The sequence below is a fragment of the Bos grunniens genome, chromosome 14 (assembly GCF_055505025.1).
Source record: "Bos grunniens cultivar Pamir isolate PY7600 chromosome 14, Bosgru_T2T1.0, whole genome shotgun sequence".
NCBI classification, from domain to species: domain Eukaryota; kingdom Metazoa; phylum Chordata; class Mammalia; order Artiodactyla; family Bovidae; genus Bos; species Bos grunniens.
The window spans coordinates 65324661-65396749 of NC_141178.1; the positions used below are offsets into that span (position 1 = coordinate 65324661).

Genomic DNA, 72089 nt, shown 5'->3' on the forward strand with positions numbered 1-72089 from the left:
TTTGCCAACAAAGGTCCGTCTAGTCAAGGCTATGGTTTTTCCAGTGGTCATGTATGGATATGAGAGTTGGACTGTGAAGAAAGCTGAGTGCCAAAGAATTGATGCTTTTGAACTGTGGTGTTGGAGAAGACTCTTGAGAGTCCCCTGGACTACAAGGAGATCCAACCAGTCCATTCTAAAGGAGATCAGCCCTGGGATTTCTTCAGAAGGAATGATGCTAAAGCTGAAACTCCAGCACTTTGGCCACCTCATGCGAAGAGTTGAATCACTGGAAAAGACTCTGATGCTGGGAGGGATTGGGGGCAGGAGGAGAAGGGGAAGACAGAGGATGAGATGGCTGGATGGCATCACTGACTCGGATGTGAGTCTGAGTGAACTCTGGGAGTTGGTGATGGACAGGGAGGCCTGGCGTGCTGCAATTCATGGGGTCGCAAAGAGTCGGACACAACTGAGTGAATGAACTGAACTGAACTGAAATGAAAGCCCCAGAGAAGGTTGGAATCCCAACTGCTGCAAGGCTGCTGTGTCTGGAGTAGAGCTCTGATTGGGAAGAAATGGGACCTTGATTATAAAGTGGGTACCAACAACAGGGTCAATGCACTAAGAAACCTTGAGCCGTGAGATCCTCCAAAACCATCTGAGCCTGAGGAAGTAGCCCATTTCTCCTAGTTACAGGTTAGTGCTCCCAGCCCTTGCTGAAGACAGCTGGAATGCATAGTGTAAGGCAAGTGCAGAGAAAAAGAGAGCAAGCTGGGCAGTCAGGCAAGAAAAGGAAATTTATTAGAGGGAAAAGAGAGGATGACTGGTTCTTAAGGAGAACCAGCATTCTCCCTTTCTGACGGAGTCCTTCTTATACCCCACCAATGAAAATTTCTCTGAAGGGATGGTCACGTAGCCTGAGGTCTGGAATCTGGTGATCTTGCAGCTTTAAGAAGATAAGAACCAGTGAGATAATAGGATGCCATTTGGGCAATTTGGTCAGTTTCACAGATCACTCTGATTTTATTCTTCATTTGCAAGGTCAAGATAACGAGCCATCTTATCAGTGAGACCCCACATGGGCCCTATCACATAGACCATTATCTTGCAAGACAACATACGCCCACCCTGGGATCTCACTCCACCTCCTCTCTTGGCCACCAGAACAATAACTAGCATCAAGTTACAATATCATCAGCCCAGGGAAGTGCTGGACCTGCTACAAGAGGCCTAAGTGCCAAAGGAGATACCAGATCTAGCCAAACCACACCAACAGGAACCAGGAAGGAATGTATAGGACTGCTGCTGCTGCTGCTGCTGCTAAGTTGCTTCAGTCATGTCCAACTCTGTGCGATGCCAGAAACGGCAGCCCACTAGTCTCTGCCATCCCTGGGATTCTCCAGGCAAGAACACTGGAGTGGGTTGCCATTTCCTTCTCCAATGCATGAAAGTGAAAAGTGAAAGTGAAGTCACTCAGTCGTGTCCAAGTCTTAGCGACCCCATGGACTGCAGCCTACCAGGCACTTCTGTCCACGGGATTTTCCAGGCAAGAGTACTGGAGTGGGTTGCCATTGCCTTCTCTGATGTATAGGACTAGATACTGGATGTTCTGTCCAAAGAAAAAGAAGAATATTAAGTTAAAAAATAATAATAAAGTCAAATAGGGAAGAATCTATAGGCCCAATAGTTACCGAGTCCAAGCTCACTCTGCTTGCCACACAACAGGTCAACAAAGAGGACTGCAGACTAATGTTTCAAAGTCACCATCTTATAAGGGTCTAGATGCCAGAATCTTTTATAGGACACAGATTGGGGGAGATGAGGAAATAAAGCAAAAAGATTGTTAATCTTGCAAATTTCTCCTAAAATAGTCAGTCTTGGGGGCGGGGGGAGGATGTGTTAATTTATTCCTTCCTGTAGCCACCCACAGGTGAACAGGGTCAGGATATTTCCCTGAACAAAGGCACTTGGTTTAGCATTCAGGCAGAGGGACAGGGTTCCCCGAGGAAGGCCATTATGGTATAAACGGTATCCTTAAAGTGAACAAAAGCAACAGGAAGCAAAGGTTAAAGTAAAAGAAACAGCTCCAATACTTAGATTTTGTTCTTCCCTATAACACATGATGGAATAGAAAAGAGACCAAGCATGGCCTCAGACGGGTTGGTTCAGCATGTGTAGCCAAGCCAATATGGAGCCCAGCTGACTTACAGCCCCATGTAAACGTGACCCTCAAAGACAGTGAGGAGAAGCCCTTCTGTGGTCAGAGCTGCAAATGATGGTCATCCACTGTGTGTGTAAAGAGCCCAGGCAGTCATATGGGCAGTGGCAAAAGACTTGCCTAAGTCTTTTGACCAGGGGCCTGGGAAGGAAAAGATCAAAAGATTGGGGGAAAGGAGGGCAGGAAGGGGCAGGAATTCACACTGAATGAAATCAACACACAGTCCAGGCACAGGTTCGCCATCATAGCTCTCAGGTCGTGGCCAACACCACCATCCATGGGCTTTCAGTCTTAGATTCACCAAAATGGACTCTGAAGTACATCATTTCAGTCCAACAAACTTGACTTTAAAGCAACAGAGGGGGCTTTGCTGATAGTCCAGTGGTTAAGAATCTGCTGGCCAATGCACAAGACACGAGTTCAATCCCTATGCCAGGAAGATCCCACATGCCACGGGGCTAGTAAGTTCTTGTGCCACAGCTACAGAGCCCATGCCCTAGAGTCCAAGAGCCACAACAACTGATCCCTTGCTCTGAAACTACTGAAGCTTGCCCACATGCCTGGAGTCCCTGCTCTGCAATTGGAAAAGCCACTGCAATGACAAGCCCCAAAGAAAAGTAGCTCCCTCCCTCCACAACTAGAGAGAGCCTGAGTATAGCAATGAAGACCAAGGATAACCATTAATAAAAGTTATAAATAAATAAAGCAACAGAGGTGCAGGAATGGGCAGATGGCTGTTGGACCCACCAGGTAGAACTCACATCACACAGTCCAGAAATGCCAGCCTCATAGAGCAATGGAAAAGTGTGGTTTCGAGATAATATCCTGCAGTGTTATTCTTCAAGATGTGGTATGTACCCTACACCAATGAGCATTTTATGGTGCTCTTTATCCAGCAAATAAAATACATGGGTTCAGAAACCAAAGGCTGGAAATGGGAATAGTCCCACTGACAGTCGTTCTCACCAATACACTTGCTGTGAACTTAGAAGCAAGCGGGTCACAGAGGAACAAGGGTGCACTTTAGTGGATCCTGGGGTTCAGTGTTCAGAAATCATCTTCAGGACCAAGGTACTCACTCCCCAGCTTCCAGAGAGCTGACTGCTGATGGCTTCTAACTACATGCCTCTCTGGGACCTGCCTTTGGTCTAAGGGAGTTGCCTAGCCCAGGTTATACCCTCTCCAAAGGGGCAGCCCACAAGGAGGACTGTTCATGCCTGGGTCCCAAAGCCTGGTTCCCTTGCCTCAGAAAAGCCTTCTGAGCTCCAAAGCTCACTACAGATCAATTGAGGGCTCCTTTGCAACTCTATCCACATTGAACCTTTCTCTCTGCCCAGGCCTACTTTCCCCCTTCCTTATGTGTGTCAGAATAACATGTGTTCTCCAATAAGCCTCCTACATATAAATCTCCATTTGAGATTCTGTTTCCAGAGAACACAACCTAGGAGACATGGTGAAGAGGTGGAAGAGACAGACAGGAAAGGGAAGAAGGCCAAGGAAGGGTGCATTAATGAGAGAGTAACAGGTGTGGGCAGCTGGACCCAGATCTTTCTGGGTATCCTCTGAGGATCACTACACAGACATTTCAATTTGTACACAATTCTTCACATATGTACCAGAAATCTAAAATATCATGTAGTTGTGATTCATAACAGTTATTCCAGTGACTTCCAGCTTAAAATTTGGAGCAAACTTTCCTTAACAGGATATCAAGTACCAATATCTTCAAATATTGATATGTTGTTACATCATAAGTCCCACTGATTCACAATTTAATATCATATACACTACATACCCAAACTGTCAATCGTTCACAGCACATTAACCAAGTTACTAGGAAAACTGGACTACCACGACCAAAGATGTTATAGTATAGTGCACAAAATTCTGACCAGGAGAGCCAAGATCAAAAAGTGGTTTGCTGTAGGAAATAATTCTACCAAAACGATATGGGAAGAGAAGTAATTTAAAGTGTTCAAGACATTAAATGCACAACTGACTCCAAACTGCCATTTAGTATGCTTTTGTGTTACAGGATATAAAAGCTACCCCCCATCTATGGAATGTTAAGCTGACACCCAAGACAATCAAAGCCTCCCGTATCCAATATCCCACTATTTTCTGGCTGTACCAAAAAATAAATAACCAGCAAATGATTTCACCTCTTAAAAAAAAGCATTTACACTTAAAAAATGGGATGAGGTGGGATTCCCTCCTTTTTAAAAATGTTTCTAGAGCTACTAAAAAACTTGCATTTACAAAATAGTTGATAAAAATATTCCTCTGGATTGTACAAGATGGGAAACAGGGACCACTGACAGGACTCGGTATGTGGTTATTAATCAGACTTGGCTTCTTTCTCTTCTGCTTCATCAGAGGCTGGGCTCTCCTCGTTTTTAGTCTCTCCATTTTCTGCAGGTAAGTCTTCTTTAGTCTCCTGGTTGGCCACTTCCGCCTGTTTTCCCTTTGCTTCTCTTTTCCCTTTTGTTTGCACTTTTTTGTCTGAAGATTTATCCTTTCCCGCCGCCTTTTTTGGCTTCGTTTCCACTTTTGCAGGAGCCGGTTTAGCTGACAACCTCGCCGACCTCCTCTTGGGCTCCTCCTTCGCCGCCCCCTCGGCGGAGCTGACCTTCCTCTTGGGCATCGTGGCGACGGGGCGGGCGAGAGCCGGGTGCCTGAGGGCCGCGGCGCGCCGAGAGCCTTCGCGAAGCTGAGTAGCCTGACCGCTGCCGCTCCTCCCGCCGCCCGAGCTGCTGGGACCCGCGGCGGGGGTGGTCTCTGGGTATCCTCTGAAAGCCTCCATTGACTATACCTCAGAAGAGCCTGAATCAGGAATTAAAAAAAAAAAAAAAAACAGGACACTTATCCACCAATTTCCTTCCCCCTTTGATGATCGCCCCTGGGAATTAAGTCTCTGACATTTCTGACTTGCTTCCCCACCCCAACAAGTGGTCCCAGCCTCCTTCATTGGCCAGGGGACAGCCCCAGTCAGAGAAACAAGATGCTGGGGTTAAGGTACCCTGGCCATGGATGGAAGATGGAAGCTGTCCGCTAAAGCTTCCGCTGGTCACCTGAGTGAGCAACAGTGTATGAGTGGGGCAGAGACATCATCTGCTAACAGGTAGTGATAGTACACTTCAGGGTTACCATGAGGATTAAATAAGATTTCACAAGTCTACAGTTTTAGTATGGGGTCTGGAGGAAAGCAAAGATTCAACAAATGGTCATCTCCAACCTCTGTAGAGTTGACCCTTGAACAACATGGGTTGAACAGAACCAGTCCACTTACACGCAGATTTTTTTTTTTTTTCCAATTAATACATACAGTACTACATGATCCGTGGTTGGTTGAATTCACAGATGTGGAACCCATAGATAGGGGAAGGCCAGCTAAGGGACTTGAGCATTGTCATATTTTGTTATCTACTGGTTGGTCCTGGAATATATATAGGCTTCCCTGGTAGCTCAGCTGGTAAAGAATCTACCTGCAATGCAGGAGACCCCAGTTCAATTCCTGGGTCAGGAAGATCCCCTGGAGAAGGCATAGGCTACCCACTCCAGTATTCATGGGCTTCCCTGGTGGCTCAGATGGTAAAGAAACTGCCTTCAGTGAGGAAGACCTGGGTTCAATCCCTGGGTTGTTAAGATTCCCTGGAGGATGGCATGGCAACCCACACCAGTATTCTTGCCTGGGGAATCCCCATGGACAGAGGAGCCTGGTAGGCTACAGTCCATGGTGTCACAAAGAGTCGGACACAACTGAATGACTAGGCATGCACACACACACACACACACACACACACATATAAATTTAAAAAGCCAGCAAGGGGCCAGGTATGAACATATATGTTAATATATAATATTAATATTATATTATATTAATATACATATTCATCCCTGCTCCCTTGCTGGATTTTTTTTCTTCATGTAGGTAAATACGAAGGAAAGGATTTTTAAATTAAATAGCAATAGGGTATCAGAGCCCCTAAAAGGTAAACTTTACCAGCACACAAAATGTTATCAACTCAGCCTCCTCACAAATATTAAAGAGGCAGTTAACGGTATCTGCCATGTGGCCTTCCTTCTAACTGACCTAACATAAACAGCACTTGCCCTTGCCACTGAGCAATCAGCTCTTTGCAAGTCTGTATCATAGCAACATCCAGCTGAACTTTCAAGAGTACTGAAGCATCCCTTTGGTGGCTACAGTTGTCCTAGCAGCAAGATGGAACTGAAGGAAAATCCCCACTGAGTGATCAGTGTACTGGAACTCAGGGGCCTGAATGTCCCACACACTTGACACATGAGCTTGACCAGCCTCTTGATTCCTCTGAGCCTTGATTCTCTCACCTGTAAACCAAGCCCTTGGACTCTATTCATTTGTTTATTCATTTAACAAATATTTGCTGAGCACCTGGTAGATGCCAGACTCAAAGCCACTGAGGAGGGGAAGGAAGGTAGCCAATCTTCAGGGTTTTTTCCCAAATTTCACTGGGACTTGGAATGGCACATGTGCAAAAATATGGAAATATGTCCCCAAACCAGCATTTCCCACATGCCATTCAAGTACCATCTCATAGCCAAACCCTCCATCATGTTGCTAATGACCCTCTTTCCCATCACCTTCTTGGTAAAAAACAAAAACAAAAAAAACACAGTTGTTTGGAGTCCTCCCCTTGCCCACCCAAAAGAGGTCATGGAGGAAGAGAGCTGGAAGGAACGTGGGTTTGCCCAGGGTTGCTGAGTCAGCCGGACTCCTCCCTGCTCCCAGTCCTGTGCTCCTCGACCCTCCCCTCTTCTCCAGGGAGCCACGCCTCCACAGGGCTGGCTTCAATGCTGATCTGCATTTTGCACGCTCTGTCGGAATGAATTTTGGGATCTCACTAGTCCCCTCAGCAAAATATCAGGTGGAAGTGGACCAGACTTGGATGCAAAGGACAATTATATAATTTGCCTAAGTCCCAGAAATGCCACAGCCTCTGCTAGTTCTCGTTTTCCCTTTCATCCCTTTCCCTAAGAAGCCTAGGAAATTAATTCCACAGCCTAGCAACTAAACCCACACATAACCTTTCAGCAACTGAGGGTGCTTTCTTCACACGCTGGGAGACTGACTGCAAACGTGGCTCCAAGACGAAATTCCTTTTGCTTCTCATTGTCCCTTGGACTGCAAGGAGATCCAACCAGTCCATTCTAAAGGAGATCAGCCCTGGGTGTTCTTTGGAAGGAACGATGCTAAAGCTGAAACTCCAGTACTTTGGCCACCTCATGCGAAGAGCTGACTTATTGGAAAAGACTCTGATGCTGAGAGGGACTGGGGGCAGGAGGAAAAGGGGACAACAGAGGATGAGATGGCTGGATGGCATCACCGACTTGATGGACGTGAGTTTGAGTGAACTCTGGGATATAGTGATGGACAGGGAGGCCTGGTGTGCTGTGATTCATGGGGTCGCAAAGAGTCGGACACGACTGAGCGACTGAACTGAACTGAACTGACAGTGTTAATGGGAGTGAGACTGTCACATGTATATTAATAACTATAGATATAACTGTCGGAGAAGGCGATGGCACCCCACTCCAGTACTCTTGCCTAGAGAATATCATGAACAGAGGAGACTGGTAGGCTGCAGTCCATGAGGTTGAGAAGAGTCGGACACAACTGAGCGACTTCACTTTCACTTTTCACTTTCATGCATTGGAGAAGGAAATGGCAACCCACTACAGTGTTCTTGCCTGGAGAATTCCAGGGACGGTAGAGCCTGGGGGGCTGCTGTCTATGGGGTCACACAGAGTTGGACACTGAAGCGACTTAGCAGCAGCAGCAGCAGCAGCAGCATAGAAATAACTGTAGACACTATACACACTATTATGTCATTACATATGCATGTTATTATATCATGTATATAAATTTTATATTATATAAGTTAGTATTTACATACAATATATTTTATATAATATATTCAGTTCAATTCAGTCACTCAATCATGTCCGACTCTTTCTGACCCCATGAATCGCAGCACGCCAGGCCTCCCTGTCCATCACCAACTCCCAGAGTTCACTCAAACTCACGTCCATCAAGTCGGTGATGCCATCCAGCCATCTCATCCTCTGTCATCCCCTTCTCCTCCTGCCCCCAATCCCTCCCAGCATCAGAGTCTTTTCCAATGAGTCAATTCTTCCCATGAGGTAGACAAAGTACTGGAGTTTCAGCTTTAGCATCATTCCTTCCAAAGAACACCCAAGACTGATCTCCTTTAGAATGGACTGATTGGATCTCCTTGCAGTCCAAGGGACTCTCAAGAGTCTTCTCCAACACCACAGTTCAAAAGCATCAATTCTTCGGCACTCAGCCTTCTTCACAGTCCAACTCTCACATCTATACATGACCACTGGAAAAAACATAGCCTTGACTAGATGGACCTTTGTTGGCAAAGTAATGTCTCTGCTTTTCAATATGCTATCTAGATTGGTCATAACTTTCCTTCCAAGGAGTAAGCGTCTTTTAATTTCATGGCTGCAATCACCATCTGCAGTGATTTTGGAGCCCCCCAAAATAAAGTCTGACACTGTTTCCACTGTTTCCCCATCTGTTTCCCATGAAGTGATGGGACCAGATGCCATGATCTTCGTTTTCTGAATGTTGAGCTTTAAGCCAACTTTTTCACTCTCCACTTTCACTTTCATCAAGAGGCTTTTTAGTTCCTCTTCACTTTCTGCCATAAGGGTGGTGTCATCTGCATACCTGAGGTTATTGATATTTCTCCCAGCAATCTTGATTCCAGCTTGTGCTTCTTCCAGCCCAGCGTTTCTCATGATGCATATAAGTTAAATAAGCAGGGTGACAATATACAGCCTTGACGTACTCCTTTTCCTATTTGGAACCAGTCTGTTGTTCCATGTCCAGTTCTAACTGTTGCTTTCTGACCTGCATATAGGTTTCTCAAGAGGTAGGTCAGGTGGTCTGGTATTCCCATCTCTTGAAGAATTTTCCACAGTTTATTGTGATCCACACAGTCAAAGGCTTTGCAGAAAGAGATGTTTTTCTGGAACTCTCTTGCTTTTTCCAGGATCCAGCGGATGTTGGCAATTTGATCTCTGGTTCCTCTGTCTTTTCTAAAACCAGCTTGAACATCTGGAAGTTCACGGTTGACGTATTGCTGAAGCCTGGCTTGGAGAATTTTGAGCATTACTTTACTAGCGTGTAAGATGAGTGCAATTGTGTGGTAGTTTGAGCATTCTTTGGCACTGCCTTTCTTTGGGATTGGAATGAAAACTGACCTTTTCCAGTCCTGTGGCCACTGCTGAGTTTTTAATTTATATAATAATTTAATAACATGTTGTTATACGATCATTAATAATTAAGTAATAATAAGAGCATTTTTGATTAAATATTAATAATAATTGGGCTTCCCTGGTGGCTCAGACAGTAAAAAGTCTGCCTGCAATGCAGGAGACCCAGGTTCGATCCCTGGGTCAGGAAGATCTCCTGGAGAAGAGAATGGCAACCCACTGCAATATTCCTGCGTGGAGAATTCCATGGACAAAGGAACCTGAAGAGCTACAATCATGGGGTCACAAATAGTCGGACACAACTGAGCACCTATCACTTTCATTAATAGTAATTAAATAAATGATAATTGAATAATAAATAGCAATCATATGTGATAAATAAATAATTAACTATGTGCATGCATGCTAAGTCGCTTCAGTCATGTCTGACTCTGTGCGACCCTATGGACTGAAGCCTGCCTGGGTCCTCTGTCCATGGGATTCTCCAGGCAAGAATACTGGAGTAAGTTGCCATGACCTCATCCAGGGGATCAAAAATTATATTTTATACGAATTATTAATAAATACTGTGTACATATATGATATATGTAATTTAAATAGAGTTTGAGCAAACTCCCAGAGATAGTGTAGGACAGGGAAGCCTGGCGAGCTGCAGTCCGTGGAGTCGCAGAATTGAACACGACTGAGCAACTGAACAACAACAAATTTAAACTGTGACCGCCCCCGCCCCCCCAGATGGCCAACGTTTTATTTTCTACACCTGATCTAAACTTATTCACCAGCTTCTTCCTCAAGGGAGCAGGAACTCACCACCTGAAGGGCTCTTGGTCTCTTCCAGTTGCAAACAGCATCTTTGAAGCTGAGTCACCGAGAGCGAAATGTTCAGTCTTCCAGGCTGTCTTCCCTGCCTGCTGTGGTGCACAGCTTTGTCTCAGTGACTAGTGACCAGAGGAGCTGGGGAGTCTTCCCTGGGAGGGAGCTGGGCTGGGCTGGAGCCAGAGAGCCCAGCCTGGAAGTCTCCTCAGGTGCAGGGAATCCTCTCCCAACCTTTGAGATAATAAGCCACCACCACTTTCTGAAGTCTGGTTATGGCCCTTTGCCTCAAGCTGAAAAGTCTCGGGTTAATAGGTCCCGAACCCAAGCCTCTGCTGAAGCAGCCGTTATTTATTTCCGGTTCCGCATCTCCCCCACTGTATTCACTTCCTAGGGCCGCCGTAGCCAACTCCCACAAACTTACGACGACAGAAATTTATCCTCTCACAGTTTTGGAGGCCAGAAATCCAAGATCAAGGTGTCCGCAGGACCTCACTCCTCGCGAAGCCGTAGGCTCGAAGGCAAGATTCCGTCCTTTCCTCTTCCACCTTGAGGCGGCCCTCGCCTCACTGGACCTGGACTGGCACACTCCAGTCCGCCGCCATCTTCACAGGGCCTTCTTCACCCTGCCCTGTGTCTCAGTCTCCCCCTCCTCTCTCTCCTGAGGATGCCAATCATTGCATACAGGGCTCGCCCTCAGTCCACTGTGATCTAATTGCTAGATCCTTAACTTGGTTTTATCTGCAAAGACTCTATTTCTAAATTTTTTCCCATTCACAAATTGAGGGGTTAAGACTTATACATACCTTTGGGGGCCACGTTTCAACCCAGTATACTTTCCAAGGACTGTCTGGGAATTAATGAACCCCCCACTCCCCCACACTCACAGGCATAGAGAAATCCTCTTATCTAGTGAGAAGGCCCCCTCAGCTGTTTCCCACCAACCATGAGGTACCTTGATGAAGCTGGACTTTTTTGTAAGGTTTGTGGTCCCGCAGGGCACGTCCTGGACAAGAGAGTTATTTCTACTAGGAGATGCCTGAAAATTCATCTGGAGTTTCTAGCCAACGTTCCAACTGCCTGATTTTCTCTGTCCTTCCCCAATCGCCTTTCTTCCTGACATTGGGGCCATCTCACCACCCCCCACCCCTGCGGAGGAGTGTAATGAAAAGTGAAATGAACTAATTGAGAAAAGCTGAATCTGAACTCCAGGTCTGACATTTACTCACTACATGGCCTTAGGCAAACCATTGCTTCCGTTCTGAACTCTTCCACTCCACACCCCAACCAACAGAGAGAACCACCCCCTCCCCGACCTCCAACCCCCTTCCCACCTGAGGAAAAATTTACTGCTACTCAGTATTCACCCTGATGCAGCTCCCAGGTGCCAGACATCTCCAGCTAAGGGAAAGATGAGTCATGCCCAAGTCCTGCCCACAATTCAAAAACCACCTAGTCGTGTCTCCCTGCCTGCTTCTCATCCTGACTCCCCGAACCAAGGATCAAGCACCTGCCCATGGCCTCAGATAAATACTGGACCATATTCTTAGCTGATTACCCACCCGGTTCTACGAGACGTTCAGGATTGTTCCATCATCTCAGTATCATCTCACACCTGTCAGAATGGCTATCATTAAAGAGAACACAAATAACAAGTATTGGAAAGGACGTGAAGAAAAGGGAAGTCCTCTTACACTGTTGGTGAGAATGAAACTTGGTACAGCCACTGTGGAGAGTAGTATGGTGGCTTCTCAAAAAGCTAAAACTAGAACTACCATCAGTCAGTCAGTCAGTTCTGTCGCTCAGTCATGTCCGACTCTTTGCAACCCCGTGAATCACAGCACGCCAGGCCTCCCTGTCCATCACCAACTCCCGGAGTTCACCCAGACTCACGTCCATCAAGTCAGTGATGCCATCCAGCCATCTCATCCTCTGTCGTCCCCTTCCCCGTCTGCCCCCAATCCCTCCCAGCATCAGAGTCTTTTCCAATGAGTCAACTCTCCGCATGAGGTGGCCAAAGCACTGGAGTTTCAGCTTCAGCATCAGTCCTTCCAAAGAAATCCAGGGCTGATCTCCTTCAGAATGGACTGGTTGGATCTCCTTGCAGTCCAAGGGACTCTCAAGAGTCTTCTCCAACACCACAGTTCAAAAGCATCAATTCTTCGGCACTCAGCTTTCTTCACAGTCCAACTCTCACATCCATACATGACCACAGGAAAAACCATAGCCTTGACTAGACGAACCTTTGTTGGCAAAGTAATGTCTCTGCTTTTGAATATGCTATCTAGGTTGGTCATAACTTTTCTTCCAAGGAGTAAGCGTCTTTTAATTTCATGGCGCACAGAGCGTGGCCAAGAAGAGCTACCCCATGTCCGAGGTCAGGGGCAGAAGCCGGGAGGACACCATGCCCGAGGAGCGGCGGCCGAGAGGAGCTACCCCACATCCGAGGTCAGGGGCGGTGGCCGAGAGTGCCAGGCTGCGACAGTGCAGGAGCAGCCGAGAGGAGCTACCCCCACCCAAGGCCAGGGGCAGCGGCCGGGAGGAGCTGCCCCACGTTCGAGGAGCGGTGGCTGCACAGGCGCCAGAGGGACTAGAGGAGCTATTCCACGTTCAAGGTCGGGAGGGGCGGCGGTGAGGAGATACCCCTCGTCCAAGGTAAGGAGCAGCATCTGCACTTTGCTGGAGCAGCCGTGAAGAGATACCCCATGTCCAAGGTAAGAGAAACCCAAGTAAGACGGTAGGCGTTGCAAGAGGGCATCAGAGGGCAAACACACTGAAACCATACTCACAGAAAACTAGTCAATCTAATCATACTAGGACCACAGCCTTGTCTAACTCAGTGAAACTAAGCCATGCCTGTGGGGCCACCCAAGACTGGCGGGTCATGGTGGAGAGGGCTGACAGAATGTGGTCCACTGGAGAAGGGAATGGCAAACCACTTCAGTATTCTTGCCTTGAGAACCCCATGAACAGTATGAAAAGGCAAAATGATAGGATACTGAAAGAGGAACTCCCCAGGTCAGTAGGTGCCCAATATGCTACTGGAGATCAGTGGAGAAATAACTCCAGAAACAATGAAGGGATGGAGCCAAAGCAAAAACAATACCCAGTTGTGGATGTGACTGGTGATAGAAGCAAGGTCCAATGCTGTAAAGAGCAATATTGCATAGGAACCTGGAATGTCAGGTCCATGAATCAAGGGAAATTGGAAGTGGTCAAACAGGAGATGGCAAGAGTGAACATCGACATGCTAGGAATCAACGAACTAAAATGGACTGGAATAGGTGAATTTAACTCACATGACCATTATATCTACTACTGCGGGCAGGAATCCCTTAGAAGAAATGGAGTAGCCATGATGGTCAACAAAAGAGTCCAAAATGCAATACTTGGATACAATCTCAAAAATGACAGAATGATCTCTGTTCATTTCCAAGGCAAACCATTCAATATCACAGTAATCCAAGTCTATGCCCTAACCAGTAACACTGAAGAAGCTGAAGTTGAACAGTTCTATGAAGACCTACAACACCTTTTAGAACTAACACCCAAAAAAGATGTCCTTTTCATTATAGGGGACTGGAATGCAGAAGTAGGAAGTCAAGAAACACCTGGAGTAACAGGCAAATTTGGCCTTGGAATATGGAATGAAGCAGGGCAAATAGAGTTTTGCCAAGAAAATGCACTGGTCATAGCAAACACCCCCTTCCAACAACACAAGAGAAGACTCTACACATGGACATCACCAGATGGTCAACACCGAAATCAGATTGATTATATTCTTTGCAGCCAAAGATGGAGAAGCTCTACCAGTCAACAAAAACAAGACCAAGAGCTGACTGTGGCTCAGATCATGAATTCCTTATTGCCAAATTCAGACTTAAATTGAAGAAAGTAGGGAAAACCACTAGACCATTCAGGTATGACCTAAATCAAATCCCTTATGATTATACAGTGGAAGTGAGAAATAGATTTAAGGGACTAGATAGAGTGCCTGATGAACTATGGACGGAGGTTCGTGACATTGTGCAGGAGACAGGGATCAAGACCATCCCCATGGAAAAGAACTACCACATGACCCGGCAAGTCCACTCCTGGGTATGTATCTGAAAAAAACAATACTACAGTAATTAAAAGATACAAGCACCCCAATGTTCATAGCAGCATTATTTTTACAATTGCCATGTAAGTGCCTACCAAGAAGATGATACATATACCACACCTTCTTTAGATATTCTTTATATATATAATATATTAATATTAGATATATATTTTATATATTATATGTATCTTTTCTATATATATATATATATCTTTTATATTCATGTGTGCTAAGTCACTTCAATCCTGTCCAACTCTTTGCAACCCTGTGGACTGTAGCTCACCAGGTTCCTCTGTTCGAGGGATTCTCCAGGCAAGAATACTGGAGTAGGTTGCCATACCTTTCTCCAGAGGATCTTCCCAACCCAGGGAATGAATTCATGTCTCCTGCTTTTGCAGCCGGGTTCTTTACTGCTGAACCATAGATAGATAGATAGATAGATACTACTCAGCCATAAAAAAAAAAAGAATGACATTTTACCCATTGCAGAAACATGGATGGACTTTGAGTGAAATAAGTCAGATAGAGAAAGACAAATACTGTATTATATCACTTACATGTGGAATCTAGAAAATACAAACTAGTGAAAAATGACAGAAAAAAGAAGCAGCAGCAGCAGCAGCAGATGCTCAGATATAATGAACAAACCCGTGGTTCCCAGTGGAGAGGGAGGAGCCATGTAAGAATGCGGGAGTGTGAGGTACAAACTATTGGGTATGAGATAGGCTACAAGGATGTGTTGTACAACATGGGGAACATAGCCAATATTTTGCAATAAGTGTAAATGGATTATAACCTTTAAAAATTGTACAACAAATAATTTTTTTAAAGGGCAAAAAGAATTTAATATGGCAAAATAAAACCCCATCTGAGTCATCTCGGGCACCATACAAGTCCCAGCATCACCTGACACTTCTCTCTTTTTTTTTTAATATTTATTTATTTGGCTGTGTCAGGTCTTAGTTGCAGCAAGAGGGATCTTTCATTGCGGGCTCAGACTTCTCTCTAGTTGTGTCATGCAGGCTTAGTTGCCCAGCATATGGGATCTTTGTTCACCAAGCAGGGATCGAACCCCACGTCCCTTATATTGCAAGGCAGATACTTAACCACTGGACCACCAGGGAGGTCCCCATCCTAACACTTCTTTTCATACTGCCTGTACATCTCCTAATCAAAACCATCTCTCACCCTTTCTCTCCCCTTGAAACCTTTCCACAGACCCCTCTAGAACTCAGGTTTTCCCCCGCAAACTCCATCTCCTCTTCATCCTCAACCTCTTCTCTGAACATTCCTGCCACCTTGTTCTACTACCTAAAATGTAGCTAGTCCCTGGGAACACTAAGTCTTCCACTTAGTCCTCCACTAAGTCCTCCACTTAGTCTTCCACTAAGTCCTCCACTTAGTCTTCCACTAAGTCCTCCCAAACAATCTCTGTTGGGGGCCAGCATGAGGCACTCCGCCCGTGGCAAAGGTCATGAGGAAAGAGGCTCGACATATGCAAAGGTGGGATCGAGCCTCAGGAGTCCCCCTGGAAATCCTCGCGCATCTACCCCCATAACCAGAGCCTGCCTACTTTACTACTTTGTGCTCTCATCTACACCTCTGACTTTATGGGGGGCTGTCCCCCACCACCTCTTTCGGAGAAGGAGTTAACTTAGAGCTCCAGTTAATAAAAACTCCTGGGCATGAGAAGAGTGTTTTAACCTACAAACTCCTCTGAAGTTTCTCTAGCCTGCCTGACAGGCTTGTCCGGCCACATGTGATTGCTCACAGCCTCCCAACCATGAGAGGCACGAGATGCTTTAAACCCTCTAAAAACAGGTTCCTTAGAAAAGTTAGAAAGCTATAAGTATAATGGGCTGATTAGAAATTGTATTGGTGAAGAGTTTTTCATTTGTTGAACCAATTTTTGTTGCTAAGTCTCCACATCCCCTGCCCTTACACACATTAATGAATATATAGAAGAAATAAGTATTAACCTTTGATATTAATCACGTTAGACCTTAGGCTAAGTAAATTCTTTCCTTAATTAAAACCCACTACACCCTCACCCTATAGGAATGTAACTTTATCTGGTACCTTCGGAAGGTGGAGTCTTTTTTAAAAATAATCACCCCTGGAGAAATAAGTGTCCTGATTGACTGACCGCTGTCACAAGGAGAGGGTCATAAATTGTCAGCAGGCCCCCTGGCCAGAAGATGATGTAACACCCCTAAGACCTCTGTATACATTTGTATGAAGCACTTGACTTTGATAAAAGTCAGGACTGCTGACCCCGCGTGACTTTTGCATAACATCTCAGTGTATAAAAGTAGACCATGAAAAATAAAGAATTGGGATCAGTTCCTCGAAAGACTGGTCTCCCCATGTCTCTCTCTCTCTCAAACTCTGGCTGAGTCTCCATCTTACTTACCGCCATGCTTACTAATTATGCCTGGGCTTCTAAGATCCAACCGGGGAGGCCTCAGTGTCTCCTCTCCTTCAGGAGAACGGAAGGACGCCTGCGGCCTACGTAAGTGGTGCAAGCTTCTTGTCTTGAAGTTTTATTGATTTCCCGCGTAAACCAAGCTACTCAGCCTCTTTTCTCCACTGAATTTTCCTACTGAGCTATCCTTATTCCATTACTCTTTATATCTCTAATTAATATCTAATTGAAGCTATTGTATCCTGATCCTCGCCGACGCCGTCCCCACTTCGAACTCCCTGGATCAGCCGGGACTGGACCCTGGCAGGTGGCACCTGAGACAGGCGAATCGAAGGTAGGTCCCCAACCCTATTCCCCCAGTGTTGAATTTTAGGGATGGCTAGGACCCTACTCAGGGTGCCGCAGACCCCCCTGTAGGATAGACAGGGTGAGTAGGAGTGGGAAGTGTTGAAAGTGTTAAAGAGTTAGAGTTAGACAGAAAAAATGGTTTCTGAAGTTGAAAGGCCAAAGAAAAGCCTGATCTTTTGAAAGCTAAAAGCTTTATCTTCTATTATACTTAATTTTCTGACATGAGTAACACTGAATCAAATGAAAGACAGCTCTTTATAGGAGTAATTTTTTTTTCATTTGTACAAAAACAGTGTCCTTGATTTCCAGAAGAGGGTACTGTTAATTTAGATACTTGGGTGAAGGTAAAAAAAAAAAAACAACTGAAAACTTATCCTATAAATATGATTAAAAATGTTCTGGAGCCTCGTCATGAGGCTGTGGGATAGCCTATGGGAGAGGCTATAGCGGTGGATGGTAGTGGGTCTCCACCTTCTGCACAGATCATATTTTCTGCCATTGACGAAGAAAAGGAGGGAGACTGTGCTCTACCTCCTGAGGAGTGAGAGGGCTTACAGGACGCTGCGGCCAGGCGCTCTGGCGAGCCCCCTTTCCCTCTACACAAATTTTTTAAAATGTATCCAACAATTTCTGATTTAAGGCGACTACCCCACCTCTGCTCACACCTCCCAGGGCCTAGGAATTCCCCAGTTCACATCCAAAGCCTCCCAGAGCATTGCCTAAGGCTGAAAAAGATAAAAAGATTTATTTTAAACAAAGGAGCTTTTAAAAAATACACAATATACAGAGCCTGCTCCTTGCCGAAAACCCCCTCAGGGGGGCCTCACCCAAGCAAAAAAAAAAAGAGAGAGAGAGAAAAAAAATAAAAAGATTAAAAAAAAAGTGAAAAAGAAAAAAGGAAAGAAAATAGAGAAAAGATCTAAAGATAGAAAAAGAACTAAAGAGTGAAAATGAGAGAGGAACGGAGGAGGAAGGAATCAGGGAATGCAGCAAGATAGAGAAAGGAAAAAAGGAAGTTAGAAAAAGAGATAGAAAGAGAGGGAGGAGGGAAGAAAAAGTTAGAGAGAAAGAGGGTAAAGGGAAAGAAATGAAGGAAAGAGAAGGTAGCAAAAAAGGAAGGGGGAGAGAAAAGTGAGAAAGGCAGGAAGAGAGGGAGAGAGAAAGAGAGACAGTAAGAAGGAAGAAGGGAGAAAGAGGGAAACAAGAAGGAAATGATAGAAAGTAAAAGAGAAGAGAAGAGGAAGGAAAAAAAGATAGAGTGAGAGAAAGAAAACTTGAGAAAGATTTAAAGAGAAGAAGGAAGAAAAAATTAGCAGAGGAGAGAGGAGAGGACTTACAGGACACTGTGGCCAGATGCCCTGGCGAGCTCCCTCCTGCTCTGCGCAAACCTTAAAAAAAAACTTATCCACCACTTTCTGATTTAAGGCGATCGCCGCCGCCTCCGTTTGCGCCTTCCAGGGCCCAAAAGTTCCCCACTTTGCCACCAAAGCCTCTCAAAAGTGTTGCCTAAGCCTGAAAAAGATAAAAAGTTTTTTAAACAGTGGAGCTTTTAAAACAGACTGCGTACAATATGCAGAGCGTGCTCCTTACAAAAAACCCCCTCAGGGGGGTCTCACCTAGGCTAAGAGAAAAGCGAAATGGTAAGGGGATTTAGCAACAATATTAACCCCTAACGAGCTGGTTACTCCAATTCCAACGGGAGTGGCTGGTCCCCTACCTGAGGGCATTGTAGGATTTGTGCTGGGGCATAGCTTGCTTTCTTGAAAAAAAAGAAGAAAAGAAATTTCGGTGGTGCATGGTGTAGTAGATTCTGATTATATTGAAAAATTAAAGTTTTGACCTCGCCACCTACCAAAACTGTGCAAATTAATAAAGGTCAAAGAGTAACACAGCTTTTGCTTTTTACCTTAGTATCAGACAGGAAAAAACTTGACTTCTCAGGTTAGGAGCCACAGAGTATTTGGATTTAGTGATCTAGCCTTTTGGGTGCAGGAAATTAAAGCTCCAAGGCTTTTAAAAGATCTTTTAATTCAAGAAAATAAAATGTCAGGGCTATTAGACACAGGAACAGACGTCTCTTAACATTGCTGGGAAAGACTGGCCCAGCTCCTGGCCCACACATACTACTGAAAATGAGTTGGTGAGATTAGACAAAGTGGTATGCGGGGTGGGAATGCTGTAGAGAAAAAGGTGAGGGAGAGTTTAATACCCTGAAGAGTAGTGAGTTCCCCATTGCTGGAGGTATTCAAGCAAAGATTAGATGGTTGCTTGTCATCTAAAAAGCTATAGACCAGATTTAGGTTACAAAATGATAACTGGAGAAGCTTATAAAGATGTTGTGCAACACCTCTTTACTTGCTTCTCATATTTAGGTCTGCCAAAAGTTTTGAAAACTGATAATGCCCCTTTGAAGCGGAGAGATTGTTTACTAACTTTAAATGATTTCCAAAAATTATTAGGAGATGTTAATTGGATACGCCCACATTTAAAACTGACTACTGCAGATTTAAAGCCTTTGTTTGATTGCTTAAAAAGCGATCCTAATTCCAGTTCTAAGAAAAAGTTGACTAATGAGACAGAGTCGGCTCTTGTTAAAGTAGATGAGACTTTAAATGATCAGTTAATTAAGATTAATATTACCAAAAGATGAGATTAAATTATTCTTGCCACAAAACATGCACCTACAGGGTGCTTGTGACAAAAAGGCCCATTGGTTCCATCTACCAGTGACCCCAAGAAAAATAGTGTTATCTTATCCCAGCTTGGTGGCACAATTAATTATAAAAGGAGGAAAAAAGAAGTGTGGAACTTTTTAGAAAAGAAGTAGCAAATATAGTAATTCCATTCAATAAGGATCAACTGCAAGTCTTTTACAAAATAGTGATGATTGGCAAGTTGCCCTGATAGATTTCAGGGGTCAAATTTTGTTTCATTTGCCCTCAAGCCCCCACAGTAGTTAAAAGTTCAAAAATGTTAGATTGGCAATTTGAGGATACCTGTGGAACTTTCCAACTCTATGTAGTTCCTACGCTCCCCTTTACCCTATGGGGGAGGGACGTGCTATCTCAGATAGTCAGAGAAGGGTTTTCTCAATTTCTTAGTTATCAACAGGCGGAGTGCCTCACGCTGGCCCCCAACAAATCTCTTTTTTTTTTTTTTTTTTCATAATTCTTAACCCTCACAATGGAAAGGTGGAAACGGTATTCTCTTGGCTCCCCACTGCTTCTTCCAAACAATTTCTCCTTCTTGTCCCATTAAAAAATAATAACAAAAGCAAAAATAGGAAAAGAATAATCAGGGCCTCTTCTTCATTAGTTATTAAATATTTGAAATACTACCCAGGACTGGGAGCACACATTATAGGAGGCAAGAATCACAACCACCTTTGGAAAATATTTGGAATTGTTTCAAGTTTATAGAAAACACCCCCAGCCTTGCTTTCCCAGCCTTTCCAACCTGGATCCCTTTGGAGGTATCAGTTCCTGAAGCCGAGGCACAGAAGTGCCGTCTGGTCTACCCACACCTTCATGCACATCTCATGCACAACCAAACAGTTGTCAGCAGGCATGCCCCACAGGCCAAACAAAACTGCACCCACTACCTCACACATTTCCTTTTCCTTTCCTTGTCTCACCTCTTTCTCACTTTATTTCATTGTTTTTGCTGTCGGGGTTATTACTTTGGAATGCCCCTTGGAGGATCTTCAGGAGTAAAATTACCTCATTTAATTCAATGCATTGCTCCCGGAAGCAAGTTTTATTTCCTGTACTTGAATCTGGATGGTAAACAAGATGCTTCTCTTTTTCCCCATCCTCCTTCCCTGCCTCCCCTGGTGTCTCTGTGGTTAAGAGGGCTAACACATTTATAACACACCCTGTCATTTATGGAGACTTGGCCTGAAGCTTGGATGGAGAGAAACAGAAATTTCTGTACACATTTTATTCCACATATTCACAGAGGACAAGGCAGTGAACGAGTGGTTTTATTCAGGTGGTTTTATTCACATTTTTAGGGGGTTATTCTCCCAGGCTGAGTGAGTCAAAGAATAAGGTACAAGTTCTTTGATTTTATAAGGTTTTCAACCACTCCATTTTGTACACGAGAACTTTCTGTGCTGTGTAGCAAAGCAAAGGCAGCACTGGCCTTAAAATCACAAGTGTGATCTTTGGGTGCTCTTCTCCACCCATTCCAATAAGACTTGCATACCCAGTTCACCAATGGCTTGTCAAGGTCACCAGCACCTGCGTCTGGCCAAATCCACTGAAGGATTTTAGTTCTCGTCTTATTCAATATCTTCAGCAGCAAGTGACACTGTCTTCTCTTCATGAAACACTATTTCCCTTGGCTTCTGGACCATCAGTTTTGTTTCCCTCCTCCCAGTCTGTCTCGTCCCTTTCTCCTTTGCTAGGTTTTTTTTTTTTTTTTTTCCTGACTTTTGTATGTTGGGATACCCCACAACTCAATCCCAGTCTTTTTGTCTCCTCTATGTGAGGAAATGGCAATTCACACCAATATTCTTCCCTGGAGAATCCCATGGACGGAATCTGTTGGGCTACATACAGTCCATGGGGTCATAAAAGTCAGACAAGACTGAGCACACATGCACAGGTATGTAATCTCATCCAACCCCAAGGCTTCAGAGGCAACCTGTATGCTGTTGATTCCTGAATTTTACCTTCAAACCCATCATTTGTCTTACTAGGAATCTCAGACCCAACACACCCAAAATGGCATTCCTAATTTTTCCCCTCAAACCTAGCCTTCTTTCAGTCTTCTCCAACTCAGCACATGATACCACCATTCCCTAAGATGTTCAGTCCAAAACCCTGGAGTCTTTCTTAACTTTTCATTCATTCCTACTTACTTGCCTACATTTACTCAATCAGTAAGTCCTCCCAGCTCTACTCCAAATCTGACCTATTTCAACCACCTCAACCACTACCACTCTGGCCATCTTTGTTTTGCCTTGATTATTGCAAGTCTCCTGTGGTAGATCACACCATAGTTTCCAAGTATTCACTGTTCCTCTTGGTGCAGGATTATATTTCCCCACCTCCGGTGATGCCAGGGTTAGTCACATGACTTCATTCAGTCAAGGAAATGTGAAGGATGTGATGTGTGTCACTTTGAGGCAAGAGAGTGCAGAATTTGCATGTGATTCACCATCATCATTTTTGTCTCTACCATGAAACCAATGAATGTTGCATACAGAGGCACATATTCTAGAGTGGAGGTGATGTGGAGTAGAGCTACAAGACAGGAAGCATCGTTACTCTGGTCTTACTCAGCCTATCCTGACCAATACACTTACCAACCTGACTCCCGACTTCTATGTCACTCCCCTCCCCCACCACCCGGCCAGCAAACACTCCACAGAGGGGTATTTTGAAAAGGTAAATCAGATCATGTCATTTCCCCACTCAAAGTCCTCCAAGGGCTTCCACCTAACTCAGACTAAAACCCAACCTGCTCATGGTATTCTATAAACCCTTTTTGGTTGAGTCCTTCCCCATCACTCTGACAGCATCTCTTGTCCATCTTCCTCTTGCTCACTCCTCTGCTCCACAGTGGCTGTGATGGTTAATTTTACATGTCAACTTGACTGTTTCATAGGATACCCAGATATTTGGCTGAAAGTCATTTCCGGGTGTGCCTGTGAAGGTATTTCCAGATTAGCATTTAAATCAGCAGAGTGTGTAAAACAGATTGTCATTCCCAATATGGGTGGGCCTTATCCAATTGATTCAGAGACTAAAAAGAACAGAAAAAGTGGAGGAAGGGAGAATTTGTCCTCCTCTCCTTGACTGAGCAGGGACATGGGTCTCCTGCTCTTGGACTGGAACTTACTCCTCATTGGCTCTCCTGAGTACTGAATGTCAAGCCTTTGGATTCAGACTGAATTACACCACAGACTCTTCTGGGTTTCCAGCTTACAGACAGCAGATCATGGGGTTTCTCAGCCTCCAAAGTCAAAACATTGGTTCCGTTTCTCTGGGGAACCTTGACTAATACATTTCCTTTGTTGCTGTTTCTTGAATATGCCAAAACCTATCCACTCCAAGAAAAGACAGAGACGTGCTGACAGCATGTTGAAGAATCGAACCTTTGGAAAGTAACTTGGTTTAGATCCAGTCATGAGGGTGAGCCTCTAGTTTTCTTTAAAAAGGAAGAAGAAAGTCTTAAACTTCACTCTCTCTCTCCCTCTCTCTCTTCCTCTCTTCACCATGAGATGACGCAGCAGGAAGCCAAGCCAGGACTTCTTTGGCGGTCCAGTGGGTAAGACTCCATCTGCCAATGCCAGGGACATGTATATGATCCCTGGTCTGGGAAGAGTCCATATGCTGTGGAGCAACTAAGACCGCAAGCCATAATTACTGAAGCCACTGAAGCTGGTGCCTAAAACCTGAGCTCTGCAACAAGAGAAGCCATCGCAAAGAGAAGCCCACACACGGCAACAAAGAGTAGCGCCCCCTCACTGCAACTGGAGAAAGCCCTCGCACAGCAAGGAAGACTCAGTGCAACCAGACAGACAGAAAGAAAGGAGAAAAAAGAATCTAAGCCAGGAAGCAGTCATCACCAGGAAACTTTCATATCTGCTGGCACCTTGATCTTGGAGTTCCCGGCCTCCAGAACTATGAGAAATAAAATATCTGTTGCTTAAACCACCCTGCCTATATAGTATTCTGTTATGGCAGCCCAAACAGATTGACAACACCTAAAATTATGTGTATATAACTTTGATGAAAATGGAAACCAAATTTTGAAATGATCATGCATCAACAATAAATTAAAAGGATGATTTTAATTTGGCTTCCCTCGTTGTGTGCACACAGATACATAGCACCATTTGGGCAATACATTTTGCAAAGCATCTAAATGCATGAAAATATTTCAGGGAAGTGATAATCATGGCCTGGGCCAATCTGTCTTTTGTAAATAGTTCTCAGGGAAGTATACTAATTAGAGCTAGGATAGGCAAATGATACAGCAACCCATCAATCAACAGCCTCGCTGCTCATCTACTGAATATATAGCAACAGATAGTCAACCTTCTGTGGGATAAACAAGCAAGTGGAAGTTTCTGGCACTAAAAATGTTATTATTCAAGGAAAGACATGGGACATAAATTTCTGTAAAGTTAAATGACAGTATCAATTTATAAATAATACTTCATCAAAAAGTAAAAAGATGTCATAAGATTATGTAAGACTTTCACTAAATAAAGTACAGAAGAGTTATTGTATAGAAGAAAGAGAAATCGAGATTCAGAGAAGGGATCTCAGAGGAAAGAGATGAGAAGTAGGTCTTGAAAGATGGGCTACACACGAATGGATGGGGGAAAGGAGGAATTCAAAATGTGGATCCATTTAAACAAGATGTGGTCTTGGCACCATGAAAAAATTTCCAGGTCTGGAGCCAACACATTAGAATATAAGTCTACTAAGCAGAGTTCAAAGGCAAAGTTTTAGCCTTTGGCCAGAGGAAAACCACTTATTCAGAAAAAAATAATTCCATCACCCCCAGTGAGGCCAAGAATCCAGTCAGGTGCCCTGCTAGGGTATATATCATCTTTTATGAGATTAAAAAAAAACCCAGGGATGGTTTCTGATCAATGTTACAGGCCCAAATTACACATAAACGGCAATTGCCTCTTAGCAAAATCATTAATTAGGGCTGACTTGATTTTATCATGAATAATAAAAATTAAAATATGCTTGTGGACTTCTGCACTTCAATAAAAGTATGGGGTGTGATTTATTGGTGAGAGTATTCTCCAAGGGAATATAAATATGTAATTTATATAAAGTTCAAATACATTACCTCTTCAATGGCTGAAATAAACTAGTGACTTCAGTTCAGACAAATAAATAGGAGGGATATGTAAATTAGTGAAAATTAATGTTCTGACATTTACATAACACTTAAATCCTGCAATGAAAATTATCTAGATCAGTGGAAGTCAGAAGTGTTTCCCTTACGTAACTGTCATCAGACGAATCTGCATACATGGTAGTCACTCAAAAGCAAACTTCTAACTGTTTTTGTAAGTAATTAAGGGAGATCTGGTGGTTTCCCAGGTTACTCAGTGGTAAAGAATCTGCCCACCAGTGCAAGAGCCACGGGAGACATGAGTTCGATCCCTGGGTCGGGGAGATCCCCTAGAGCAGGAAATGGCCATCCACTCCAGTATTCTTGCTGGGAAAATCCCATGGACCGAGGAACCTGGCAGGCTGCAGTCCATGGGGTTGCAAAGAGTCGAACACAACTGAGTGACTGAACACACACACACACAGAGAAGACAGAAGCCACATCACAAGGCAAGGCTGTGACCAGTTGACATCCAGTTCAGAAGAGCAGGTAGCCGTACCCACCAGTGTCCAGAAGAGGGCAGGCAAGAACCACTCAGGGGGAGTCATCCTCAGAAGATCACCCCTTTGGCACCAGTCAGGAGAAACCATCCTCCCCACCTGCACAGAGATGGCCCGAATCTGCCCAGGACTGACTGGTAAAGGAGATGGAAGAGGGGAGATGCAATGGTGAGTCACCTTGCCAAAGGCAGCTGAGACGTATGAAGCACAAAGCCAAGAAGAATCATGGAGAAGCCAGAGGATGGACAAAGCAGCCAGGAGTCAAAAGGACGCAGGATCAGGAACGCAGCAGCTCTGAGCGTGCCACTCCCCTGCTCACATGCCTTCAGTGGCTCCCTATTTCCTAAGCACAACCCAAACTCCTTAGTCTGGCGTCCAAGGCCCTACAATGATCTAAACAGAACCCACTTAATCATCTTAGGCATTAGTGTTTGTTTTTAATCATATACTCAATACGCCAACGAAGCCAAGGATGACTTCCCTCCTCAGTGTCACTGTTCCTGCTGCCCCCTCATTCATTCATCCTAAAACAAACACCCTGTGGCCGCTGGTGATGAGAGGCAGGGAAACGGGATCGATAAGACGAAATGCTCACCTTTGAGCAGCTACCGGGAGGAGACAAACAGTGAGGTGTAGTGATGTAGCTACACTGAGGGTACGCAAGGGAAGTAATGGCGTGGAAAGAGGAGTAACTAATCAAGCTGTCCGAGAAGGCTTCCTGGAGGCAGTGACCATCCCCTTGAAATGCCTTTTTCTCTCCTCACCATATATTGAAACCTTCATTGCCTACTGGAGAGCCATCTATTGTTTTCATCTGCCTGCCCACCTTTCCCTGCTGCTGGGAAAATGTACCCCCTCCTCCTTTGGAAATGGCTCTCTGCTCACCTTCCCCAGTGGGCTGGCCATTCATGTTATCTCTTCCTTTTGTCCATAGTAACTGGTTCAAGGAGTATCCTCTAAACCAATCAGATCAGTTCTCTGGAGTTTTTTTGCCCTCCCATTGAAGTTAGAGGTGTCGCTGCTTCTGTCTCTGGGTTGGAAGCTGTCAGTATGGATTTCAAAGCTGCTGGTGCCAAGTCCCTTGCCCCCTTGAGGATCCTGAGAGGATAAACTGCAGAGAAAGAGGCAGAGAAATGTGACCCGATGGAAATCCCAGAATGCAGTTATATTGAATTATGGCCAGGACTGTATTTAACTGTGTGTAACAAGAGCCCAGCTCTGGGACTTAACCAAAGAGGAGTTCTTTTTCTCAGGTAACAAGTGGTCAAAAGGTCAGCAAGCAAAATCTAGAACGCTGGCTCCACAACAATGACAAAGACCAACCTCCTCCCACCAACCTGCCTCACCCTCCTTAACAGCTCTCCATCTCACCTCCCAGGATGACTGCTGCCTCTCTGGGCATCATATCCACATGCCAGACAAGAAGGATGAAAAGCATATGCCAGCTTGTTGTTGTCGTTCAGTCGCTCAGTCATGTCTGACTCTTGGCAACCGCGTGGACTGCAGCATGCCAGGCCTCCCTGTCCCTCAGTATCTCTGAGAGTTTGCCCAAGTTCATATCCATTGAGTCGGTAATGCCATCCAACCGTCTCATCCTCTGCTGCCCCCTTCTCCTCCTGCCCCTTTCTCCAGCTAAGTGTCCCCTTTTGTCCGGATTCCCACAAGTCACATCCTGTATACCTCAGCTTACATCTCAGTGTTCAAAAAAGGGTCCTGTGCCCACCCCACACATAAGCTACAAGGGAGTTTGGAGGGGTGTTAGTTGGGCACGATGAGAAGATAAAAGGAGTGCCTACTGGGAAAGCAGTGGGTGGTGTCTATCACGACTCCTAAATTGCCTTGCTGGGCTATATAGATCCACAAATCCTCCTTTTTGGCTTAAGCCAGTTTGAGGTAGATGTTTGCAACTTTCAAGAAAAAAGCCATGACCCATACACCTGCCAAAGGCCACTGCTACCACCGGATCCCACTCCATAAGGACAAGCCCACCTTCAGTCTCCAGTTATAATGGGCGCTTTTCCCACTGCAGCCTGAGTTAGGGCATCCCTGGGACAGGGTTAATTCTGCAGACAGCCCAGGCACACCAGCAGCTCCTGCCAGCATGATTGCTAGAATCTAGCTACTAAAGACCAACTGTGTCTAAAGCCATCAGCACCATGGGGACTTCCCTGGCGGTCCAGTGGCTAAGACTTCAAGCTCCCAAAGCAGGCGGCCCAGGTTCAATCCCTGGCACTGCAACTACGAGTTCAAATGCTGCAGCTAAAGATCCCATATGCCACATCGAAGACCAAAGAGCCCAGGTGATGCAACAAAGACCAGGAGCAGCCAAATAATTAAACGGCCTTCAGCACCGTCAACTTTTACCTAGTCGCTGCTATTGGCCCCACCCCTGAATCCAGCAATGCTACCCTGGGCTTGTTGCTGGCAGGAAAGAGGGGAAACAACAGCCATCCCTATTTACCACTAAAACGCTGAAATATAATCTGGTACATCTACATGATGGGACACTGCACAGCAATAAAAGAGATTAGGGATTCTGTATTTCTGATGTGATTTATGTGTGTGCTCAGTCGTGTTTGACTGCTTTTGACCCCATGGGCTGTAGCCTGCCAGGCTCCATGGGATTCTCCAGGCAAGCACACTGGAGTGGGTTGCCATTTCTCACTCCAGGGGATCTTCCCCACCCAGGAATCAAACCCACATCTCCTGCAGCTCCTGCATTGACAGGTGGATTTTTTTACCACTGAGCCACCTGAGAAGCCCCATTCTGATGTGAAACACCTTCCAAAAAGCATTGCTAAGTTGTTTCAGACATGTCTGATTCTTTGAGACCCCACAAACTGTATGTTGCCTGCCAGGCATTAGTAAGGGGGAGGGGTGGGGAATCAAAGCGTAAAACAGTATATATAGGAGATAATCACTTGTGTTAAAAGGAACAAAAAATAATACACGTGTAAATATTTGCACCTGCCTAAAATATCTCAGGAAAAAAATATGAAACTGGTCCTATTAGCTGCCTTCAGGATGGAGAACAGGGAGCTGAGCAGATTGGAAGGGAGGCATTTATTACACCCTTTAAATCTTTTAAATTCTGGACCTTGTGAAACCTATTTGGACTTACTTGGATCTTGTGAACCTATCTGAAAAAGAACAAAAATATATTTCTTGAAATAAACACATTTGTGGTTTGTGGTGGTATGCCTAGGGGGGGTTTGTTTTCTGTTTTGTTTTTCTAGGCAGAGCAACAGGAAAGAAGAAATTGGCAGCCAGGGCTGGGAAGAAAATACAAAGAAAAAGAAAATTAGCACCCATTTAACAATACAATGGAAATAATGTCTTCATTATTGGCTGTTTTTCTCATATATTTTCAAAGCATTTACAGACATCAGTTCACTCACTCTCTCTCTCTCTCCCTCCATCCCTGTCTCTCTCTGTCACCTTACAAGGTGTGGGAAATGGATCCAGTTCCTTTCAGCTCAGAGATGGTGATGCACTGCTTGAAATCCAAGTCTCCCAGCCTGACCAGCTCCTCCATTCTGGTATCAGGCTACTGAGCCTTTATCCAGGCTGTTGTCTGGGCCTGGAATTCCCTTTCTTCTCCTCCTTACGCCCAGAAGCCACTCCAACATGACCTCTTTATTGAAAATAACTGTTCCTTCTTTTAAACCCAAGGTTTCACAAACTTTTCCTTTTAAATGCTGAATAGTAAATAGTTTAGGCTTTGAGGGTCATCTGGTCTCTCCGGATACCAACTTCCCAACTCTGCCATTAGGGGGCAAAATCAGCCATGGACAACATAGAAACAAACAAGCAAGCCATGTTGTCCTCCCACCCAATTTTATTTACCAAAACGGATAGTGGACTGGAGTTAGCCTTCAGAGCAGGATGGTACTTTTCTGACCTCGCATTTGACCCCCAAGGAAATTTGCCATCAGCTAGCATCATGCTCCATATTACATTATCCACCAGGGGGTTATCCTTCTTTCTTCCCCTAGATGCAAATATCCAAAGTATATATATACTTTGGACAGTATATATCCAAAGTATGCAAAAACACTAATTCAAAGAGATATATTCGTACCTATGCTCATCAGTCTGAAATGCAGTACTTGGATGCAATCTCAAAAACGACAGAATGATCTCTGTTCGTTTCCAAGGCAAACCATTCAATATCACAGTAATCCAAGTCTATGCCCCAACCAGTAACGCTGAAGAAGCTGAAGTTGAACGGTTCTATGAAGACCTACAAGACCTTTTAAAACTAACACCCAAAAAAGATGTCCTTTTCATTATAGGGGACTGGAATGCAAAAGTAGGAAGTCAAGAAACACCTGGAGTAACAAGCAAATTTGGCCTTGGAATATGAAATGAAGCAGGGCAAAGACTAATAGAGTTTTGCCAAGAAAATGCACTGGTCATAACAAACACCCTCTTCCAACAATACAAGAGAAGACTCTATACATGGACATCACCAGATGGTCAACACCGAAATCAGATTGATTATATTCTTTGCAGCCAAAGATGGAGAAGCTCTATATAGTCAGCAAAAACAAGACCAGGAGCTGGCTGTGGCTCAGACCATGAACTCCTTATTGCCAAATTCAGACTTAAATTGAAGAAAGTAGGGAAAACCACTAGACCATTCAGGTATGACCTAAATCAAATCCCTTATGATTATACAGTGGAAGTGAGAAATAGATTTAAGGGCCTAGATCTGATAGATAGAGTGCCTGATGAACTATAGAATGAGATTCATGACGTTGTACAGGAGACAGGGATCAAGACCATTCCCATAGAAAAGAAATGCAAAAAAGCAAAATGGCTGTCTGGGGAGGCCTTACAAATAGCTGTGAAAAGAAGAGAAGCGAAAAGCAAAGGAGAAAAGGAAAGATATAAACATCTGAATGCAGAGTTCCAAAGAATAGCAAGAAGAGATAAGAAAGCCTTCTTCAGCAATCAGTGCAAAGAAATAGAGGAAAACAACAGAATGGGAAAGACTAGGGATCTCTTCAAGAAAATCAGAGATACCAAAGGAACATTTCATGCAAAGATGGGCTCGATAAAGGACAGAAATGGTATGGACCTAACAGAAGCAGAAGATATTAAGAAGAGATGGCAAGAATACACAGAAGAACTGTGCAAAAAAGATCTTCACGACCCAGATAATCACGATGGTGTGATCACGGACCTAGAGCCAGACATCCTGGAATGTGAAGTCAAGTGGGCCTTAGAAAGCATCACTACAAACAAAGCTAGTGGAGGTGATGGAATTCCAGTGGAGCTATTCCAAATCCTGAAAGATAATGCTGTGAAAGTGCTGCACTCAATATGCCAGCAAATTTGGAAAACTCAGCAGTGGCCACAGGACTGGAAAAGGTCAGTTTTCATTCCAATCCCAAAGAAAAGCAATGCCAAAGAATGCTCAAACTACCACACAACTGCACTCATCTCACACGCTAGTAAAGTAATGCTCAAAATTCTCCAAGCCAGGCTTCAGCAATATGTGAACCGTGAACTTCCTGATGTTCAAGCTGGTTTTAGAAAAGACAGAGGAACCAGAGATCAAATTGCCAACATCTGCTGGATCCTGGAAAAAGCAAGAGAGTTCCAGAAAAACATCTCTTTCTGCTTTATTGATTATGCCAAAGCCTTTGACTGTGTGGATCACAATAAACTGTGGAAAATTCTTCAAGAGGTGGGAATACCAGACCACCTGATCTGCCTCTTAAGAAATTTGTATGCAGATCAGGAAGCAACAGTTAGAACTGAACATGGAACAACTGACTGGTTCCAAATAGGAAAAGGAGTTCGTCAAGGCTGTATATTGTCACCCTGTTTATTTAACTTATATGCAGAGCACATCATGAGAAACACTGGACTGGAAGAAACACAAGCTGGAATCAAGATTGCCGGGAGAAATATCAATAACCTCAGATATGCAGGTGACACCACCCTTATGGCAGAAAGTGAAGAGGAACTAAAAAGCCTCTTGATGAAAGTGAAAGCGGAGAGTGAAAAAGTTGGCTTAAAGCTCAACATTCAGAAAATGAAGATCATGGCATCTGGTCCCATCACTTCATGGGAAATAGATGGGGAAACAGTGGAAACAGTGTCAGACTTTATTTTTCTGGGTTCCAAAATCACTGCAGGTGGTGACTGCAGCCATGAAATTAAAAGACGTTTACTCCTTGGAAGGAAAGTTATGACCAACCTAGATAGCATATTCAAAAGCAGAGACATTACTTTGCCAACAAAGTTTCGTCTAGTCAAGGCTATGGTTTTTCCTGTGGTCATGTATGGATGTGAGAGTTGGACTGTGAAGAAGGCTGAGCGCTGAAGAATTGATGCTTTTGAACTGTGGTGTTGGAGAAGACTCTTGAGAGTCCCTTGGACTGCAAGGAGATCCAACCAGTCCATTCTGAAGGAGATCAGTCCTGGGATTTCTTTGGAAGGAATGATGCTAAAGCTGAAACTCCAGTTCTTTGGCCACCTCATGAGAAGAGTTGACTCATTGGAAAAGACTCTGATGCTAGGAGGGATTGGGGGCAGGAGGAGAAGGGGACGACAGAGGATGAGATGGCTGGATGGCATCACTGACTCGATGGTCATGAGTCTCAGTGAACTCCGGGAGTTGGTGATGGACAGGAAGGCCTGGCGTACTGCGATTCATGGGGTCGCAAAGAGTCGGACACTACTGAGCAACTGATCTGATCTGATCTGATGCTCATCAGAGTGTTATCTACAATAACCAAGATACAGAAGCAACTAAGTGCCCATCAAAAGATGAATGAAGAAGATGTGGTATATATATATGTATACAATGGAATATTACTCTGTCATCAAAAAGGTGAAATCTTGCATTTGCAACAACATGGAAGGAATCTGAGTGAGGGTATTAGGCTTACTAAAGTAAGACAAAGACAAATAGTGTATGATTTCACTCATACATAGAATATTAAAAAACTAACAACAATAACAAAATAAACTAATAAATCAAATTAAATGAGAAGAAACATGTAAATGCAGAAGACAGAGTAGTAGTTACCAGATAGGAAGGGGAGGGGGAAGGCCAAATGCATAAAGAGGATCCACTATATGATGACAGATGAAAGCTAAATTTGGGGAAATGAGCACACTCTAGTGTACACAGAAGTAGAAATATAATGTTGTACATATGAAACCTATTTCATGTTATAAACCAATGCTACCTCAACAAAAAATAATAAATTTTAGAAGACTGTCTTTTAGACCCTTCTAATACTCACCCACTAACCTGGATATGCACTGAATTGGCCCAAAGTCTCTTAAACCTTCTGCAAAGGAGAGAACCCAGTTTAAAGCTTCTTTTTCTGGGGTCAAGTCTGTCACACCCACCTCCAGCCATAACACCCCATGTGCCCTTCATCTGAAAATCAGTGTCCCTGTCTGCTCCACACCCCTGGGTTCTCTGCTTCCAGAGCCTCCCAGAATAACTGCGTGTCTTCTCTAAATGTTTGGTAAAGAATCTGGATTGTGTGCACCTGATCAGTCGCTCAATCATGTCCAACTCTTTGTGACCTGTGGACTGTAGCCCACGAGACTCCTATGTCCATGGGATTCTCCAGCAAGAATACGGGAGTGGGTTGCCATTTTCTCCTCCAGGGGATCTTCCCGACCCAGGGATGGAACCTGACTTTCCTGCATCTCCCACATTGGCAGGCGGATTCTTTACCTTTGAGCCATTTGGGAAGTGTCCGGATTAAGCTTTTTAAATTATCAAATTCAAAGCCAATCTTGCTGAACCTGGATGCCACACCCCCGTCTACGGCTCTCTGGTCCCATCCCTCACACACTGCACAGTTGGTCCATGATTTAGCCACACTGCTTTTGTCATCGTTAGTTTTCTGGTCCATCTTCAACATTCATCAGTAGCAAACTAACATTCATTGAGCAGCTACTATAATCTGCTTTGAGAATTTGAGAAAGAGTCTCAAGAGAAGATTAGACTTGTGGTTTCCATTGTATAACCTTTGGTACAATTAGATTTTTATTTTTTTTTTACATTATTGCAGGCATGCTAAATCTTTTCAATCATATCTGACTCTTTGCAATCTGACTCTATAGAGTGTAGCCCATGAGGCTCCTCTGTCCATGGGATTCTCCAGGCAAGAATGCTGGAGTAGGTTGTTATGCCCTCCTCGAGGGGATCTTCCCCACCCAGGGATCAAACCCACATCTTCTGCATCTCCTGTATTGTAGGTGAATTGTTTATTGCTGAGCCACTGGGGAAGCCCATTTACATTACTACCTTTAGCTTATAAACATCTTAGAAGCGACCATTGAAGGGATTTGATACATCATTTTTGAAAAAGTATATTTCACATATGAGGTCTTTCTGCACATGATTGTGGATTAATAGTTGGTGGCTAAGTCTAGAGGAAAACAAACAATTTTTGTTTTGAGTTTGAAAACTACAGAGCTTTATTAAATAATCTTACCCTCCCCTTTCTAAGATTTGTTTCTGCACTAATAATGTTTCTATGCTTCCAAAGTCAAGAGCCTCAGTGTTCTGAGACTTGGAAACCCAAAGAGGATGCAGCCTTTCCTTGGGTCCTGCCCACAACACTCCACCAGACTCAGAACTGCCTCCTGCACACAAAGGGTGAATCTAGAAAAAACCCAGCTGAGTCAGCCCTGAACTCCCTCCTCACTCCACCAGGGCAGGACTGCTGTTCCTCTGCCTCCCAGTAGGGAGAGCAGCTGTTCCCTCCATCAGTTCCAGAGACCTTCCCAGCCTCCCGCTGTTCTCCAGGGTTCATAGACCTAAAAGACTCTCCCCAGAGTTTCAATCTTCCCTGTCCCACAGCAGTGGCAGCACTGTTCAAACCCCATCTCTGCTGAAAATGCAGCAAAATGAAGACTGTATTGGGAGCGGGCACCCGTAAGCACATCTGCCATCATGACTGCCACCTGCCTTCAGCCCCTGATGTCTTGAGAAAAAATGAAATGCATATTTGGACACATAGAAATGATGAATGAAGCTGCCACCACCCCCTAGAGCCCTTGGGCTTTCTTCTCTGACTTAGTCACGAATTCCCTAAGCTCCCGCAATGCTTTCCAAAGCCTGGGTGTGGCTACAGAGCCCTTGAAAAGTGACTAGTGTGATGAGTAGTTGAATGTTTTATTTTAATTCAGCTAGATTTAAAAACAATTGAGTTATTGGAAAACTTTATGCCTGGAACAATGTGGGCAGATGAATGTTTTTTCAACTGTAAATTTTATCAAATCAAAATACATATCAAGTATTTTAATGAAAATTTAAGAGTCCAGATGAGATGCGCTGTAGGTAACAGATTTTGAGCGCATAGAACAAAAAGAACACAAAACTGTCACATTCATAGTGGTTCATATGATTACAAGTGAAAATGCTATTTAGGATATCTTGGGCTAAACTATATTACTAAAGTTAATTTTACCTGTTTCTTTTTTCACCCAGGAGTTGACCCTTGAACAACACAGGATGAGCAGCACAGGCCATTTATATGCTTATTTTTAAACAGTAAATACTGCGTGTTACACAGTCTTTGGCTGGTAGAATCTGCAGAGGTGGAACCACAGATACAGAGGAAGCATAGATTTGGAGGGCCAATCATAAATCACACTCAAATTTCCCATTGCTTCAAAGGTTGGTGCCCCTAGTCCCCCATGCTGTTCAAGGGTCAGCTGTATTTTTTAGCAAACAGCACTTTCCTAGACCCTCTTCCAGTTTGTTTGTTTGTTTTGGAGAAGGGTTGGCTGTACTGAGTGGCATATGGGATCTTAGTTCCCCAACCAGGGATCAAACCCACTCTGCCTGCTTTGTAAGCGCAGCATCTTAACCACTGGACCACCAGGCAAGTCACTCCAGTTTTCCTTTGTGTTGAAAACTGGCTGGAAATTCCACCTGGTGTGAACAGGGTGGTGTTCTGCGAAGAAATCACACAGCTTTCCAAGGCCTGCAGTGCTGGAAAGAGGCAGAAGTAGCAATGCCAGGTGGAACTGGGTCTGACATCCTGAAGGAAAGCCAACCCATGCCAGGACCCTCCCAACCCCACCCCGACTCCCACACCATCAATGGGGTCCCTGCAGGCCCTCAGTGGACCCTCTCCTGGAGACCCAGGGATGATAAATGCACGGTTCTGGCCTTTTAGGAGCACATGGCTTTGGAGGGAGGGTTTCCACAGTCAAGCATAAGAGCCATGGTACATGCAGGAGCCTCTGACTCAGCCCCAGGGGAAGCAGGGAACCCCCTCCCCCCAGATGAGATGGCTCTGGGGCAAAGCTGGAGGAGATTAAGGCCTCTCTCCAGCTGGCCTATGAAGTGTCTCTACCAAACCAGATGCATGAACTTGGGCATCATTGCCCCTTGCCAAGGCTTGGCTTCCATCTTGTAAAATAAGATGCTTCGAACAGATTCTGCTTAAGAATGTAGTTATTCAGTACAACTGTTTCTTTTTCTATGCAGCGTTGGCAGAGAAGCGGGGTTCCAATCAGGCCCGAGGCCAGGCCTTGACTTTTCTCCGAGAGCTAACTCAGGACTTCATTTCCATGTCCAGCACCCAAGCCCAGGTCTGCTTGAAACTCAGGCCAAAGGCTCATTAAAGATACATGGAAGGGAGGGCTGCGGGAACAGGAGTGCCAGCCCCCACCCCCCCACCAGCAGGACCAACGCTGGGAGTTCAGCTTTCAGTGGCCACTCTTATCCCTGGGGAGCACCCCCTTCCAGGAGACTCCAAGTTGGAAACACACAAGATGGATTTGGGCACAAGGACCCATCACAAATGCCAGCAGGATCAGAATATCCAGCAAAGTGCTTTCAGGGGCTCCTGGTGCCCGAAAAGTCCCTGGGAGACCAGGGAGGAAGGGGTGTGGAGACTCTGGTAATCAACACCCAGAAACCCAGCTCTCATCCTGACTCAGAAAGAAAGTAAACAGAAAGCAATATTCTCTCAGTCATGTCCGACTCTTTGCGACCCCCTGGTCTGTCATGGAATTCTCCAGGCAAGAATACTGGAGTGGGTTGCCATTCCCTTTTCCAGGGGATCTTCCCAACCCAGGGATCGAACTTGGGTTTCCTGCATTGCAGGCAGATTCTTTACCGTCTGAGCCACCAGCCTTGGAAATACAAATAACAATCACAACAGTAATCATTTGCCCATGTCTCCCTCCATGTGCGAGAGCAAAACAAGCACGTAAATCAAAGGCAGTGGGGATGAGAGAGGCCAAGTGCACCTCCAGCTGCAGGAATCGGGAAGGGTGGGATCCTAGCAGGTTGGCATTTGGGGGAACAAGGAAACTGGGATCCTGGGCGGAGAGGCCGTGGAAGCTAAAAGGAGTGCACCTTCCTTTTCCATTTAGTTCATACGCTCTTCTCAAGAAGAGAGAAGAAAGTGTTTCTGCAGCAGTGGACTAACTCTTCTCTATACTGAAATGTAAAGTTTGTTCTGAGCTTTAACGCTTGGTTATTTACACTTTCTGTTACTGCATTTATCACTCTCAAGAACGTGTGCAATAGTTTACGACTGGGATGCTTTGTGGGAACCTGGTCCCTCCAACAGGACAGGGAGTTTGTTTGATACTTTGTCTTGTTCCCTGTCAGCCTGCCATGCGATCTCTGAATTAGAAGGACCCTGAAGATTATTCTAGCCAGACTCCCATCCTCTTCTCTCCCCAGATGCCTCTGCGAAACAGGTGTGCATGCCACTTTTTCTTTATTGTATGCAAAACAGGATGTTAAAAATGTATTCTTTCTGTTTCCTTATCAGCCCATACCCCAAGAGAACAAGAGCTGGCTGTTTACCATTTCAAAGTGAAGGGTAAGGGACTTTCCTGGTGGTCCAGTGGTTAAGAATCTGCCTTGCGATACAGGGGATGTGGTTTCAATCCCTGGTTGGGGAACTAAGATCCTGCATGCCACGGAGCAACTAAGCCCTTGTACCACAACCAGAGGATCTATGCGCTGCAATGAAAGATCTCCCGTGACGCAGCAAAGATCCCACGTGCTGCAACTAAAACCCAACACAGCCAAATAAATACATAAATATTCTTTAAAAAGAAGAAAACCAAGCGAAGGGATTTTTTGGAGATAGCCGTCAAGTCCATATGTCCATGCTCCCTGTGGGGAAGGGGCTCCGACGTCTCACTGAAGCCGAGGCAAAGGGCCCAAGGTGACTTCTTGGAAGCCGGCTGAATGCAAGTACACAGGAGACTCAGTAGACTGGTGTCTGACTCGCCCTGGGAACACTAAGGCCCCCAGTGGGCCAGCTGCTCTGGGGGTGGAGTGAGGAGCGGTTTTGTGGAAGGTGGCCCACTCTCCCCAAGTTGCCAACGGGATATGGGAGAGTTTCCTGTGAACCAGAACCTGCCCCCCAGGAGGTGTGCTGCCAGACGCTGGGGTGAAGAAGTTGTGCAGGAGCCAGCAGAAGACACATGGTGCGCAGTCAAGCAAACTGCAGGTGCCCACCAGGAAGAGGGAAGGGCTGGTTGCAAAGAACCCAGGAAGGAACATTTGAGAAGATCAGTCTACAGTCAGACCAATCTTTTCCCGCCCCTTTGCTTCTCTCTGGGCTTCCCTGATGGATCAGATGGTAAAGAGTCTGCCTGCAGTGCAGGAGACCCCAGATTTGATCCCTGGGTGGGAAGATCCCCTGGAGGAGGAAATGGCAACCTCCTCCAGTATTCTTGCCTGGAGAATCCCATGGACAGAGGAGGCTGGCGGGCTACAGTCCAGGGGGTCGCAAAGAGTCGGACATAACTAAGCATCTGAGACCCTTGTTCCTCTCTCTCCCTTCCCAGTTTTGGAGGAAGCAGAGACTCAGGGAAGATGAGAGGGAAACAGAAACACCAAGTGAAGGAAAGAGACACAGCAGCCCCCACCCCTTCTCACTCACTCCAGGAGCCAGCCGAGCTGGAGAAGGAATTCATTCGCAATGAAGATTGGAGGTGTCCTTACACTGGAGTGGACCTATTAATTACTAAATGGAGTCTGGGTTTTTGTGGAAAAAGCAACTGGATGACTGTTTTGTAAATAAGAGTGAAAAAAGAAGTCCAGTTTTATCAAGGAGCAAGATAAAACCTACAGAAAATTTGCTAGGACAGCAGGAGAACAAGGATACCATTCATTTCCACTGCATCCTACAGGTGTCTTCTCGCCCACTGTGATAGAGACACTTTCAGAAGTCAGAATCATGCTCCCTGTGGCATTCCAATCTTTTTTTTTCCCTCAAAGAATAATATAGGATGAAGTTTTTCCCTTGGAAGAAAATATTCATCTCCAAGTTGAACATTGCACCATATGGACACACCGTCATTTATTTATCCAATATCTGTCCAATGTTTGCTCTTGCAAATCATGCTAAAATCAAATATACTATGCATAAATCTTTATACACATATCTGATTCCTTCCTAAGGATAAATTCCAAGGAATGGAACTGCTAGATTAATGGGTAGAAGTTTCCAAGGCTTTTTCTCTCTCTTATCGAAGAGGTCTAGAAACATATTTTTAGTAAGTGAATTGAGTTGCCCAAACCAGCCCTGCAGTGGCTGATAAGTTTTCTACAATCTGAATCGCTTTTCTCAGCTACTCTTGGGGAGGTCTTCCCATGCACAGGTACGTAAGGGGAGGGAGCATCGCTCTTGAAGAAACCCACTATAAAACAGAGAAAGAGAGACAAACTCATTGCATAACACTTACGTGTAGTGCTTACCTTCCTAAGTCCCTCACAGGATTGATTTCTTGGGGAAGCAATATTTCTTGGGAAAGTGTGGTCCATAGCACAGATTCTGGAGTTAGACAGGTCAGCCTTGCCTCCCCCACATTCTAAAGGTGTTCCTCAAGCAAGTGTTACTTCCCCTCTGTGCCGAGTGTCCTCATTTGTAAACTTTCTCTGTACTGTGTCCCCCGAAATTCATATTGAATCTTAACACTCCGTGCCTCAGAATATGACTGCATTTAGAGAGCATTGGTTTTTTGAAGAGGTAATGAAGTTTAAATCATTCGAGTAGGTCCTCATCCCATAAGACCAAACTTCGAGACTGTGAGATAGTTTTCTACAATCTGATTTTCTTGTGTAAGTCACCTAGTCTGTGGTAATTTACGATGGAAGCCCTAGCTAACTAAAACTCTTTCTAAAAGCAGAGACATCACTTTGCTATGGACAAAGGTCCAATAATCACATATGGCTGTGAGTTAGACCATAAAAAAGGCTTAGCTCCAAAGAACTGATGCTTTCGAACTGTGGTGCTGGAGAAGACTGGACAGCAAGGAGACCAAACCAGTCAACCCTAAAGGAAATCAACTCTGAATATTCACTGAAAGGACTGATGCTGAAGCTGAAGCTCCAATGCTTTGGCCAACTGATCCAACTCATCGGAAAAGACCCTGATGCTGGGAAAGATGGAGGGCAGGAGGAGTGACAGAGGATGAGATAGTTGGATGGCATCATTGACTCAATGGACATGAGTTTCAGCAGACTCCAGGAGATAGTGAAGGACAGGTAATCCTGGTGTGCTGCAGTCCATGGGGTCACAAAGAGTTGGACAGAATTGAGTGACTGAACAACAACAAAATTAGATTAATTCCTGAAAGTGCTTAACTGGATGTCTGGAGGGCTAATTGCTTGATAAATGTTATCATTCGTTGTCATTTTCTGTGCTGATTTTAACAGAAAAACTGAAGCCAGGTCAGCTAAATCAGTGGTTCCCAGCTGGGAGTGTTTTTGCCACCCAAGAGATATTTGGCAGTATCTTTAGATATATTTGATTGTCACAGGTTAGGGGAAAATGTGCCACCAGCATCTAGTAGGTAGGAATGCTTCTAAACTTCTATGCACAGAACAGCCACACACACACACACACCCCAAAAATCAGTATTTCAGAGGTTCAGAATGCCAAACCAACCCTGGCAGTCACTGAGAGCCAGCTTTCACATCCTGATAAGCCCCATATCTTTATTTGGTGTGAAGCATTTCCCTCCCACTATCTCCAAAGCCATCTGGTATACCAACAGGTAGGCTTGGCCACACCCCCCTGTCTAGCACTCACAGAGTGAGAAGATACAGAGGAATCTAATTACCAGGTGTATTAGTAGGCTCTTACTACAATGGGTCAGGCAGTAAGAATACCACTTCCCTGGGTCAGGAAGATCCCCTGGAGGAGAAAATGGCAACCCTCTCCAGTATTCTTGCCTGGGAAATAGTATGGACAGAGGAGCCTGGTGGGCTACAATCCCTGGGGTGGCAAAGAGCTGGACATGACTGAGCATGCGTGCACGCACTACAGTGATGCTGCCTAATGAGCATTACAAATCTGTAAGGCAAACACATTAAGCATTTAGTTGTTGCTCATGGCTTTGAGGGACAGCTGTCATAGTTTAGCTTCAAGCTGTGGGTCAAGCTCAGGTCTGCCCCATGCATTTTATCCTGGAGCACAGGCTGAAGGAACCCCAAGAAATTGGCATGTAATTCTCACAGCAGAAGTTCTCAGGGGGTCGAGCCGCCTACAAATGATAAATGTTGGAGAGAGTGTGGAGACAAAGGAATCCTCCTGCACTATTGATGGAAATGTAAATTGGTATATCCACTATGGAAAACAGTATGGAGTTTCCTTAAAAAACTAAAAGTAGAGTCACCATATGATCCTGCTATCCTATTCCTGGGCATATATCTGAAGAAATCTCCAATTCAAAAGGATACATGCATCCACCCCAGTGTTCTTTGCAGCACTATTGACAATAGTCAGACATGGAAGCAACCTGAATGTCTATTGACAGGTGAACGGATAAATAAGATGTGGTGTATATACAATGAAATATTACTCAGCCATAAAAAAGAATGAAATAATGCCATTTGCAGCAACACGGGTGGTCCTAGAGATTATCATATTAAGTGAAGAGTCAGACAGAAAGACAAATATCATAATATAACTTGTATGTGGAGTTTTACAAAATGATTAAAATGAACTTATTCAGGAAGCAGAAACAGACTCAAGGACATAGAAAACAAACTTATGGTTACCAAAGAGATAGTGGAGGGTGGGGAGAGGGGAGATGAATTAGGAGTTTGGGATTAACATATATACATTACTATACAACTGATCTGATCTGATACATTAAAATATGTGAACACCAAGGACCTACTATATAGCACAGGAAACTATACTCAATATTTTGTAATAACCTGAGATGAGCTTCCCTGGTGGCTCAGACAGTAAAAGAATCCGCCTGCAGTGTGGGAGACCCAGCTTCAATCCCTGGGTCAGGAAGATCCCCTGGAGAAGGGCATGGCAACCCACTCCAGTATTCTTGCCTGGAGAACTTGAACAGAGGAGCCTGGCAGACTACAGTCCATGGGATCACAAAGAATTAGACACGACTGAGCAACTAACACTAACATAACGGAAAAGAATCTGAAAAAGTAAATATACTGTATATATACACACAGATATATAAATCACTTTGCCATACACTTGAAACTAACAGAACATAGTAAAGTAACTATACAACTTTTAAAAAACAGGCCTGGAGGGGGAAAATGCCTCTTACACCCAGCTCAGTCTTTGCATTACAGCTGCCAGATTCTTTTCCTTCTGAAAACTCAGGGGAGAAAAAATACAAAGTTTTAACACTAAAAAAAGTGCCAAGAAATTTTTATAAATTCAGTTATCAACTCTTCTGGCAACAGGTAAATTCTGTCACCTTCCCTCTGGGCAATATTAATGTTTTACACTTTGAAGTCAGAGTTCTTGAGCACAGCTGTTATTGTCCACTGTTCCTCTGAACACCACTGCACATGGAGGACAACCCTTTAACTTCCACCCCCTCCCAGCTGTCCTTTGTCCACTTCTGCGGACTTGATATACGCCAGTTCCCTCCAGCTGCCATCCAACCATAGGGCTTCAGAGCTTAGCATGAAATTCTCCCACGTTTTCAAGCCCTGCTCTCTCCATCAGACTCCATGCACCAAGTCCTTTAATCACTTACTCTGATTCCCCTTATCTACACCTAGCTCGCACTAATCCAGTATCTCTGTGGAACAATTAGGCTTCCAAATAGGGGCAATTTCTTCCACTTCCCATGGCCAACAGGCTGATAGAGCCATAAAACAGGGCAGAGATCACAGAGCCCATGCAGAAGAGTGGTTCTCAGAATATTTATATTTTAAACCTGGAACTCCTTGTTCATCTAAAGTTCCTCTAAAGAAGCCAAATATGCAAAGCAGATAAAGGCAGAGCTACCCGAAATGAGAGTGAGTCTGGAGGAAACCCAGAGATCCACCCGATCTTGCTCCCCACCCCTCAGCAGTTTTAAGGGAGCCCTTTGAAAGCCAAGGCTCAAAGTCTCCACATGTGCTCTTCCTTCTTCCTTCTGCCTGAAGTGCACCTCCCCCAGGTATCTGCCTGGATCATCCCCTCACTCCAATCAAGTCCCTAAACAAATTCCCCTTTTGGGTGGGTAGGGGTGGGGAGGGGTGTTTTCTGGCCACTTATCTAAAGTAGCCCCCACTCCAAGTCTTCTTTCAGGCTGCTTTAGTCTTGTATTAGTCCAGGTCCTCTAGGAAAAAAAGATGCCAAGATGGGATAAGAACTGTGAAACATTATCAGGGGAAACACAAGAAAGTAAAGGGAGATAACTGGGATGGACTGGAAAAGCTGCCATGAAGGTCTGCTCCTAAGTGAAGGAGAAAGGGAAGGAAGGGAGAATGAAGGGAAGGAGGGAGGAAGAAAATGAGGGAGGAGGAGAAGGAGATAAGGAGGGGAGGAGGAGGGTCTTAGACTATAATAGACTTCAAAGGAAATTTCCACAAGACCTTCAGAGAGTATTCAAGCCAAAGTTCTGCCGCATCAATGAGCCGTGTGTCTGTCTTGGTGTCCTGCCGTGCTCAGCTATTGGCAGAGAGCAGACCTGAGAAGCAGGGTCCCAGACAAACACAGCACTGGGTTTCAGAATCCGGCTGCTGGCGCTCTCGGCCGCTTACACACCCAGCAGCTGGAGATCCAGGAGGCCTAGCCTCATGGCCACTGCAGTTCTTCTTCATAGCACTTTCACTTTCTGACATTGTGTTCAGTGCCTCTGTTTACTGTCGTAATCTCTGTGACACCAGGGACATGCTCGGCTTGCTCACTACTGTATCCTCAGCTCCTAGAAAAATTCCTGGTGAAATAGATAGAAAGTGCTCAATAAATATTTGTTGACTAGATGGATGGGTGGATGGATGGATGTGTAGATGGGTCAGTGGATGGATGGAGGGAAGGAATGGGCTGAAAAGGAGCTATTACATGAAGAGAACAATGTTAAGACCTGAAAGTGTTTGTCTCTCAGTTGTGCCCAACTCCTGATGCTGGGAAAGATTGAAGGTGGGAGGAGAAGGGGACAACAGAGGATGAGGTGGTTGGATGGCATCACCGACTCAATGGACATGAGTTTGACTCTGGGAGTTAGTGATAGACAGGGAGGCCAGGTGTGCTGCAGTCCATGGGGTTGCAAAGAGTTGGACATGACTGAGCAGCTGAACTGAACTGAACTGAACTGTGCCCAACTCTTTGAGACCCCATGGGCTTTAGCCTGACAGGCTCCTCTGTCCGTGGGATTCTCCAGGTAAGAATATTGGAGTGGGTTGCCATTCTTTTCTCCAGGGGATCTTCCTGACCCAGGGATCAAACCCAGGTCTCCTGCACTGCAGGCAGATTCTTTACTGTCTGAGCCACCAGGGAAGCAAAGACCTCAAAGTTGTGTTGTTAATCGAAGAGAAAACAAAAAGCCTCTTCCCACCCTGAGTTACATGGCATATGGGAGAAGAAAAGCAGGCAAATTGAGGGGATTCAAGAATATTGTTTCCTTGGAGAAAAGACAGGATTCAGGGAAAGCTGAGAGGAGCTCAGCCAAGAGTTTGAAGATACAGGGAGTTTGCTGGCCCTGGGTTCCCATTCATCTAGGCTGAAGGCTTAAATTTACTCTTCTGAAATCAAATAGTAGCAAACTGGTGGCTGTGAAGAAAAAAAAAAAAAAAAAAAAACGGAAACATAATCTACCTCCTCTCCTTAGAAAATGCATACACCCACACATGCTCAGATGCTGGGCTTCTTCTGAGTGGAGTCATTAATGATCTAGAAATAATGATCTAGGCCATAGCAGCCTCCACCCTTACCCTCGACTCAAACTCTCCACCGTAACAACACTGTTATATAAGGTGCTTTTCTGCTGCAGAAGTTCCAAACTCTGAGACTCAGATTCCATGAAGATCTGACTCCACTCTTAAAAATTCAGAGCCGAGAAGATCTGAGGCTGTTAGGACTTAAGTTAGCATGGCTCTGGAAATGAGAAAAGGAGAATGGCTTCTGGGTGAGTCAGTGTTGAAATCTAAAGTGACTTCTCCCTTATAAGTAAGAATATAACAGCCCAAGGAATGTCTGCTCTTTTAGTTTACAGGGCTCCCTCTGATTCAATGAATTCAACTGATTTGTGTAACAAACCATAAAATTAAATGTATGGACTTAGAGAAATGAGGCTGCCAAATGGATTCTCTGAAGTAACTCGGCCTTTTTTTATTTGCTGCCCCATTTTTAGCCAAAGCTAGTGTAATGCTCTGAACATTTTCATAACAATGGAATCTCATAAGCCTCCAAGGAGCTAAGGGCAACCTCCAACTTTTAGTGACAGAGTTTAGGCAGTAGCTAAGGATCAAGTGAAGTCATTTGATGGATTTGATTATGGAAAAAGCTATCATTTCTGTCTCACTGAGCTCCAGGGATAGGGTCAGAAAAGGGGCCTTAGGGACAACAGAAGATGAGAGGGGCCCAGCACAGAGGAAGGGTCTATAAACACCCAGCAACCCTTCCCTTCTCCACCCAGAACACCTTTCATCTACATATGTGCTAGACTTTGCAGTAAGCTTTCATAAGATCTGAATAAACAATGTGAATAGCGCTAGTCAATTCCAAGGAGATGACACAATACTTGTACCAGATCCTTCATTCCCTTAAATCCCCAGGGGATTACCCATATACGATTCACTGATGTATTTCCACTTCCCAACACTGAGGGGTTGTCTCCTAAATGGGACAGACACTGTCTGGCACACACTGTTTCCTGTAGCTCCTAGTGGGAAAATTATGGAAAAATAAATATTTCACTGACCATCACATGTGGATGGACCTAGAGATTATCAAACTAAGCAAAGTGAGTCAGAGAAAGACAAATACCATATGATATCACTCATGTGCAGAATCTAAAATATGACACAGATGAACATATCAATGAAACAGAAACAGCCTCACAGACATAGAGAACAGACTTGTGGTTGCCAAAGCAAAGGGGGAGCTGACAGAGGGAAGCATAGGGAGTTTGGGATTACCAGATGCAAACCATTATACATAGGATGGACAACAAGTCCTACTGTATGTGCAGGGAATTATATTCAATATCCTGCAATAAGTCATGATGAAAAAGCATATATATATATATATATGTATATGTATATACATATAAATATGTATAACTGAGTCTCTTTGTTGTACAGCAGAAGTTAACACAGCATCGTAAATCAACTTATATGTCAATAATTTTTTTTTAATTTACTGAGTTCCTACTCTGTTAGACATCAGTGATAAAAATAAGAATATGAGGTCATTCTTCCCCACAAATAACTTACAGAATAATAGAAGAGAAAAACACCATAGAAATGTGAACACAATATGTTGAATCATTTAGAATGCACTCACCTGCAAATCACAGAATAACCCCTAAAATGTGACTTGGGCAACAGGTGGTTATTATTATCTCTCTCATATCAAAAAGTTTGAAAGATAAGTTCTCAGTTTGGTTCAGCAACTCAGGGATTTCAAGGATGTGCTTCACCCTCCCTGTGATTCTCTTTGACTTTCTCCTCGTAGTTGCAAGATGGCTGCTGCTGCTCCCAACATCACTCCGCATAGAACTATTTACATTCAGTGGAAGAAATGAAAAAGAAAGGTGTTCTCCGAATCACTTCATTGTTGTCAGGGAGGTAAGTTTTCCCCAAGAATCCCTTAGTGGATTTCCCATCCACTCCTTTGAGTAGGATTGGATCACATCCCAGACCTTAGCTTCAAGGCAGGCTGGGAGAGTGTATCACATTTTTTCAGCCTTTGTAAGACGCAAATTCTACCAGCAAGTAGACAGGAGAAGCAATGACTCTGGGTAAGAAATCAACAAAATCTGGCGCACATATAGGATCCAGTGACAGAGAAGAATATGGTGAGCTGTGGAGGAAGTACAACTGTCTTGTCAAGAGGAGGATCCCTGGACCTGATGACACCTAAGATGAATACTGAAGAACAAGTCGGATTTAGCAGGATGAAGATGATGATAGAAGGGCGGGGTGGAATGAGGTTCTAGGTAAAGGAACAGCATAAGCAAAATGGGTTTTCATGGGTTCATGAAAAAAAATGTCAGCACCAATTTAGTATTACAAGAGCATCTAATGGCAGGAAATGTGTCTTGGGAATTATCAGGGGCGTCAGTTTTCATTCCAATCCCAAAGAAAGGCAGTGCCAAAGAATGCTCAAACTACCGCACAATTGCACTCATCTCACACGCTGGTAAAGTAATGCTCAAAATTCTCCAAGCCAGGCTTCAGCAATATGTGAACCGTGAACTTCCTGATGTTCAAGCTGGTTTTAGAAAAGGCAGAGGAACCAGAGATCAAATTGCCAACATCCACTGGATCATGCAAAAAGCAAGAGAGTTCCAGAAAAACATCTCTTTCTGCTTTATTGATTATGCCAAAGCCTTTGACTGTGTGGATCACAATAAACTGGAAAATTCTGCAAGAGATGGGAATACCAGACCACCTGATCTGCCTCTTGAGAAATCTGTATACAGGTCAGGAAGCAACAGTTAGAACTGGACATGGAACAACAGACTGGTTCCAAATAGGAAAAGGAGTATATCAAGGCTGTATATTGTCACTCTGTTTATTTAACTTATATGCAGAGTACATCATGAGAAACACTGGACTGGAAGAAACACAAGCTGGAATCAAGATTGCTGGGAGAAATATCAATAACCTCAGGTATGCAGATGACACCACCCTTATGGCAGAAAGTGAAGAGGAACTAAAAAGCCTCTTGATGAAAGTGAAAGTGGAGAGTGAAAAAGTTGGCTTAAAGCTCAACATTCAGAAAACGAAGATCATGGCATCCGGTCCCATCACTTCATGGGAAATAGATGGGGAAACAGTGGAAACAGTGTCAGACTTTATTTTTCTGGGTTCCCAAATCACTGCAGATGGTGACTGCAGCCATGAAATTAAAAGACGCTTACTCCTTGGAAGAAAAGTTATGACCAACCTAGATAGCATATTCAAAAGCAGAGACATTACTTTGCCAACAAAGGTTCGTCTAGTCAAGGCTATGGTTTTTCCTGTAGTCATGTATGGATGTGAGAGTTGGACTGTGAAGAAGGCTGAGCACCGAAGAATTGATGCTTTTGAACTGTGATGTTGGAGAAGACTCTTGAGAGTCCCTTGGACTGCAAGGAGATCCAACCAGTCCATTCTGAAGGAGATCAGCCCTGGGATTTCTTTGGAAGGAATGATGCTAAAGCTGAAACTCCAGTACTTTGGCCACCTCATAAGAAGAGCTGACTCATTGGAAAAGACTCTGATGCTAGGAGGGATTGGGGGCAAGAGGAGAAGGGGATGACAGAGGATGAGATGGCTGGATGGCATCACTGACTCGATAGACGTGAGTCTCAGTGAACTCCGGGTGTTGGTGATGGACAGGGAGGCCTGGCGTGCTGCAATTCATGGGGTCGCAAAGAGTTGGACAGGACTGAGCGACTGATCTGATCTGATCACAAATTCCTCCTGGAATATGTGCAGGAGCTTGAACTTTTAAACAAAGGCCAGACATTGCAAACTTGGAGCCTAGAGGCCAAACCCAAACTTCAGACTTGTGCTTGGCAGGCATAGGGTGTTTGCATTCTGAATACAATGGCTGGAGCAGGGCATCCCTTTCTATCATCTTCCACCTGGCCTGCTTCCCTTAGTTACATCTTCTGCCTGTTCCCTTAAGGCTTTTGAGTTTGCCTCCCCTGAGTAGGCTCCAGGGAACCATCAGAGGATCTTAAACAGGAGAATGGCCCCATCAGTAGTACATCTTATATTAATCTCTCTGGTGGCAGGGTGGGGAAGTTGTAGTATGAAGATCACACTGGAAATAGGAAGATGGTCAAAGGTATATTTTCCAAAAATCTTGGTTGCAAGGGTCAGAAACACCACTCAAACCTGCTTTTAAAAAAGGATATATATTCATCCATACAACTTTAGAATCCAGTATTAATTTAAGCTTCAAATATGGCTAGATCCAGGAGCAATGTAATAACAACATGTTTCTCCACATCGCTGTCCCATGTTTTGACTATTCTCAGACTGGCTTTCTGCTCCTAGAAAAAACAGTTGTTAGAAGCTTGAAGCTGATATGAGTTTTAAAGCCAGTTGTCTCCAAGAAGGGACACACTGCAGTTCTTTATAATAAAATGTAATACTTTATAATAAAATATGAGTTCCCTGGTAAGTCAACTGGTAAAGAATCCACCTGCACTGCAGGAGACCCTGGCTCAATCCCTGGGTGGGGAAGATCCCCTGGAGGAGGGAATGGCAACCCACTTCAGTATTCTTGCTTGGAGAATCCCCAGGGACAGAGGAGCCTAGAGGGCTACAGTCCACGGGGTCACAAAGAGTAGGACACGACTGAGCAACTAAGCACAGCACATAATGAAACATAATACTTCAGCTGCATTTGAAAGCGCTGCTCATTCAGTGTTAAAAAGATGGCTGTGATTCTGTGTGATCCTGCTTCTCCGGCTAATTCTCCGGGGTGGGATCCCCGGGGGTGGGATCCTGTGCGGTTCCAAGAAGGGAGAATTTGCCTTCCCTGATAGTTCTAACAAAATTCCTAGAAAAGACTTTGATCATCCTGGTTGGACCATGTGATCATTTGAGAGCTAAAACACAGGGCCCAGGTATGGAAGAAACAGTGGCCAGAAGATGGAACCGCATAGGATCCAACCCCCCGGGTGAACAAAGGAAGAGAAACCTTGCAAAGAAAGAGTAGCCGGAGAATTAGCCGGAGAAGCAGGATCACACAGAATCACAGCCATCTTTTTAACACTGAATGAGCAGCGCTTTCAAATGCAGCTGAAGTATTATATTTCATTATGTGCTGTGCTTAGCTGCTCAGTCGTATCCTACTCTTTGTGACCCTGTGGACTGTAGCCCTCTAGGCTCCTCTGTCCCTGGGGATTCTCCAAGCAAGAATACTGAAGTGGGTTGCCATTCCCTCCTCCAGGGGATCTTCCCCACCCAGGGATTGAGCCAGGGTCTCCTGCAGTGCAGGTGGATTCTTTACCAGTTGACTTACCAGGGAACTCATATTTTATTATAAAGCATTACATTTTATTATAAGGAACTGCAGTGTCTCCACTAGGTTGCTGAAAACATTGGACACTGATAACAATACTTTGATGAGGTTGTGGGGCCTAGGTGGGGAGGATGGGAGAGTTAGCAATGGGTTTGAGGAGTACATAGACAAAGAGAAAACAAAACGATAGATGACTGAAGAAATTTGGCTGAAAAGAGAAATAGAAATAGAGAAGTTATAAACAAAGACACAAGATCAGAGTAAGACATTTTAGGCTATAAAGAACTTGAGTTAGCAGGTGGGATGGGGATCTGAAGATGAAGAAAAGGGAGTTACTTTTTAAAAAGAAAGATTGAATTAAATAACAATAATTAGAAGTGTCAATCAGGAGGTATGGCAGGTGAAAATTTCTGTTGTTCAGTTGCTCAGTCTTGTCTAACTCTTTGCAACCCCATGGACTGCAGCACGCCAGGCCTGTCCTTTACTTCTCCCAGAGTTTGCTCAAACACATGTGCATTGAGTTGATGATGCCATCTAACCATCTCATCCTCTTTACCCCCTTCTCCTCATGCCCTCCATCTTTCCCAGCATCAGAATCTTTTCCAATACATTGGCTCTTCACATCAGGTGGCCAAAGTATTAGAGCTTCAGCTTCCGCATCAGTCCTTCCAATGAATATTCAGGGCTGATTTCCTTTAGGATTGACTGGTTTGATCTCCTTGCAGTCCAAGGGACTCTCAACAATCTTCTCCAACAGCATCAAAATTTCTAAGGAGTGTCTAAATCCTTCATTTTTGATGTCTTTCGCTTTCATGATGACTGAAGAAATAGAAGTCCTGCCAGCATCAGCTATATTCATTCATGACTTGGCCAGGAAGCAGTGAAGCTGCTAGTGAGCCAGCAGTGATTAAACCTCTACCCTTGGGGGTATTAAATGCCTTTGATTCAGGAGTCCAGACTCTTCCACCTTCCTGGAGATTTGCACTACGCATTCCACTCCCAGCTCTTTCTGGGCCCACAGGCAGATGTACCTAGACACTGGGTACCATCTCTGACAGCTGGAAGTGTGGGTCCCTGAATTACTGTCAACTTCACAGTTTACACCCAGGCTTCCCAGGTGGCTCAGAGGTTAAAGCATCTGCCTGCAATGCGGGAGGCCTGGGTTCGATCCCTGGGTCAGGAAGATCCCCTGGAGAAGGAAATGGCAACCCACTCCAGTATTCTTGCCTGGAGAATCCCATGGACGGAGGAGCCTGGTGGGCTACAGTCCACGGGGTCGCAAAGAGTTGGACACGACTGAGCAACTTCACTTCACTTCACTTCACAGTTTACAGGCTGCTTACCCATTACCTGAGCAAAGAGAATACAATCATTTCTATCTCATCCCCTCATCATCCTTTTCTCTTCCTCATTAAAGAACCTAGAGGGTGGTTGGGCTTCCCTGGTGGCTCAGAGGGTAAAGCATCCACCTGCAATGCAGGAGACCGGGGTTCAATTCCTGGGTCAGGAAAATCCCCTGGAGAAGGAAATGGCAACCCACTCCAGTACTCATGACTGGAAAATCCCATGGACAGAGGAGCCTGGTAGGCTACAGTCCACTGGGTTGCAAAGAGTCGGACACAACAGAGTGACTTCACTTTCTGGGTGGTGGGGAAAAACAAAATTTCCCATACCCTCAGCTGCCAGTAGAATTCCCAAAATAAGATGAACTTCTCTAGATGATTCGCTTAAAAAACACTTCACACTTCTGCTGCACCCCTGAAAAACACACACACACACACACACACACAACTGAGAGGAGTTATTATTCTGGGCTACAGGTGGAGATCAGAGAGGGACATTCTCTCAGCAGAAGAATAGAGCAGGAAGACTTGAGTCTGTGGATTCTGGAATAAGACCACCTGGGTTCCAATTCTGGAGTTCCCACTTATCAGCTTTGACACTTTGAGCAAGTTACCCTGCCTGAGAAGCAGTTCAATAATAATAATGATGAGGGCTTCACTAGTGGTTCAGGGGTAAAGAATCCACCTGGCAATGCAGGAGACGTAGTTTTGATCCCTGGTCCAGGAGGATCCCACATGACCCGTAACAACTAAGCCCATGTGCCACAACTACTGAGCCTGTGCTCTGGAGCCCCAGAGCCGCAGCTACGAAAGCTCATGCACCCTAGAGCCTATGCTCCACAGCAAGAGGAGCCACCACATGCTGCAACTGGAGAAAAGCCAGAGCATCAGTGAGGACCCAACACAGCCAAAAATAAACAAATAAACAATGATAACAGCAATGATGATGATAGCAGGTACATCAAAGAGCTACATAACTGAGATATGCCCATTCATTAGTGACCACGTGGGCTGAGAACTGATACGAGGTGCATTCCACATGAAAGTTGGGTGTTGCAGCCAAAATGAAAAGAGAATAAAGGCTGTAGGAGAAAACATTCAGCGTTCACTTGATGACCCTGTGAAATAGTGTTTACCTAATAGCTCACCCTTCTTCAGACCCCCTCGGCCTGGACATGGTGAGGCAGGCAGGATAAAATTTCTCTGTCCACTTCAGAAATTGAGGTTAGTACAATTCATTCTTAATTCTTCACATCTGGGGCCAATAGGCTTATGTCATTTGTTTAAAGAAAAACTATCTCCCTCTTAAGAACATAAGCTCAGTGCAGCCATTAGGTCAAAGTGTCAGCTAAAGATTGGGTTCCTGCAAAATGTCAAGTGAAGTGTCTTACCATTTATGACAGGACAGCTGTTGCCTCTTTTTCCAAGAAGGAATGAAAGGATCTTATTACCTTAAATGAGAATGACTAAAGCATGATTATTTTCCTTTCAATCTTTTTCTCCCCAGTGGAAATTTACATAAGATGGAGCTGTCTGTAATCCATTCTGTTCATGCCGGTTGCATGTCAGAAAAGCCTCCCCTCTTGCGGTCTCCGTGGCACCGGCCCTCAAGCTGATCCCGGGCAGCCTTTGCCTCATGGTGAGGATTTGACTTTTATCTGGCAAAAGCAATCAGTGTAGACAAGGGCTCTGTATGCCTCCAACGTGAGATTCTTTCTGGTTTGGAATTCCATGTGTGTTTTGGCTCTGAGCATTGGTTAAATTCATGTGATGAATTTACATCTGTTTGTTGCTTTATTTTGTGATGAAATGGCCCGAGAAGCCTCCTGGCATTTTGAATGCTGTCTTTCCCTCTGTACTGATGATGGTGCGTTTTCCAGGTTTCTAAGAAGGGGATGAGGGCTACAGATCACCTTCCCGGATCAGTGGAGACTTGACTTCAAGTTGTTCTCTCAGCAGTGGACCACTCTTTCTCGGCTCATCCTTTTGTGATATCCTGAAAAACACTGACCTGTGGTCACTGAATAGAGTTAAGCCCATGGTGGGGGTGAGCTATTGTACAGCTGAGTGAGCAGAGCCAAAACAGGCATTAGACCCGTAATCTGCCCTCATGAGCGACAACCAATGGAGTGGCCCTGTTCAGCACTCTCAAGTAGAAGTCAGGCTTTTCTAAATGGGAATTTAAAACCTCCACTTGTTTTGTTCCGTGAAAGATCCTGTTTAGAGAATGAAAAGACAAGCTGCACACTAGGAGAAAATATTTGCAAGTCTCATATCTGACAAACGCCCTGTATCGAAACTATATAAAGGCTTCTCAAAACCCAGCAGGAGAAAAACAAACAAACAATCCAGTTAGAAATTGGCCAAAAGATACAAGCAGACATTTCACCAAAGTGGAGATACAAATGGCAAATGAGCAAAAGAAAAGTTGTTGAACAGCAGTCGCCATTAGGAAAATACAAATTAAAAGCACAATGATATATCCCTACGTCTAAAGGTCATGAATTCCATTTGTTTGCCACCGTTGTTTGAAATCACTCACACTTAATATTTGTAATTCTTTTGGCCTTTTGACATTTCATGGGTGCCCCTCTTATTTGCTGCTGCTGCTAAGTCGCTTCAGTCGTGTCCAACTCTGAGCAGCCCCATAGACGGCAGCCCACCAGGCTCCGCCATCCCTGGGATTCTCCAGGCAAGAACACTGGAGTGGATTGCCATTTCCTTCTCCACCTCTTATTTGGGTCTATTGGAATTTGATAAACAAGTTTATGTATAGGCATCTTTTTCTATGCCCCTCAGGAATTCACAGGATTTGATCATTTCTCCAAAGCTTTGGTCTTTCATAACTGAGTCCATCTCTGTGTTCTTGCTCAAATGTAGGTCCCTCTTAATAATTTAGTTTGCCTCTTGCAATGTGTCCTCTGCATGTGGTTCCCTGAGTACACACAATCCTGCTGACCACCTAGGTTTTGTACAAGATAGACAAAAACAAACTTTTAGAATTTAGGACCAATAAAAGGCTCTTTTACTCAACAAGTTTTGGAGGTTTGCATTTTTCTTCTAGACTTCTTTATTGCCTTGTACCTTTTTACCAATTGAAATCTGCATAACATGAACATGAAGGGCAGCCGCTCTCGGAGGAACTAAGAATCTGTGCCCAAGAACGTGAGACAATGGGGAGCAAGGTTTCCTGGCTGCCATAGCAGACTGAGATGCTGAACGTGGAAAGGTGAAGGTGGCAGACATTTACATAATGAAATCAACATATTTTATCTGCCAGCTGTTAGCTCTCTCTGCTTCTCCTTTCACAAACTCCTCAAAGTGTGGCGTCTGGGGTGACCCCTGGGTATGTCGACCCCAGGGACAACTCCGGAAGCAACTGAACAACTTCAGCTTTGTTTCTAATGGTCCTCTGAATAATAAGCAGGATTTTCTTGTTCTGCTAAGAAACACACTGTTAGGTAGGAAGTTAGGCGTGAGCAATGAGGGGTGGCCTAGCCAAAAAGGATGCAAGTTGATCTCTAAACCCTATCTTGACACTCCCAAGAGAGCTCACAGATGTGCTACAAAAATAACTGCGCTTTTCCAACACCTGCACAGGGGCCCTAGGCACACAGTGGATACAAACTAACACATGGGCTTCTCCAAGTAACCTTAGGCAGCTAAAAGCCCATTACGGGTTCATAAATATTCTACGTATATTTATGTAGATATTCTACATCTGATTATAACAGAGTGAATTAGGGGAATATACACATAACAGAGCCTGTTGTTCTATAACTTGCGGTTGTCAATCAGCCTTGAGCGTATGCCCATTTACATTCCCTTTCTTGATTGGTGGTTCATACAAGCCCTGTTACTGCTGCTGCTGCTGCTGCTAAGTCACTTCAGTCGTGTCCGAATCTGCGCGACCCCATAGACGGCAGCCCACCAGGCTCCCCCATCCCTGGGAGTCTCCAGGCAGGAACACTGGAGTGGGTTGCCATTTCCTTCTCCAGTGCATGAAAGTGAAAAGTGAAAGTGAAGTCGCTCAGTCGTGTCCAACTCTTCACGACCCCATGGACTGCAGCCTACCAGGCTCCTCTGTCCATGGGATTTTCCAGGCAAGAGTACTGGAATGGGGTGCCATCGCCTTCTCCTATACAAGCCCTAGGAGGGCACAACCATAGGAGGAGATGGAAGTATAAAAAGAGGGAAGCCAAGTGGGATGGCTATGATGACTCCTTTGGAGTTGTTCTTCTCCCATATCTTGGGCATGTCTGTCTAGGAAAGATCTGTCTGCTTGAGCTGAACAGAGCTGTAACTTGTTTGTTGTTTTAAACCTTCTAGTCTTTCATTCCAAATTTTTGAAGCAATGAGACAAGAACTGAGGAAGAGAAATAAACTGACCTGACAACGCTATGCAAGTATTTTCTTTTTTAGCAAGCCTTCTAGAGTGAATATTATATCCCTTTTCTTTGTTAAATTTATTTTTAATTGGAGGGTAATTGCTTTACAATATCATGTAGGTTTCTGCCATGTATCAACATGAATCAGTCGTAGGTATACATATATCCTCTCCCTCCCACCTCCCCTTCCATCCCACCCCCTCACGCTGTCACAGAGAATGGGATGTGAGCTCCCTGCTGTCATACAGCAAATTTCCACTCTCTTATATCTCTTAAGGGGCTGCTTGCCATGATGATATCCTCCTGACAGGAAGGAACAGGAAGCTTGGATAGTGGGATCTCCATTAGCCCCAGCTTCTCCCCTCTGATGAGCTGTGATGAGGTCTGGTGGGCTAGTAGAAAGGACCCTTGATGTAAGGTCAAAGGATAGGATCCTGGATTTAGCTTTTCCGTTTAACAGTTCTGTGGCCTGGAATAAGCCTATTAGCCTCTCTGGACTTTAGTTGCAACCCATTTGAAATTAGTAACTTGGTCTCAGTGATCCAGTTCTAAAATGTGACTGTCTGCCTGTGTCTCTATTGACCTGGAACTCCCAGCTGCTGCGGCTGCTGCTATGATAGTCGCCCATCCTGATGACACTGGGGGAGGGGTGATGGCAGCAGGCACAGGGGGAGCAGTGCAGATGGGGATAATGCTTATGATAATGACAGAGGATCAGTGGTTGGTGACGATGCTAATGGTTGATAGCAATGGCAGGGTTTCGGGTAGCTGCGGTGGTGGTCATAGCATACTACAATTGTCTCTCTGCCTGTCTGCTGCAACCCTCATCACCACCATAAATTGAGACCTTACAACTACTTCTAGAATAAGAAATCTTAGAACTGGAACAAGCCTCAAGCTTGAAGGCAGGCAGAGTGTTGTCTTTACTCACAGATGAAGTTCAACATATCGGAATAATTTTCCCAAATCCATCCACCAGTAAGAGCAGGGAAGGGCCAGCTGCAAGGCTTTCCCCAGCTGACAGCTCTGTTCACAGCATCCTTATGTTTTATTCCCAGTTGCCCACACTGTAGACCCCACCACAGTGGTTCTCAGTCTTGGGCATTCATTACCAAAGCCTCAGCCCCATGCCTTATCACTTGAATCAGTCTCTGGGGATGGAGTCTCTTAGGGACTTCACTGTGCCGTCCCTGCCATTTTCATCTGTTGAAGTCCTAAGCCCCAGTATCTCAGAATGTGACTGTATTGGAGATAGGATGTTTAAAGAGGTGTGTGCGCTCAGTTCGGTGTGATTCTTGGCAACCCCATTGACTGTAGCCCTCCAGGCTCCTCTGTCCCTGGGACTTTCCAGGCAGGGATACTGAAGTGGGTTGGCATGTCCTTCTCCAGGAGATCTTCCCGACCCAGGGATCAAATCCACATCTCTTGCATCTCCTGTATTGGCAGGCAGATTCTTTACCACCAGCACCTTCTGCGAAGCCACCCCCTCTGCCACCATCAATTTTTTTTTTTTTTTTTTTTAGAAAATGGGAAAAATCCCAAAGGGGAGGTGTAGTGAGGATAGTCACAGGAAGGGCCTGCTTCAGCCTCAGCAACACGCCCTTCTCTCAGGGGAGACAGGCCGACAACCCTGGGAGGAGGAAGCCTGACACATGGCACGGAGCCTACACAGTGGGGTCGTCCCAGCCACCACCAGGCACCTGCGTCTGGGAGCGCACAGGGCAGAAGACCCACACCTCCTCAACCCACCACCCTCGGGTTAGCCAGAGACCGGAGGCGGCGCAGCAGGTCGGGTCGGGTCAATCAGACCCACAGGCAAGAACCGGCACACAGGCCCAGGCAGGCGGCTCAAGCAGGGGCTGAGTTGGGCCTGAGGTGTCTGTCCAAACACCCAGAGCTTTATGTGGATCCTGAGGCCCAAAGTCCATGGCCACAGACACCGAAGGAGACGGTGTCAGGTTTCAAGAGGTAGTTTAATTAAATGAGTTCTTTCAGATGCACCTTAATCTGATCTGACTGGTGTTCTATTAAGAAGAAATTTAGTTTCAGAGGGGAGAACACGTGAAGGCACAAAGAGAAGATGGGCATCACAAACCAAGGAGAAAGGCATCATTAGGAATCAACCCTACTGACTCCTCGATCTTGAACATCTAGCCTTTAGAATCATGGGAAAATAAATTTCTATGGTTTAAGTCCCCCCCATTCAATGGTACTCTGTTCTGACAGCCCTAGCAAACCAATACAAGGTCTGTGCACTAGTTGTTCTTAACTCTCCCCAGCTTATTTTCATGCTCAGTTTCAAGAATGATCACCCTTTATTGTAAACCTACATTCCCCCAGTCCTCAACACTCTAGCCACACTCTGCCTGTCCAATCACAGATCCCACTTTCCTATAAAAGTCCCCAACTATAATCAGGACCTTCACTGCACCATCTCTTAAGAGTGTCTCACTACTTCTTTATTTTTTTAAATTAATTAATATATTTATTTTTGGCTGCTTTGGGTCTTCGTTGCTGCATGCAGGCTATCTCTCATCGCAGTGGCTTCTCTTGCCGCAGAGCATGGGCTCTAGGTGCTCAGGCTTCAGTAGTTCTGGCACATGGGCTTAGTTGCCCCATAGCACGTGAAACCCTCCCGGACCAGGGATCAAACCTATGTCCTCTGCACTGGCAGGCGGATTCCTAACCCCTGGACCACAGGGGAAATGCTGCCATGCTAGCTCTTGCCATCATTCATTTGCTCCTGCAGGCTGTTTTCCAGCCCCAAAGTCTTCACCTCTCCCTTCCACTAAACCACAAGCAATTCAACCCTTTATCAAGCATTTACTACATAGGGTATTACGATGCCAAATCAAGTAGTATGTATTTAAAGAAGGGACTTTCAGGGCCCTTTGCTTCTGAGTAAGGTGGGGAGGGATTGGAGGGTATTTCAGTTTCCCATCCAAGTTCTCAAGTTACACCAACTAGGAACCTATCCAAACAACCTATTAAAAACTTGACTCAGGTTTTTGAAGAGCTGGAGCAGGAATTTCCATTGCTGGCTTTAAGAAGGGGCGTGGTTTTTTTCCTTCAGTCCCCTGTTTAGGGAATCATCCTGGCAATTTCTGAGCTGTATTCTCAGTTCCTATGAGAACTTTGTCTTCTTTATACTGGTTTGCCTTGTTAGTTTACCAACAATGCTAGTGAGAAGGGATATCCCTTAAGAGTTAAGCGCAGAAGTTCTGCACTTGGAAGAGTCAATTCAAATCCCAGCTCGTCCACTTCCTTGCTGTCTAAACTTGCGAATATGCAGAAGAGATTACTGGGCATTCTTTCAGTGAAGTGCTGGACCTCACTTTATACGACTGTGCAATTTGCATCTCTGTAGGACCACATGGACAGAGGAGCCTGGAAGGCTGCAGCCCATGGGGTCACAGAGTCAGACAAGACTGAGCGACTTCACTTTCACTTTTCACTTTCATGCATTGGAGAAGGAAATGGCAACCCACTCCAGTGTTCTTGCCTGGAGAATCCCAGGCACGGGGGAGCCTGGTGGGCTGCCGTCTGTGGGGTCACACAGAGTTGGACACGACTGAAGTGACTTAGCAGCAACAGCAGCAGGACCAGAGGTTAACTTGTAAATTTCAGTCCAGTGAAGATGCAAATAATTTAACTCTGGTAGAAGAGTTAGTTCCAAGGGTTAGGGTTTATGGCCCTGTTGGACATTAACCAGCTTTCTATCTAATTCAGTAATTTTCCATGTTAATTCCCTACTATTGCTGGAGCAATGATCACGTCTTAGAGAGTAAGACAATGTAAGTTTAGCTTATAGTTCTAGAAGTCAGAAGTCCAAAATCAGTTTCACTGGGCTAAAGTTGGGTGTCAGCAGGTCTGGTTCCTTTGGGAGGTTCTAGAAGATCTGCTTCCTTTATTTTTACAGCTTCTAGGGTCACCTATATTCTGTAGCCTGTAGCCATTTCATCCATCTTCAAAGCACTCCAACATCTGCTTCCCTCTGCATCTCTCTCACTCTAAACGTTTCTGCCCCCCTCTCATAAAAATGCTTGTGATTACATTGGGCCTATCCAGATAATCCAGAATAATCTCTCCATCTCAAAATCCTTAACTTAATCACACCCTTAAAGTCCTACTCACTCATAAGGTCACATATTGACAAGTCCCAGGGATCCAGACATGGATGTATTTGGGGAGACTATTTATTACTCAGGCTACCACACTTTCCTTATATTTATTTGTTAAGTCACAAGTTCAGTTCAGTTCAGTTGCTCAGTCGTGTCCAACTGCTTGCGATCCCATGGACTGCAGCACGCCAGGCCTCCCTGTCTGTCACTAACTCCTGGAGTTTACTCAAACTCATGTCCATTGAGTCAGTGATGCCACCCAACTATCTCATCCTCTATCGTCCCCTTCTCCTCCTGCCTTCAATCTTTCCCAGCATCAGGATCTTTTCCAATAGGATCTTTTCCAAATGAGTCAGTTCTTCGCATCAGGTGGCCAAAATATTGGAGTTTCAGCTTCAGCATTAGTCCTTCCAATGAATATTCAGCACTGATTTACCTAAATACTCTAATGTTCTTTGAATACATATTAACATCTTACTCCTTCCCTCACTAATTAGTGAGTTAAATAAAATCTGTGATGGGGGATCATTTAATATTTGCCAGAAGAGTCATGATTCACAGTTTTGAAAAGTACACTCAACATAGCTTTGTGACCCTAAGCAAGTTGCTTAACCTCTCCAGGTCTCAGTTTATATGTCTGTAAACAAGGATGAAAATAATAATACTTAGCTTTGGGGGTTGCTGTTGTAGGGAATAAATGAGACAATGTGTGTAAAGCGATTGGTCCAGTGCCTTATGCATCTAACTTCCTTGTGCTCACTCAGTCCTGTCCAACTCTTCATGACCCCATTGACTGTAGCCTGCCAGGCTCCTCTGTTCTTGGGATTTCCCAGGCAAGCATACTGGAGTGGGTTGCCACTTCCTTCTCCAGGGAATCTTCCCTACCCAGGGATCGAACCCACATCTCCTGCATTGGCAGGCGTATTCTTTACCACTGAGCCACCAGGTAAGCCCTGGTGCATCTTAAGTCCTCAGTAAATGTTAGCTGAGGATGAGGATGCTGATGATGTTGATGAGAAGTGGGACAAGCACTCTATCTTCAGTATCAACATCCCTAAAGTCACAGCGCTGTGCTCAGCACTCTCTAACTTCCTTTGCAGCCCTCCCTAGTTTTGTGACCAGAGCCATCAAACATCAGATGCCTTATTCAATTTGCAAAACAGCCCTCTCCTAGGTGAAAAAGGCAATGCAACCCAACCAGAGTACCTGGCTTAGCAAAGAGGTGCTAGCTGGTTTCCAGTCTCTTCCTGACCCCTGGCCCCAAGCTGGGCCTCTTCATATCATGTATAAACCATACAGCAAGCCCCTGACTATGATTTTAAAAGTAATGGATAATGGCAATTATCATAGGAAGCACTCCACATTGTTTTCTAGACAGAAGCAGAGTGATGTAACAATAATAACCTAAGCAGAAAGGCAGGACTTGTCTTTGCATTGATTTCATGCCAAAACATGGCAAATTGCTTTAGACAATTAATAGCAAGCTTATTACAATAAACAATAATATTCTTATGTGCTCAGTTGCTTCAGTCGTGTCCAGCTCTTTGCAACTCTATGGACTGTAGCCCACCAGGCTCTTCTGTCCATGGGATTCTCCAGGCAAAAATACTGGAGTCAGTTGCCATGCCCTCCTCCAGGGGGTCTTCCTGACCCAGGGATCAAATCAGTGTCTCCTGACTCTCCTGCATTGTAGGCAGATCCTTTACTACTGAGCCACTGGGGAAGCCCCAATATTCTTAAACACACACACACAAATAAATCCTCCCCAGAACAATGGACAGTCATCAAGTAACAGCCTAACCAGCCAACATTTCCTCCCCCAGCATACGCAGTGAGGGATGAAGCTCTCCGTCCAAATCTTGTAACCTGCAGCTACAGAGATGCTGACCACAGAGCTGCTTGAACTCAGGGTCATGTTTACACTGTAAATATGTAAATATGTCATGTAAATATTCATGCTCACTCTAATTTATTAAAAACAAAAAAAGAACAAGGCTTATGATGATTCAAGCAGCCTTCTACTCAAACTGTGGTCTGGATCAGCAGCAATCATCTATATGACCTACGGACTTGATAGAAATGCAGACTCTCAGGCCCCACCTCAGACCTGCTGAATCAGAAGCCCTATCTTAAGAAGATCCATAGGTAATTCAAATACACATTAAAGCCTGAGAAGCCCAGCCCTAAGAACTTCCAACTGAGAATGGTGGCTGGTAAGCATTCTGAATAGCTGTCCCTCTTTTAAGGAAAACATAACACCATCACTACAAACCGGTAGGAATGTCAAAGATAGCAAGTCACTGTACAGCTCTTTCTACAAACAGTCACCAGGACCCATTTTACACAGGATGCTATTCTAGGTGCTGACATATAGCAATGAAAAAAGAGAGATGAAAAATCTCTGCCCTTGAGGATCCAATGAATAGTCTATAGCATGCTGGTCGTAGCGAGTACCGTGAAGAAAAATAAAAATGAATTAGGGAGGGGAAATCTTTTGCAACTTTAAATAGTATACTCAGCTGGTGGTAGTTGTGCAAAGACCCAAAGGAAATGAAGAGACAAGTTTTGTGAGTATTGACTGGAACAGAATGGTAGGTAAAGAGAAGAGCAGATACTGAGGAAGAGAAATTCACAATGTATGTGGTATGTGTATACACTGGTGAGAATGAGTCATTGATAGCTGCTTGAGGGAGAGGGGGAAATCGTGAGGTTGTCCTTGATAAGCAGAAGGGGATAAAAATCTAGCATACAAGAGAAGCCAGCCCAAAAGAGGGGCATGAACAGTTCAACCAATAATATTAAGGAAGACTGACTACAGGTGACCAGATATGGGCACACTGGTAGAAAAAGTGGTGGGAATTTTGGAAGTTTACTCTGTTGCTTAAGATTTCTCCTTGAAATAGGAATCAAGTTTATCCATTGAGAGGGAGGGGACGGAGAGTCTTAGAGGCATGAGGAGGGAGAATAAGCTCTTAAATAGCTGTCTAGAAAAGGGATGTTTGTTAAGCAACATTGATTCCATCCGTGTGACACATCACCATCCTTTCTTCTTCTCCAGCCATGTTCAGGGTCACATTCAGATTCAAGGAGAGAGCACAGTTGGATTTAACAAGGGTTGAGGTTTAGCCAGACGCTTACAATGAAGGAGAAAGCAGCAGATTTCTTGCAGCTGTATGCAAGAGTAATGATTATGAAAGATCAGGGAATTTAAGCTCAGTTAAAAGGACATGAGGATGCAACAAAATAAGAGACTTATTTTGAAAACATAATAGGATCTCTGGACAGCAAGTCCCAGTGAAATCAAACAAGCATTCAGGTCAGTTGCTCAGTCATATCTGACTCTTTGCAACCCCATGGACCAGAGCACGCCAGGCCTCCCTGTCCATCACCAACTCCCAGAGTTTACTCAGACTCATGTCCATTGAGGCAGTGATGCCATCCAACCATCTCATCTTCTGACATCCCCTTCTCCTCCTGCCTTCAGTATTTCCCAGCATCAGGGTCTTTTCCAATGAGTCAGTTCTTAGCATCATGTGGCCAGAGTATTGGAGTTTCAGCTTCAGCATCAGTCCTTCCAAGGAATATTCAGGACTGATTTCTTTTAGGATTGACTGGTTTGATCTCCTTGCAGTCCAAGGGACTCTCAAAGTCTTCTCCAAAACCACAGTTTAAACAAGCATTAGGGTCAACAAACGGAAGAATTAAACTGGAAAGTTAGATGGCCACAGAGAATGGGATTCTTAAAATTTGAATTGTGAAGGGGGTACAATTAGTGCTGATTCCATGGTCCAGGTTGTGTTATCCAATATGGTACAGACTAACTATAGGTGACTATTTAAATTTTAAAGCTTAAAATCCAGTTCTTTAATCACACTAGCTACATTTCAAGTACCCAATGGCCACGTGTAGCTAGTGGCTTATTGTATAGGACACATAAAGAATATTTCCATCAACACAGACAGTTCTGTTGGTCAGTTCTAGGGTGTGTCATGGGCATTCACGGCTCAGGTGAGATGATAGGAAGATGACTGGAGGGCCCTGGACCATCTACACAGACAGTGAAATCATCAAGAACCAGGACAGGAGTATCTTTGGAGAGCACGACAATGAGCCAGAAGCTAAAATCTTTAAGGTTTTAGAGTGCGACCAGCACTCCAACTGCTATTAACGGTTGCTTTTATAGTGAGGAAACAGTCAAATTGTCTAGAAGGACCACAAGGGAACAATTAGGATAAACATGATACCTACTCTGAATATTCATTGGAAGGACTGATGCTGAAGCTCCAGTATTTTGGCCACCTGATATGAAGAGCCGACTTATTGGAAAAGACCCTGATGCTGGAAAAGATTGAGGGCAGGAGGAGAAGGAGGTAACAGAGGATGAGATGGGTGGATGGCATCACTGACTCAATGGACATGAGTTTTGAGCAAACTCTGGGAGACAGTGAAGGACAGGGAAGCCTGGCACGCTATAGTTCGTGGAGTCACAAAGAGACACGACTTATCAACTAAACAACAACAACCCCACATTTAGGCCAATGTGCCTGGAAGATTACAGGAAAGGGCTACAGGGAAAACCATGCCCTTGGGTGAGACCCAGTCTGTAGGAGGAAGAAAGTGAAGGGGTTATTCAAAGATTGTTGAGGATACAGGAGATTTTGTTGATCACTGATCATGGGCCCCAGAGCAATAGCAAAATAGTTTCAGGAGACAGGGAGCCGTACTCTATAAGTTCATGGAAGGGGAGATGCAGAGCTGGATGGGGATGAAGATCAGCAAGATGAGGGGTATCCTGGGAACCTCGGTTCTCTGTGGCAACTTGTGTAAACAGCAATAACACAGCAAGATTGATCGTGTTGGCCCCAAAGCAGTAGGTAGGAGAAACCGTGAGTGTTGAAGGAGAAACAGGGCTCTTGCCAGTGGCATAGAGAATTTTGAAATATCCCTTTCATTTCCTCCTGACGTCATATAAAGGCCATGAAAGGACCCAGATCTTAGTACCTCTTGACTGCGGGCAGTTGGGGAGGAGGCCTGGGAAGGGTGGCCTTCCCCTGAAAACATGGAGCACCCTTTTTGGCCATGCCCCAAGGCTTGTGGGATCTTAGTTCCCTAACCGGGGATCAAATCCAGGCCCCTGCAGTGAAAGCTTGGAGTCCTAACCATAGGGCCACCAGGAAATTTCTAACCCTCTTGACTCCTTAAACCTGCAACTAGAAATACCTGAGTGTTGGAACAGCCCTGGAAAAGGAGGTTGCCAGAAGCAGAAGCAAGCTTCAGGGATTCCGCAGTAGAAATCTATCTGAGTTCAAATACAAACTCTGTCACTTACTACCCGGCACCCTGGAGCAAGTCTTTTCACTTCTCTGAGTCTCCGCTCCCTGATATTCAGATTTTCCTGCTCATCTTCCATACTATGGCTTCAGTCTAGAAGTTTCCTCCCCCTTTTCCAAGCCAAGGGAATGGCTATGGTCTGCTACTTGAAGATACACACCTTGACTAATGACCCTTGGACATTCACAATACTCTAAATATTGTAAAGGTCCTGAGAAGCCCTGTGGTTTTAAATAATTTGTCTAGTGACACAAAGCAAATCCATGGCTGCCTAGGCTAGAGGTGGGGATTGGATTGACTGCAAAGGGGCAAAAGGAAACAGACACATTCATGGGGTCATGGACTTACTCTGCACCTTGATTGGGATTGTATGCAACACATACATATGGACGCACGGTTGTGGTTGCTCAGTCACCAAGTCGTGTCCTACTCTTTGCAACCCCATGGACTGCAGCACCCCAGGCTTCCCTGTCCTTCACTATCTCCTGGAGTTTGCTCAGATTCATGTCCATTGAGTCAGTGATGCTATCTAACCATTTCATCCTCTGGTTGAAGGCATATGGATGTATACATATGTCAAAATGCATTGAGCAGTACACATAATGTATATTTTGTTATGTGTAAATTATACCTCATTAAATGCAATTATAATTGTTTTTTTATTTGACTTTGGAGAATTTTTTTCATTACTATTTCCTCAAAAGGCTTAATTTCTTGAAATATTATCTGAGAAACACCACCAAGTTCACTTCCTATGACTGCTATAAAAAAAAATTACCACAAATGTAGTGGCTGAAAAAAAACATAAATTTATTCTCTTACAGTTTCTGGAGGTCACAAGTCTGAAACAGGTCTCACTTGGCCAAAATCAAGCTGTATGTTTTTTGGAGGCTCCAGGGGAGAGTCTGCTTCCTTGACTTTTCCGGGGACCACCTGCATCTCTTGGCTCATGGCCCCTTCCTTCCTCTTCAGTGTGAACCATCACATCACTCCAACCTGCACTTCCATCCTCAAATCTCCTAACCTGACTCTGACACATTCATTTTCCTCTTTCACTCCTATGACTCTTGGGATTGAGTGCATTGCATCCACTCAAATAACCCAGGATCGGGAATTCCCTGGTGGTCCAGTGATCAAGACTTTACACTCTCACTGCCAAGGGCCAGGGTTCAATCTCTCATCAGGGAACTGAGATTCCACAAGCCAAGTGACATGACCAAAAAAAAAAAAAATCCAGGATCACCACTCCATCTCATGATTCTAGTTGAATCACATCTACAAAGTCCCTTTTGCCATATTAGGTAACAGGCACAGATTTCAGAGAGTAGGACATGGACATCTTGGGGGTGGGGGTGGGATATCATTTTGTTTATCACACCAGTTTTAAAATATAGTAAGAAGAGTAAATAATAAGCCTGAAAACAAAGGCTGCACCAAATCAGGCTCAAGGATTTGGAGTTTCCCAGGTAAGCAACAGGCAGCACTTGCTTACCATTGAATTGGAGCACTCACATATTTTAAAATGTGACAGCTATCATAGAGTATTAAGTGAAAATTTTCCTCTGTACCCCAGCCATCCAGTTTCCCTCTGCAGAGCCAATAGTTGCTTACCACTTTCTTATGTATTATTCCAGAAATAATCCATACCCATACATATTACACAAATAGGAACAGAGTATAAAAACTTGTAGTGGTAACTTGACATTTTTCCCCAAAGACTATAACTTGGACATCATAACCACAGCAGAAAAAAAAGAAGATTGGAATAACCCCCTTCCCTTGAGAATGGGCAGAGCCTGTGACTTACTTCTTAATCAACAGAACAGAGCAAGGTGGAGGGATGTCACCTCCATGGTTACATTAGGTTACTTAAGACTCCATCTCAGCAGACTGGAGTGAGAGGCCTTCCTTGCTGACTTGATGAGGTTTAACTGGCCATGAGGAAGCTTATGAGACAAGGAAATGCAGATGGCCTCTAGGTGTCATGGGCAGTCTCTAGGACCCACAGGCAGAATCCAGCTGATAGCCAGGCAAAACACAGTCTTATCATGGTAAGAAAGTGAACTCTTCCAAAAAACTAAATCAGCTTGGAAGCAGTTTTTCCCCAGTCAAGCTTCCAGATGAGAACACAGCTTGGTGTACATCTTGACTGCAAACTTCTAGAACCCTGAGCAGGGGTACCAGCTAAGCCGTGCCTAGACTTCCAACACACAGAAAGTGCAGTGTCACCGTGTATGCTGTCTCAAGTCTCTAAATTTGCAGTGACTTGTTACACGGCAATAAAAAGCTAATAAATCCCCAAGGTAGACTGTAAGGTCTGTGTGGGCAGGAACCACATCCGTAGTGTATCCCCCAGCATATCCCCAGCACCTCACACTGTGCTCAGCAGGTTAAATGAATGAATGTGCATCATCACTATGATGGTTACAACCACTCCATAAGGAGAATTAGTTTTATACAAGTTTTATTCAGACAAAGAGAACATAGGTGATACATCCAAGATTCACATAGAAAAGGATAGGACTTGAAATAGCATCCCTTAGGACCAAACTCCAAGCTCATTAACATCACAGCTGTAAGAGCTGTACAGGCTTTTGAGCATGGCAAAGTCAGTGAGAGGCTTTGTAAAAATTGTCCCTAGCCTATACCTACTGCAGACATCACTAATCAATCCCAGTGTTCTTTCAGGCTGAGTCCATTGCAAACATTCTTCACTCAGCATTTTAGTAGGCACAAGCAATTGATCAAAACTATCTCAGGAGAGGATGACTATTCATCAATAGAGCTCTAACCTCCTAGTTGGTATCTATACCTCAGTGCGACTAGATTTGGACTCCATTCCAAGAAATGCATGGTGAAAGAATATGAAAGAGACAAAAATCTAAGCATAGGGAGAAGTGATGCCCAGCTTTTTTTTGGAAGAAAGCCAAGGAAAGAGATTGGAGATGGGGGTGGGGGAGACAATGTTTCTAGAACCTTCCCTTCAGAGGAATGCCTACAACATTTCAGGACACGCTAATGAAACACGCTACAGCTGGATTCTCTGCTAAATTCCCCAAGTTAGCTGTAGAGTCTTCCTTGTACAGAACTTGGATTCTGCAATTAGAATCATTTATTATCATTGCCATAGCATCCCACCTGATGACTGCACCAGGGGCACAATGGAATGAGCATTCACCGTAGCTGATATTTTTATTGTTTTGACAACTAAGGTATATGCTTGCCTACAGGGGCTGCAGTTTTGATATTTTAAAAATTAATCTCCAGAAAGGAAAGATAGTTTTTCAAACAAGGAGTATCTATGCTGCCAAAAATATGATGCAGCCTTAAAGTTACACAACAGATTGAAAAGTGAGGGAAACAGTCAATGACTTAGTAGTTTGGTTTTGACTTCTTTGTTTGTTAATAAATTGATAAAATTCACTTTGCTGTAGGCATTAAACAAACCAGGGTTACTGAAAATATTGTGCTGACAATACCACCTCTCACGCCCATGGCAGGCATTACTAATTAATCACATCATTCTTTTTCTCCTAGTCCCAGCTTCGTCTTGGAAGCCTTCCCAACATGGAGCTCCACACAGCCAATAGCAATCTATCATTTTGTGTCTCAAGGCAAAACTACTTGCTATCCAAGATTATAGGCACAGCCCCAGCTCACAAAGTTTCAATCAAAAAAGCAGTATAGTGACCATCCAAAGCAAGGACCTTGGACTCAGAGTGCCTAGACTTGAAGTCCACCTTTGCTATGCCCAGCCATGCCATGCCTCAGTTTCTCCACCTGTAAAATGGGTAAGTGTTCATTGCTTGCTCGGTCATGTTCAACTCTTTTTGACCCCATGGGTTGTAGCCTGCCAGGCTCCTCTGTCCATGAAATTCTCCAGGCAAGAATACTGGAGTGGGCTGCCATTTCCATCTGCAGGAGATCTTCCCAACCCAGGGATCGAACCCAAGTCCCCTACATTGTAGGCAGATTCTTTACTCTCTGAACCACCAGTGAAGTCCAAAATGGCTAAGACCAGCAGCAATTACCTCAAGGAGCTACAGTGATGATTAAATGAGTTAAGATATATACCGATCATGGAAGAGTGCCTGGCAAACATAAGTATTCTCTACTCTTTCTGATATTTTGATTATTTTTGTTCTCTGTGCAAAAGCTCTCTCCCCCTAGACTGCCAGGTAGATATCTTGTTTTATTCTTCTCTGTATTCGCAGCACTTAAAACACAAAAGGCAGTTGAGTCAGTATTTATTAAACTGTTGAATCAAACTCTTCCAACCAGACTGACAGACTCACTATTCTTCCTCCCAATGCCTCACCCATTTCTGCCTCCTGTCTCTTGTCCTTTTTCTCTTCATCTTCATCCTTCTTCTCCTATCCCCACCCAATCCCCCTCCACCAGTGTTCACCTGACTCCTACCCATCATCCAGAGCCTGCCCAGCTGGAATCTGTTCATTAATCTGTTCACCAAGCATTTCCAGCTCGCAGCCTGCTGGGTATCTATAATCTTGTTTTCCTGCCCTGCCCTCTGTGGTTGGATGGACGCAAGTGTCCATGCATGCTCAGTCATGTCTGACTCTTTGTGACCCCATGGATGGTAGCCCACCAAGCTCCTCTGTCCACGGGATTTCCCAGGCAAGAATACTGCAGTGAGTTATCATTTTCTGCTCCAGGGGATCTTCCTGACCCAAGGATCGAACCCAGGACTCCTGCATCTCCTGCACTGCCAGGCATGTGGCTGGGTGGGACCATATGAAAAGTCTGGCTCATGAGTGGAGAATTTGATTGCTGGCATGAGACCCTCCTGATCTCAGATCTCCTTTCTCCTGTCACTACAATCAGTGATGTTCCAACCTGCGACTCCTCCATCTGTCTGGTTTGGAGTGAAAACTGGGTGGAGCAGAGCCACAGGCTGACCCATGATGAACCAACAGCATGAATGAGAGTGAATCTTTCTGCTTTGAAACCCCTGAAACTTGTTGTTTCTGCACCATCACTTGCATCTTCCTGCAACCTTGCTCCAGGTAACCTGACCCAGAGTAAGTTTCTTCAAAAGGACTGGGGAAAAAACTGTCGCTCATTTTTATCCTAATAGAGTGTCTTGCACATAGTAAGTGCTCATTAAATGACTATTGAGGGCTTCCCTGGTGGTCCAGTGTTTAAGAATCCACCTGGCAATGCAAGAGACACCTGTTCAATCCCCGATCCGGCAAAGTCCCACATGCCATGGAGTAGCTGAGCCCGGGCACCACAACTACTGAGCTAGTGCTCTAGAGCCCACGTGCTGCAACTACAGAAGCCTAGAGCCTGTTCTCGGCAACAAGAGAAGCCACCACAATGAGAAGACCACGCTGCAACAAAGAGTGTTCCCCGCTCACCACAACTAGAGAAAGCCCGAGTGCAGCAATGAAGACCACTACAGCCAAAAATAAAATAAAGAAATCTTTTCAAAAAATGACTATTGAATAAATGAGCAGTCTTTAATCTCTAAGTCTCTATTTGCCCAGAATGTAAAGCAGGATAATAGATTTCTTGCTCTTCTTACTTTTCCACGCCTTATGGGGCTAAAGTGGTTGTGAACCACAACACAGTGAACACATCTCAAGCATCATTATTAGATGATAAGCTTTTCATTTATTCAGAATCCATTCATTAACAAATACACAAACACACTTAAGTTCTGTTGCTGTTCTTAAGCTCAGGAATGAGAATAGTGGTCAACAGCTGTTGAATGGTCAACACAAGTCAGGCACTGTGCTGGGTGCTTGTCACACCATTGTCACTTATAACCCTCAAAGAGTCACAGGAGATGGGTACCATATGCCTATTTTACAGACAGCAAAACTGAGGTTCAAAAAGGTTAAGTAACTGGCCCAAGGTCAAATGGCTAGAAAGTGACAGAGTTGGAAGCTTAGTCAATCACCCCAAGTATCTGAACTTCTTGAGGAATAGAAACCCAAGTATTTGGAATCAAAATCATTAGCCACAGCTCTATTCCACTCCCAAGGAAGATGTGAATTAAACACTCCTTGAACTGGACAGGGAGAAGTACAGCAAGCTCAGGAGTCCTTAGTAGGACCACTGAAGGCTCAACAGAGAAGCTACATAAAGCAGGCTTCCCAGACACTCATCTTTCCTCAGTCACATGGGCTGAGCTGGTGCTGAGTGTTTTAAAATACACATCCATGGAAATGCATCCACTCCTAAGAGCAAGAGCTAAGAAAAATGGAAGCATTTATTTCTCACTGTAGAAAAACTCATGCCTTTAAAAGCACTTCAAACAATGTCAGTCTCATGAATGTCTGACCAGTGCAGTCACGCTGGGCCCAGTGCTCAGATGGTTTCCAACTTGGGATTTCAGGCTCTGTGGTCACCATGTTGAAATTATCAAACTTTCCCTTAGCGTTTGTGTTGTATAAGTGAAGCCGGAAGGGGCAATAGATCTTGCTTCAGAGAGCCTAGAGGCTTAACTCATACAGAGCCCCAGCTCCTGCCAGCTCCTTATATCCGGGGGAGGACCTTCAGCTGCCTGAATGCTCCAGACTACCTGCCCTGTCCCCTTCTGAGCGCGGGCATGGAGGTCTGGGTGGGAACTGCATGTGGGGCAGAGGCATGAGCCTGCGTGCTAAGTTGCTCAGTCGTGTCCGACTCTTTGCGACCCTATGAACAGTAGCCCACCAGGCTCCTCGTCCATGGGATTCTCCAAGCGAGAATACTGGAGTGGGTTTCCATGCTCTCCTCCAGGGAATCTTCATGACCCAGGGAAGCCACCTTCACCGCTGAACTACCAGCCCCATTGGAGCAGCTGGCTCAAATTGAAATTCTTCTCCTACATTTGTCCACTGTGGGATATTGGGCATATTATTTAACCTCTCTAAGCCTCCATTTCCTCATCTATAAACTGAAGGTAAAAGCAATACCTGCTTCATGGAATTGTCTAAGAATTAAA

The 72089-nt window shown here is 44.7% G+C and overlaps 1 long non-coding RNA gene and 1 pseudogene across 5 annotated transcripts; one reads left to right on the forward strand and one right to left on the reverse strand.

The window, feature by feature from the left end:
• Positions 1 to 3878: 3878 nt before the first annotated feature.
• LOC147359563 (non-histone chromosomal protein HMG-14 pseudogene) lies at positions 3879 to 11370 on the reverse strand (annotated as a pseudogene). 3 transcript variants are annotated; one of them, XR_015140887.1, is made up of 2 exons: positions 11253 to 11370; positions 3879 to 5020 (listed from the first exon to the last, which is right to left on the reverse strand). The product of XR_015140887.1 is annotated as a non-histone chromosomal protein HMG-14 pseudogene, transcript variant X1 (transcript). The 3 variants fall into 3 exon arrangements; XR_015140888.1 differs by lacking the exon at positions 11253 to 11370 and adding an exon at positions 11104 to 11126; XR_015140889.1 differs by lacking the exon at positions 11253 to 11370 and adding an exon at positions 10295 to 10910 and having other exon boundaries at positions 4149 to 5020.
• Positions 11371 to 13948: 2578 nt separating this feature from the next.
• Positions 13949 to 23977, forward strand: LOC147359564 (uncharacterized). Of its 2 annotated transcripts, XR_015140891.1 has the most exons (3): positions 16091 to 16911; positions 17057 to 17158; positions 23402 to 23977. It is a non-coding gene; the product is annotated as an uncharacterized LOC147359564 (long non-coding RNA). The 2 variants fall into 2 exon arrangements; XR_015140890.1 differs by having other exon boundaries at positions 13949 to 17158.
• The last annotated feature ends 48112 nt before the right edge of the window (positions 23978 to 72089 follow it).